The sequence below is a fragment of the Rosa chinensis genome, chromosome 3 (assembly GCF_002994745.2).
Source record: "Rosa chinensis cultivar Old Blush chromosome 3, RchiOBHm-V2, whole genome shotgun sequence".
Classification (NCBI taxonomy): Eukaryota; Viridiplantae; Streptophyta; class Magnoliopsida; order Rosales; family Rosaceae; genus Rosa; species Rosa chinensis.
Window position 1 is genome coordinate 23,398,931 of NC_037090.1, and position 60,451 is coordinate 23,459,381.

General features: G+C 37.0%; 3 protein-coding genes across 4 annotated transcripts; all 3 read right to left on the reverse strand.

Moving 5' to 3' along the window:
- Positions 1–35,221: 35,221 nt before the first annotated feature.
- LOC112195004 (probable carboxylesterase 15) lies at positions 35,222–38,752 on the reverse strand. The gene is made up of 2 exons (XM_024335288.2): positions 37,699–38,752; positions 35,222–35,815 (listed from the first exon to the last, which is right to left on the reverse strand). The coding sequence occupies exons 1-2, from the start codon at positions 38,583–38,585 to the stop codon at positions 35,509–35,511; spliced, it is 1,194 nt and encodes a 397-aa protein (XP_024191056.1). The 5' UTR covers positions 38,586–38,752; the 3' UTR covers positions 35,222–35,508.
- Positions 38,753–42,842: 4,090 nt separating this feature from the next.
- On the reverse strand, positions 42,843–52,178 carry LOC112192717 (D-lactate dehydrogenase [cytochrome], mitochondrial). Of its 2 annotated transcripts, none has more exons than XM_040516473.1 (18): positions 51,823–52,178; positions 51,655–51,730; positions 51,466–51,566; positions 51,273–51,321; positions 50,934–51,026; positions 50,336–50,450; positions 48,545–48,605; positions 47,650–47,686; positions 47,488–47,549; positions 47,296–47,392; positions 47,032–47,106; positions 46,851–46,959; positions 45,683–45,792; positions 44,588–44,650; positions 44,157–44,236; positions 43,897–44,027; positions 43,570–43,616; positions 42,843–43,246 (listed from the first exon to the last, which is right to left on the reverse strand). In XM_040516473.1, exons 1-18 carry the CDS (start codon positions 52,068–52,070, stop codon positions 43,127–43,129), a joined length of 1,674 nt encoding a protein of 557 aa, XP_040372407.1. In that variant the 5' UTR covers positions 52,071–52,178; the 3' UTR covers positions 42,843–43,126. The 2 variants fall into 2 exon arrangements, with proteins under 2 accessions (XP_040372407.1, XP_024188342.1); XM_024332574.2 differs by having other exon boundaries at positions 43,570–43,613; positions 51,823–52,175.
- A 1,428-nt stretch (positions 52,179–53,606) lies between these two features.
- LOC112191295 (probable E3 ubiquitin-protein ligase BAH1-like) lies at positions 53,607–56,889 on the reverse strand. Its single transcript, XM_024330619.2, has 6 exons — positions 56,446–56,889; positions 55,368–55,612; positions 55,016–55,264; positions 54,797–54,934; positions 54,021–54,079; positions 53,607–53,942 (listed from the first exon to the last, which is right to left on the reverse strand). The coding sequence occupies exons 1-6, from the start codon at positions 56,657–56,659 to the stop codon at positions 53,840–53,842; spliced, it is 1,008 nt and encodes a 335-aa protein (XP_024186387.1). The 5' UTR covers positions 56,660–56,889; the 3' UTR covers positions 53,607–53,839.
- Positions 56,890–60,451: the final 3,562 nt, after the last annotated feature.

Here is a 60,451-nt window from a genome sequence, read left to right on the forward strand (position 1 = left end):
TTGTATGAGAGTAGCATGCAAAACATGATACAACGGTTTCTTACTTTTTGTTGTGTGATGAAGTGGGAAATATTTGGATGTGCCTTTATTTGGCCCAAAATGGCACTCGAGCCGCCCAAAAACCTCCAAGTTTTGATTGAAATATAGCACCAGATTGATAATCACACAACCAAATGAGTTGTTTCCGTTGTGTAAATGAGCATTGCCTAGCATGTTACTTTGGTCGATATTATAGCGGGAACTTTTTCCTCTTTGAAACCTTAGCTGAGGTTTAAGTTGTTCACAATCAGACAACAAAACTTCGTCTTTATGTTGTCTGATTCATAAAGCAAAAATTAAAAGCCTGCCTTTGACAACTTAATTAGCTAGCTAGGTTTATTGGATTTGATGTCTCCCCGTCAAGACTTTATCAAAACAGCCGTTTCCTCTCCTCATCGAGCAGCTCTCAACCATTTTGCTAAGTTGCCAAACAAAATCACGCTCGGCGCGCGGTTTGTTCCTTCTCCTATTCAATTCAGAGTTTCAGTCTCAGCTTAGGGTTTTGATTCGGCCTCCGATTTCGTTCTGCCTTTTCCGATAGAGAAACAGAGAGATCTGCTGGGCTCGGAGCTTAGCGCGATCGGCAATGGGAGTTCCAGCTTTCTACAGATGGCTAGCGGAGAAGTATCCACTCGTCGTCGTCGATGTGGTGGAAGAAGAACTGGTTGTAATCGACGACGTTTCGATTCCGGTCCACACCAGTAAGCCAAATCCTAACGGCGAGTATGACAATCTGTACCTCGATATGAATGGGATTATTCCCAACATCATCAAAAACCATCAATCTCTCATCAAAACACCATGGGTCTCTCATCAAAATACCATCTGTTATCAAACACATCTAGATGAGGGTTCGACTGCACTCATCAATTAAGATTTCGATCCCTCTTCTTGTTCATGTCTATCTCTTCGAAGCCAACCCATTTCCTCTCTCATCTCCCCTCACCTGCAAACCAAAAAGGAAGAAGCTCGAAGTTTTGATTCTGAGCAACATCATCACGAAGGTAATTCCCTTTTCTCCTTCTCTAGATTTGGTCTTCGTTATTTTGCTGAGAGAGAGATAGAGAGGTGTTTGTTTGTTTTCAGTTGTTTGCTCGATCTGTGCAGAAAAGAGAGAGGGGGGGGGGGGGGGCGGCTAGGATTGTTTGCTCGATCGTACATGAAGATTTTTTTTGTTGGTCTTCTCATTCTCTGGTGGAAAGAAATTTGGTTTTTTGGCTTTTGGTATTTGACAATTTATGACTTCTTTAATGTTTTGTTGGCATGCTTTTCTGATTTCATTTTTTGGGCTATTTGGGATTTGCAGGATTGTGCTTGGTAATGGCTGCGATTGTTTTGATTCAGCTCTGAGTTATTGGCTTTGGTTGCATGCCCTGAAAGGGAAGGGAAACAGGTTCTGGTTCCGGGCCTACTGCCAAGAATTGGTTCTGGTTATGATGATCTCTGCATATGGTAATTACGCACTGCCTCTCCTCTCTTCTTCGTTTCCTCTTCAGCTCGGAATTCAATTTCTTTCTGACTTTCATCCACTACTATCAGCCATGAAATACCCATTCAATTCAACTTCCAGTGAGCTGCGCTCTTTTTTGTTTCTATAATTAGTTTGCTGTTAAAGGAAAAGCACATTATGTGCCTTCGTCAAAGAAACAGACGAAGAGCAAATCAAGCAATTACAAATCATAGCTCAATCAGCATTTTAAGCATGCCTTGTTTTTATGTTTTATATTATTACCTTTAAGCATGATTTATCCTTATATAAATTATTCCTAAGCATGCCTTTATATTATGCTCTCATTTGTATTTTATGTTATGCATGATATATTCTTGCTATATGTAGTATATAATTTGTTGTATATTTGTAAAATTTTGAACAAGCCATGTCATTTATTTTTATTTATGCTATGTTTTATTATTAAATGTGTTATAGTTATTTTTGTAATACAACATATAAAATTCTGCTTTGCCATGATAATGAAAATTCATGCGCATTTATACACACAATATTACTGTGATAAAGTATTTTCACATAGCATCGAAAAAAAAATGTGTGACCATTACAAATCTTGGTCTTGAAATCTAACTCATATTTTTGGAAAATAATTCACGTGGATGTCTTTATGACTGCGTAATTTATTTCTTCTATCTTGTTTGTGTAGATGGCTGATCCAACTCGACCTGACTTTGACATTTTGGACTCAGAAGGACTTGAGTACCATCGTTGGGTTTCCGATATGGAAACTGCCTTTGTGGCAAAAGACTACACTGCCACCATTACTGACCCCAAAGATGATGAACTATCTAATAAGGTGAAAGCAGATGCCTTAATGTTTCTGAGGCGACATATTGATCCTAGCCTACGCTGGGAATACCTCCAGTTGAAGACACCCAAAGAACTGTGGGATGCCCTTAAGGGACGTTTTGGGAACATTCATGACACTTTATTCCCAGAACTAGCTATTCAGTGGAATGGAATCCGCTTGCTTGACTATAAAAAGGTCAATGACTTCAACAAAGACATGTTGCGCCTAAAGGCACGTCTAAATTTATGTGGAAAGGAACTCACAGAAGATGATATGATCCAAAAGACTCTTTCCACCTTTCCTACTTCAGCAATTATACTAGCGAACCAGTATAGGCTGGAGTATGATAATAAAAGAATCACAACCTTCAATAAACTGATCAACCTACTGCAAGTGGCTGAGAGGCACAATGAAGTTCTTTTGAGCAACAATGCCAGACCCGTTGGGACAAAGAAAATTCCTGAGGCTAATTATGGCAAAGTCAAAGGTGGAAAGAACCCCAATGAAAAGAGGGTTGGACGTGTTGATCCCTATCCACGTGGCAACAATGCACCACGTGGCAAGGGATGTGGGGGCCCTGGTATGGGCCGTGGAGGTCCGGGTATGGGCCGTGGAGGCCCTCCAAATGTATGGCGCAGAGATGGTGGTGCTGGCCCTAGTGGTCATGGAAACAAGGTGCAAAGGGCACCTAAGAACCCTTCAGTCAAACAGGGTAGAGTTGGCAATGAACCATGCTATAGGTGTGGAGTCATGGGGCATTGGTACAAGAACTGTCAAGCAAGCAACAGAGTAGCAGCCAATTACAAGAGGTATAAGGAGTCTCAAGAACAAGAGGCTCACTATATGGAAGAAGGAGGCAATGACCCAGATGTCAACCTCACAATTGCAGACTTCAATGGCAACAAGGAACTTGCTCAGTCAATGGATGCTTCAGATTTTGACTGATCTACTTTATTTATTCTATTTTCCAAACATAGTTGTGAAGGCATAATGCCTCATTCTTTCTTAATTAGACTATTACGTAGTCTTAAAGTTTATTTCAATAATTATTTGAATTAGATTTCTGAATAAGACCTTGATTTGATTATCGTTGGCTTATTAATAAATTTCGAATTTTATTCTGAAGCCCTGAATTTATTCAAATTTATTTACTAAACATATTTACATAGTTCGACATAGCACTATAAAGATGTAAAGCAATACATCTAGAGAAAAATTATTAGAATGAAAAGAATACCATTCTACGCAAATAAGAAATACTCTAAAGAATATGAGTTATATTTTCTAAATACCTCCCATTTATTTGTAGGAATGAATGGAGGAGAAATTGAGTGCTTAATTGATAGTGGGACTACCCACACAATATTAAGGAATAGGCAATTATTTCTTGAATTAATAGCCTATAATTCCTCTGTGACTACGATGATTGGATCATCACAAGTAATAAAAGGGCGAGGAACTGCCAAATTTTTGCTGCCTAATGGCACAACATTTAAAGTCACAGACGCTCTATATGCACCTAGAGCTAATCGAACCTTGTTAAGTTTCAAAGATATTCGTGCCAACGGTTATCATGTAGAAACACACTGTGAGAATGGAATTGAATACCTTTATATTACCTCTAATGAATGTGGAAGGAAACGCATTTTAGAGAAACTTATGAGTCAATCTAGTGGACTGTACCTCACTACGATTCGGATCATTGAATCATATGTTGTCACCAACAATGAAATGTGGGACACTAACTCATACAGGCTTTGGCATGACCGCCTAGGGCACCCTGGTCGTGACATGATGATCCGCATTTTGAAAAATTCACACGGACATCCCTTCTTTCGAGTGAAAAATAAAATGGGAGAAAAATCCGCCACACTGAAAGGTGTCGGTCCTCGTATTGGTCAAATACAGCCATTACATTCTGAAGTACCAGAAACAGTACCTCCATCCCATTATGCCTCATTGACTATTTCAAAGGCACATCACTCGTTTTGCAAAGCCTGCTCTTTAGCAAAAACAGGATCGAGACCTTCCTATGCTAAAGATACAAAACAAAATATTCCATTCTTACAAAGGATACAAGGAGACATCTGTGGACCTATCCATCCAGAATGCGGACCATTCAAGTACTTTATGGTTCTGGTGGATGCCTCGACACGCTGGTCACATGTCGTTTTATTGTCCACAAGAAATGCTGCATTTGCAAAACTCCTAGCACAGATTATACGCTTAAGGGCTCACCACCCTGATCACCCTATCAAGTCTATAAGGCTTGATAATGCTGGAGAGTTTACATCAAAAGCATTTGATGATTATTGCATATCTATTGGGATCGATGTAGAGCATCCTGTACCCCATGTACATACACAAAATGGTCTCGCAGAAGCCACCATCAAAAGACTACAGATGGTGGCTAGGGCATTGGTTATGCGCACCAACTTACCTATATCTGCATGGTGTTATGCAATATTGCACGCAGCTTTACTCATTCGTTTCAGACCCACTGCTGGCCAACCATTTTCTGCGTACCAGTTGGTAACTGGATATGAGCCTGACATTTCACACTTACGCATATTTGGTTGTGCCGTATATGTGCCTATTGCGCCCCCACAGCGCACTAAAATGGGTCCTCAGAGACGATTAAGTATTTATGTTGGATACGAATCTCCAACGATTATCCGCTATTTGGAACCTTTGACAGGCGATCTCTTTACCGCTCGATTTGCGGATTGTCACTTTGATGAGACAGTCTTCCCGTCGTTAGGGGGAGATAGGAAAAAGGATCTTCCAAGGGAACGACAGGAATTGTCGTGGTTTGTTCCCAGTCTGTCTCATTTTGATCCCCGCACTTCACAATGTGAAAGTGAAGTGAAAAGAATAATCGATCTTCAAAACGTAGCAGATTCGATGCCTGATGCGTTTTCTGATATCGCAAAAGTGACGAGATCACATATACCAGCTGCAAATGTGCCTGCAAGGTTAGAAGTCCCCAACAAGGGGCACGGTGCCGCAGATAGAGGCACTACAACCACACTTAGTGGAGGTATGGTTGAGGCCGTGGCTCCTCAAAGGAAGAGGGGGAGGCCACTAGGTTCGATTGACACTCACCCAAGGAAGAAGAGGGTGAGTAAGGCACAAACCAATCATCAATGTATAGAATCCCTCTCATGAGATTGTCTTTGATTATAGTTATGTCCATGAATCAATACTGGAGGACGCTCCGATGTTTGAAATGATTCCAGAGAACAAAGAAATCTCAATGGATTATGAGAGTGCGTATGAGTTGATAGAAAGATCTTCCATACACATTGATGATGTATTTGCATACACTGTTGCTCAGGAAATCATAGAGCACGATGATATCGAACCACGCTCTGTTGCAGAATGTCAACAAAGAGCAGATTGGCCTAAATGGAAAGAAGCAATCCAGGCAGAATTAGATTCTCTGACAAAGAGACAGGTATTTGGTCCGGTAGTGCTAACCCCACCAAGTGTAAAGCCTGTAGGACATAAATGGGTCTTTGTTAGAAAGCGTAATGAGAAGAATGAAGTCCTGAGGTATAAGGCTCGCCTTGTGGCACAAGGTTTCTCCCAACGCCCTGGAATTGACTACGAGGAGACATACTCTCCCGTAATGGACGTTATAACGTTCCGCTACTTAGTTAGCCTAGTAGTTGCCGAAGGACTGGAAATGCAGCTCATGGATGTGGTGACTGCATATCTCTATGGGGATCTAGATTCAGAGATATATATGAAAGTGCCTGATGGCCTCACATTACCCAAGTCAAGTGACTCTAAACCACGGAGTGCGTTTGCAATTAGGTTGAAACGCTCACTTTACGGATTAAAACAATCCAGGCGGATGTGGTATACCCGTCTAAGTGACTACTTGATTGGGAAGGGATATAAGAACGATGAATTATGCCCCTGCGTATTCATAAAGAAAACAAGTTCCGGATTTGCAATTGTAGTAGTATATGTCAATGATATGAACATAACTGGTACTCTTGATGAAATAAGAGAAACCGCGAGCTACTTGAAATCCGAATTTGAGATTAAGGATCTTGGGAAAACTCGATTCTATCTAGGCCTTGAACTAGAACACCGAGTTTGTGGAATACTAATCCACCAGTCTGCATATGTCCAAAAGTCAGGCGATATAACATGGACAAAGCACACCCTGCTAGCACTCCCATGATCGGTCGAAGTTTGGATGCAAGGAAAGATCCATCTCGTCCAAAGGAAGATGACGAACAAGTGTTGGGAGCTGAAATTCCCTATCTAAGTGCAATTGGCGCATTATTGTACTTAGCCCAATTTACTCGACCAGTGAACTTGTTAGCTAGATTTAGCTAAGCGCCAACGCAGTGTCACTGGAATGGTATCAAGAACATCTTCGATACCTAAAAGGAACCATTGACTTGAGGCTGTTCTTTCCCTACAGAGAGACAAGAGGGACCGCAGATGGAACTGCAATCCCTAAAGAAAATATTGATGGTGAAAGTGCCACTCACTACACCGAAACTCCAAATGATGTTTTGGTTGGTTTTGCTGATGCTGGGTATCTCTCTGACCCACATAAAGGTCGTTCCCAAACTGGTTATGTATTTACCAATGGGAACACGGTGATATCTTGGAGATCAACCAAGCAAACCCTTGTGGCTACCTCCTCGAACCACTCAGAGATCATTGTTCCACATGAGGCGGTTCGTGAGTGTGTATGGTTAAGAACTATCATTACACATATTCGAGGGACTAGTGGTTTGAGTTCTACCACTGAAGAGCCTACTTGCATTTACGAACACAATGCAGCTTGCATCGAACAGATGAAGCTAGGTTATATTAAGGGTGATAACACAAAACACATATCGCCAAAGTTGTCCTACAATCAGCAACAACAGACTCTCCTCAAGATTCAAATGAATCAAGAAAGGTCTGAGGAGAATGTGGCAGATTTGTTCACCAAATCGCTGCCTAAGGCCACATTTGAGAAACATGTGAAAAGCATAGGAATGCGAAGACTTTCTAAGCTCACTTGATTAATGTAATGATCAGGGGGAGGTGTAGACGTCAGGGGGAGTCTAACACACACATGTCATTCTCAAATGTAGAAGGTGCGTTGTGCTCTTTTCCTTCGACCAAGTTTTATTTTTGTCCCACAGGGTTTTTATTGTTACTTGGCAAGGTTTTTAGTGAGACAACAACTCATGCACCATTTCTTCTTTGACTTGGCACAAGGGGGAGTGTTAAAGGAAAAGCACATTATGTGCCTTCGTCAAAGAAACAGACGAAGAGGGAATCAAGCAATTACAAATCATAGCTCAATCAGCATTTAGTATCATCAATGTAATTGATATTTCCGTTGTAATCCTATCCCTATATAAAGGGGTTATGAATGAAATGAGTAGACCAATTCCAATTCCATTTTTACTTTTACATTTGCTATAATTTGGTTTTGATTTCCAATTGTTCGCTGTAATTGAAATTTGTTAGGTCTCCACGACAAAAGGCCTTTGCTTTTTCAATTAGAAGCATAAATTCGTCATATAAATGCTGCATGAATTTAGTTTGGATGTGAATTATTTATTACGATGTTCGAATTAAGAATTTCGGATAATATTTAGTTGGATCTAAATTGTCTATAATAGTTTGAAACACATTATGCAAATCAAATGTGAATTTCATTTTGTTTTCATATCATTTATTTGATTATGGCCTGCTCAATGCTAATCCCCATTTGTGTTTCAGCTGCCTCGACATCCGACGACATTGCACCTGCAATTTCACTCACAGAGAATTCATCAAAGCACTTCAATAAGATGAGATCCAAACATAATGAGGATCTATGCCTGGAAATTGGTGTTAAACAGGGTGGATACGGGCATGTCGTATACCATGGACTTCTATAGTAAAGAAAATGCAAGACCAGATGATTCAACCATTGAATATAATGGTTTTAAGATAGGTCAGCCTTCATATTTTCATTCTCTTAGTCAAGTGAGCTTGGACTATTTGTGACAGATAATTGATGTGCTATTTGTTATAGTTAGAGTAATGATCGTACTTTATGTACTAATTCAAATTGGTTGCCTTTAAATTTGTTGAAAGAGTTTCTATTGTTGAGCTGATATAGTATAGGATTTTGGATAGGGATTAAATTACACAAATGTAATCTGTGAAGAATGTAATTAAATGATAATTCATTATGTTCTAAGTTCTAACAGGTTGATCCAAATGATTGGTTTGTATTCTTTATATTAAATGATTCAAGCACAGACTAGGCTCTTCTTTATATTTTTTTCTTTGTTCACGTTTTAATGCTTATCAATGGTTTGTATTCTTTGTGTTTCTGTTCAATCTTCTTAGGCTCTTCTTAGCTTTTAGTATTTCTGTTTCCCCAGTTTGTATGCATTTTCTGTTTCTTTGTATTCAGTGCGTGTAAGATCTGGGTGTTTTGTACTAGAGATTGGTTTTTGAGCTTGAAAGTTCTTTTTGTGTTCTGGGTTTAACAATTTTTTGCCTAGTTGATATCTAGATATAACAAACATTTCTTTGGACTCTGACTCTGCAATATTTCATCCCCTCTCTCAACCCCCCTCCCCAAAGCATCCTAAACAGGGGGAGAGGAAAGCATGGATTTTTGATCTTTTTTATCTTTATTAATCTTATTCTCTTTAACTCCCATAATTCATTCCTTTATCTACATCCACAGCATCATTTTCGATTGACTGTCAAAGAATGGAAGAATTTATGAGGAAGCTAGTACCAAGCATTTGAATGAATATGGAGAAGCTGGGTTGCGTACGTTGACGCTTGCTTATAAAAAGCTTGAGGAGTCTGAGTATTCTGCTTGGAACAATGAATTTCAAAAGCAAAATCATCTATCGGGGCTGATAGGGAGGTGATGCTCGAGCGAGTAGCAGAGAAGATGGAAAAAGACTTGATCATGGTTGAAAAAAGGGTAAGATAAGCTTCTTATTACAGTAGTAAATAAGGAATTGCCGTTTTGATTTACGGAAACTTAGTACCTTTTTTTATTCTCTTAGATGCCCCAATGCATATACAATCTTGCACAACCTGATCTCAAGATCTGGGTGTTGACAGGGGATAAGATGGAAACTGCAATCAACATAGGGTTTGTCTCTAACCATTTAAGTAGAAAGCACTACCGTGAATAATAATAAAGCTACATTTCCCCCTTCTTTTTAAATCTTTTTAAAATTTATACACATGTAACATCATTTCTTATTGTTTTTATTTATTTAAAAAGATTGCAATAATGGAGGACAAGAGCCAAAAAAATTATTTACTCTGATAAATGTGGACCAAAACCTAATAATATTTGAAAAGGTAAACAAGTAGTTGCATAAAGTTGATTGTTTTTTATACTTTTTATGTCTTTCATTGGCTAGGTTCAGTTAATAGTGCATGTAATGGAGCCATATTAGGAGTTACGGGCACATTAGTACTCCTAGTAACAGAGATACTACAATGACATGTGGTGCTTCGCTGGAATTGTTACCTGACTATGAACAGATAGTGTCTGTCTATGTGTGTGTGGGTGGAGGGTCGTCTGGGTATGTATTTATATAACATATAATAGCTTACATGTGATAATGTTTGTATTACATGTCTAAATGGGAAGCAAGGTATCCGTGGTGGAAGCAAGAACCAGTTTCTCATTTTACAGTGAATCTCATGATAGTTCGTAATTGCTTGCAGGCTGTGATGGTCAGTGACTTTGCTATTGCCCAGTTTCAGTTTTTGGAGAGACTTTTGGTTGTCCACGGACATTGGTGCTATAAAAGGATTGCTCAGATGGTAATATCAGTATGCTCATCTAGTACTTTATTGTCACAGATTTGTTAAAATGCCACTTGCTTGTGCTTGTATGTTGTATGCTGTATACTTGCACACGCTTAGGAACACGAGAGCATGTGTCTACTTAGTCTTCTTTTTTGAACTTCATCCACTTGTTGATGGAAATATTTTGCTTTTCAGATTTGCTACTTCTACAAAAATATAGCATTTGGTCTGGTACATGCTACTTTGAGGCATTCACCGGGTATTCAGGGTAATCAATATATGATGACTGGTACATGCTATCGTTCAATGTTATTCTTACCTCATTGCCTGTGTGTTGCATTCTGCTTTTTTCTCCTTATTTCTTAGTTTGATTTTACACAGGCTGATGCTGCTGCTTCCAAGAATACTTCGACCATGACAAAGTCCTGTTCATCATCTCAACCCAATCGTGGATCACAGATCTCTAAAGAGCTGGTCAAGGCACATCAATACTGAGCTATTTATTTGACTTTTCACTTCATTCATTTGCTTGTGTTTAGGGCATGCACTAGAATGCTTTTCTTGTGTAAAATGTTGGTTTCAATGATTGGGAAATGCACCCCTTTTGCTTTTGAAGTTTAAAGTATTGGTTATATGAATCATTTGATGGTTTGGAATGTTTGTATTTGATAGAATACTGTTCATTTGGTAAATGGACCAAATGAATGCACAATCTAATTCAGGAATGGAATGTTCAAATGATCACACAACAGATTAGATATAATGATAACTGCCTATTGTCTGAATGGCCAAAAAGGGGACAAAAACACATTGTAATCAATCATATCACACATCGGTTTTTAACGAATCAGTGTCTTCTGATTTATACTCAGACAACAGAATTAATTGAACTTTGTTGTCTTAAAAGGTAATCACACAACAGAACCAATTAAACTCTGTTGTCCTAAAGTTCATCACGCAACAGATATAGTCCAAGAACTGAAGTTTGAAGATCAATCAGACAACAGACAAAATAAAAAAAATGTTGTCTGAAACGCTAAACATACAACAACTTAAAACTGGCACTGTTGTCTGAAGACAACGCCTCAACTGCTGTGCAGCTGCGCTTCGCATCTGCCGAGCTATCACACAACAGTTATAACACATACCTGTTGTCTGTGTGTTTATCACACAACAGTGTTCCACCGTTGTCTGATTTTTCATCAGACAACGGCTCACTCTACAACGGTGGGACTCCAAATCCCACATAGGTTTTCTGCTGTTGTCTGATGCGATTTTTGGTGTAGTGTATATACGTGGCCAGGGGAGGAGCTGTAATGCTCTATTGGTTGTCTGGGCCCCCAGTGGATTTATCTTTGGGCTTACAAAGCAGTTAGAATACCGCGAACAATCTGAAAAGAGGGTGTCAAAAAATCTATAACTTTCAAGTTTACGCCTTGTAGTTCACCTATTAATTCTTGCGAATAACATATTTTCCAGTTTCCGCACATATTTTCTTAATTTCAATAGCTGAAATTTTGAAACATAATGCTAAGATCATCTCGTAGAAAATCAATACAATTAAAGTTGTTTAATTTTTAAATTATATGACAGAAATTGTATGTCATAGTTGGATGATTAGGATGAATCATCAAGTAAAGATCTCCAATTTAGTTTGTATATACATATATATATATATACATATCCTATCCAGAGCGGAGCTCCGCTTTGAAATTAACGTGTGAAGTTCGAGTTTTGGGTCACTTTTCGGTCCCATATCCACATCTCGACCGTTCAGTTTTTAGGTACTAGTGTATAGATCATCTCTGCAAATTTTCAACCAAATTGATGATCGTTAAGGTATCTAACTCGCTTAAACCAATGGACGGACTGAATCTGTCAACCTGAACCGTACTAGCTTTAAGGCAGTTATCAATGCCTTAACGATCATCATTTTTTCTGAAAATTTGCAGAGACGATCTATACACTAGTACCTAAAAACTGAACGGTCGAGATGTGGATATGCGACCGAAAAGTGACCCAAAACTCGAACTTCACACGTTAATTTCAAAGCGGAGCTCCGCTCTGGATAGGATCTGTATATATATATATATATATATATATATATATATATTTTTTTTTTTATCTACAAAAAATGATCTTATTATTATGTTGAAGGGTTTGAAATATGAAAATCTAAATCCGAAGATGAACCTAAACATCGTCCCTTCATCATTTCATTAATTAAGGAAGTTGAACTAGCTAGGAAGCAATAAAATTTGTACATGAAATAAGACCTAGCTAAGAATTACATGAGGAAAAAGAATGAGAGATCTCTAACACACACTACCATGCATCTACTTAATTGAACAATCATCAGGAATAAAGTAAGTACTAGTAGTTCAGTACAACTACGTACCAGTTCATGCAGTATTGTATGTTTTAATCATGGACAACAGAACCATAATTTAATTATAAGGAAATTAAGGGGAACTGAAGAACTACAATTGGGGGTGCCAAGGCCACTGCAGGCCCTCTACTAACATATTAGGAGATCGATATGGTCTTTGTTCCTGACTTTTTGAAAACAAATCCATTGTTGGTTTTTCTGCATAAGGCACTTCTATATTTTAACTACTCTACTCATTTCACAAAGTGAAACGTAAAACAAATTCATTGCATATAACGTCATGATTTCCCTTTTCATGAACTAATTTCGTAATAGCGCACACACCTCCCATTTTGACATTGGGGCACTCAGCGAGGTGCTTAGAAATTCATCAAAGGCACTTGTTAGAAAAGAAGGGCTGTCTTAATACAACATCAATGGATAATTGGTTTAATTTGGTTATTTCAGGATTTAACTTTTCTCACATCTCCTGTGATTTGTGGAAGTAGCAACAAATAACAGAAGATCGAAAACACAATATCTGACGAGGTTTGGCAAATGTGTCTACGTCTGTGGGGTAGCAGTTTCTTTCTTCCACTATATATGTAAAATAAAGGGATTATAAGAAACAATCTCACTATAGCAACTAAACTTCATTAAAGTGGTAAAACTATCTCTCTCTATCTTGGTAGTCTCTCTCTCACCAAGTGCTGCAGTTGTCTTTGCTACAAATGATGGATTCCCCGACTTTCTCAAACTCTCAAATGCTCGAATGAGTTTGGATGCCTTGATCTCGAACTTAGACAAGTTCAGATGCCTTTGTTCTTGTATCTAATGTCTTTATATAGACATTGTTCTTCTTGTAATTCAGCATATGCACATACCATGCATGCATAGAAGCAAAGTCATCAAGATTCCTCCTTATTTCATGCTCAATATTGGCATGCTTATTAATGCATCCTCCGGCTTAACATTCAACATTTGCTGCACCACCCTAGTTATACATATAGCTAGCCTTCCTTTACATTTAATGGGTCACCAAAGGAATAGTAGAAATGTGTTCCTCATGTAGTATGTAAAACTACCACACTGATTACTCTCCTCCAAATAAATAGGGACTGACCCATAGATATGTGAAGACCCGATATTTCAGTTAAATATTTTGTAATTCAATGTTTATTTAATTATATGAATTATGAATTGTGGGTTTGAGTCGTATGACGTTGTATGAGGAATTTGGTTTCGAATGATTTTCTTTTCGAAACGAACGTTATTTAGGGGATCGTGAAAATTGATTTTTTATACGTACGGAATTTGGAAAAACTTCCTTCACGAAAGTTGTAGAGCCCGTCGATACGAGTTCGTGCATATGCGGAACGCAAGAATCGGAGTTCGTATGAAGAATTTATAGCCTTTGGAAACGTTTCCATTTCGGGTATATATAGGTTACTATTTCGGGAAATATCCCAAAATAGCAGAATATCCCCAAAAAGAAACTGTGCAATTACTATTCACTATTCTCTCTCTCCCTCCGTCGGCCGAAAAACAGGGCAAGGATTCGCCGGCTTCGTTCTCCCTCGTCCGGCCACCAAACGACTCCAAACCAATTCCTACGGCTTAGTCTCGGCCTTGCACAGCTGCCAGTGGCAGCCTTGAGCCGCAACAAGGCTGGAAGCGGAGGCGGTGGACTCGGCTCAGTTTTGAGCCGATTTCGAGTCGATCTCGATATCTCGAGCTACAGGCCACCAATTCTCTTGATTTTTGGCTCGTTGGACTCAAATCAACTTCCTAAACAAGCAATAAGAAGGACCGGACCTGGGTAGATCGACTTCACGTTCGTCGGAGCTCAACCCTTCTAGATCGAAAAACAACCTTTCGATCCGGATATCTCGAGTTACCGACCACTATTCCTTGTTATTATTGGCCTGTTGAACTCACCTTGAGTTTCTGAACAAGTATCCAGAAGGGATCGAGGCGAGTGGTGGAATTTTTCACGTCGAACTGGAGCTCGCCGGTTTCTGGAAAATTTTCCGGCCAAACCGGACTGTTGAGGTATTTTTCGACCACTTCCGCTCATTTTCTGACATCGAGCTAGTTATGTAAGTTTCTCAAAATGATTAAAAGAAGAGGAAAAGCTCGGCCCCGACACCATAGGCGGTGGTCAGCAGCGGATCTGTCCCTAACTCCGGCACCATTTTCCGGCCACCTCCGGGGGTCCCAAGGGCATTTTCTGACCATTTTTATGTTCTACCTGTTTATACGATCATTTCGATATATAGTATGTAATTTTTGGAGATCGTATGATTAAGTTATGAATTTTACAAATTCGATCGATTTCGATAGTTCGATTTGTGATCTGTGAAGATCGGACCGTCCGATAGACTTATAGTTTTGATATAATGATCGTGGGACTGTCCCGATGAATTTGGGTGGTTACGGGTGAAGATCCAACCGTTGGATCTTCATATAAGTGCGTTCTTGAATTGTACGCTAAGTTCCTTATCGTATTTGGTTAGGTGATTGACGGTTTGAGTTGGTGGTTGATTGGAAACCGTATTGTACGCTGAGAAGACGCAGCGGGATTGGAGGTGTGTAAATCTCACATGGTTCATTTACGAACCGAATTTCCTTATTGCACAATTATTTGTTATGTGTGAGAAAATGGTTTTAAGAAAATGAGTTTTAAAGTATATAAGAAAATGAATTTCTTGGTTTTACTGTGTGTGAACTATAGTTGGTATTAGTGGTCATTCTTGAGTGGATGATTACGTATATATATATTTACATGATTTTATACGGAATGGTGTGACCTTGAAATACGTGGGTTTTGATGATTTCGTTTATATTGTGATAATTGGTATTGTTGTGAGTATGATTTGGGTGGAGACTTGATTTTGTGAATCGGGGGGGGGGGGGGGGGATTCTGTTTATATTTTATTCTACGGACTGAAATGTCCAAAGTTCGATGGTTATAATAACTAGAGTGTTTTGTTCTGAGAGCAGCAATGTCCAAAGTTCGACGGTTATCATTGTGATAAATGAAGTATTTTGTTCTGCGGGTAGAAATGCCCAAAGTTCGACGGTTATAGTATTAACCGAAGTATATCTGATGCTTGCTCCTGGGCCAAGGTGACAAGTAATGATTCAGATAGAGCTCTAGTCTGTTGTGGGAGTACGGTCATGGTGGTAACTAGGTTATTGCATTGTGAGTACTTTGTGCCACGTGAGTTGGGTTGGTGATTAAATTGTTGGGGTTGTTGTGTGTGTTCGGATTGTTGGATTGTTTTACTTGAATTAAACGAATTGTGATTTATTAAATCAATCGTTCATTTCTTATTTACTCACGAGCTTTGCAAAAAGCTTACCGGATTTTGTGTTGTTGCAATCCCGCTACACTATTCAAACGGTGTAGCGGATAATCCTGCAGGTCAGGATAATCAGGGTGGATAGCGAGCTGAGTAGGGCAGCAGGGTTGACGTCAGCACTTGGTCTATTTTGGTGTGTTTTATAGACTCTTTTGAGCGTAACTTTTATTTATGGTGGTATTGTAATATTTGACTCGAGAGATAGTTGCTACGAGGTTTGTATTATGATTTGCGAGACGTTGGTTAAAAAAAAATTCAGGACGTTATTTGTTTTGGTTATTATTCATATTTCGGATTTAAATTTGTTATTCAAAATTCGGGACGTGACAAGATATTTATATGGAATTAATGGCTTGGCTTTGATTCTTTGAGGCACTCGCTGAGGAAGAAACACATTTACACATCCATTGGGGTCCAGACACAAGAACCAAATCTTGATCGGTAATTAAGCCTAGTAAATCCACAATTGCGCAATAGATTCATTTTGTGTGAATGTAGATAACTAACTAAATACTGATCGAAAGGATAAGGAGCATATTAATTAGCAGGATTCTTCATCTTGCATCTCTCCTTTTTGCGGATTCAAATTTGAATCCCCTTTTTGTTGAACAAATGGAAGGTGACCCTTTAGCTTATAAATAGGTTAACTATTATAGTAAATGAAAACTATGAGATAAATCAACATGCTTTCACTCTCGAATTGATGTAAAACGGATGACAGCTAGCATTAAAGAGCAGATTTGATGTTCGGTGTCAAAATGCTAATTATTATATCTTTTTGAGAATGGAACAGTGCCATTAGTCAAAATCTTTGTTTTGCAACGATGTATGAGCTTTTTTAGGCTTCTGAGGTCGTTCTGGGCTTCAAAATTGCATTTTAGATTTTCTAGTTAGTTTTCGATTTGTTTTGATTTAATTCATGGGCTTATAGGCTTGATTGTTAGTTGTCCTAGAGTTTGTTTTCTAGTATTTAAGCAACCTTAAACGGTTGCAGACTGCCATCTTATTAAAGATAATACTTAGCTAACCAGCTATGGTTAGCCTTGCCAATAACAAGAGGACACGTGTCCGTTTAACAATGATAATACTCATACTTTATTACAGTGAAATCTTCTTCACATTCTTGTCAAGCACTTTTAATTGGTTATTGGACACGTGTCCTCTTATTATTGGCTATGGACGCCTTGGCGTTATCCTTACTATAATACCAACTAGATGGTTAGGCAAGTATTATCGTTATTATAGATACAACTTGAGAGTTTTCTCATCTATGTGGTGGATTCCAGTTCTATTTATTTTAGACTTTATAGTTTGTAAACTGCGTTATTTCTGACTGCATCACAAATATTCATGTTGTGTATTTCCAGAAGCATTACAATTAATACATTCATGGTATACAGCCCTTTAGTTCATGCATCGCGAAAACACAGGTCCAGCCCCAACACCACAATCATACAGAGGATTGCTCTCTCTTGCGGCAATTCAAACGATGAGGAACGTAGATATACCTCATCCCTCATCATCATTTCCTCATGATTTTTTATTTTTTATTATTATTATTATTTTTTTGGTTGTTGTTGTAAGATTGTACGTTAATCAAACGATGAATTCTAAAATTAAACGGCTCTATATTTTACTCTCACTCTTCATACGTACAAAGCCAAATCGAAAGCAATTCAGATAGATATAGTGAGGACTAAGGAGCTGCTTTTTACCACTTAATTAATTTCAACCCATGCCATTTTGATTAGCTCCCGACATGTTTATTACATCTTTTTCGTCTTTAATTAATTGTTCATAAGATTATCCACTTTGGCATTATGGCATACATTATCTGCATAACTCTATATCCTTATCCGAAATCAGTAGCTAAAAGTCTCCTTGTATTGGCTTGTAGTGCCTTTTAGCAACTGACCTACCAAGAACCACTAAGATTGTCAGTATATAGAATCATATATAGTGACTGGATATTAATGAAGGCTAGCTGAGGCACTGCATTCAATCAGTGTCCAAATCAAGCTGAGCATGCCAAATCAGGAATATACAACACATCTCTAGGAATGAATCTTCAGTTGGGGGGTCGATACCTCGATTCGGACTGAAGATTCATACATAATTAAAGACATTAACTCCGTTAAAGGAGGCTGTCAGGTGGCAATTTTAAAGGGTATTTTCGCCCTTGCACTGTTCCTATTTTTCTCTCCCACGATCTCTTCTTCTTCCTCACAGCTTCTGGGTTTGTCCTCGAATTTTGAGAGAGAAACAAGGACATGGAGAAATAGCTGGATTTCTGGAAATCGAATATCTGTAACCCAAACTTGGGAAAACTGGGAGTTAATTTCTGGTCACTTTGATTTGATTTTGCTGATTGGATGATTATAAAACAGTGTATGGGTATGTGATTGAGTATAGTGGAAAAGTTGGTTTCTTTTGGCAATTGGATTTGCATATTTTAGATCAGAGAATATTGACATCAACTATGCTCGTGAGAGAGTTCCAGCCAGAATATTCACCTGCGCTCACCAAGTTTGTAGACGACGCCGTTTCGTCGATCAAAAAAGCCATTGATATATATAATTAGAGAAGACCACAAGGTTGGTTTCTATTCTAGCTCCCTGTATTGATTGGTTGCTAGTAACTGCAGCTATTTCGAGTTCAATTTTACTCATTGTTATACGAATTTGATTCTTAATCATAGTTTACTGTGAATTTCGGTTCCGGTATTTACCTTGAGCTCATTGGTGATGCTTGGATGAACAAATGGTCATTGGTGATGCTTGGATGAACAAATGGTCAGGTTACAGCTGTTTAGCTCCTGGATTCGTTAAAGATATTGGTGCAGACAAAGTTGAATTCGATTTCAAGAAGCCGAAATCTGTCAAAATTGGCGGCCGTTATGCTATCGATTGCCTTGTATAGCTTGAGTTCAATGTGGATCTTTTGTTCAGTTGCCCATGGTACTCAGCTAGTTCTATATTTGTTTGTTTTCGATCGCAACTGGTGTTTAGAAGAGTTTTTAGATAACAAGAATGCTGTTACATTTTAATATTTTATTTATTATTGAAATTAAATTTGGTTGAATTTATTTTGTGTTTAAAATCTGAATTTATTTGTGTATTTAAATTCAGAATTTATTTTGAATTTTATTTTGTAACTCATGGTATTTTATTTTGATTTATTTTGGGTTTTAATTCTTGTAACCTATGGCTTTTGGTTACTACCCTATTAATTGTAGGAAGTGTCCTAAGAGCCTATAAATAGCATCATTTGTTGCATGCTAAAAAAAAAAATCATTGCTTCTACATAATACTATTACGAAACACTACTATTCACCCATCAACTTTCTTTCCAAAATCCCCCAAAGTGTTTGTGTGTTTTTGGCTAAAGAAAGGTGTTCTTTTGGTGGAACTTTGGGTTCCTCCAATTTGTGCAGATTGGTGTGAGCCGTACAACTTGTTGTTGGGCTGTTCTAACCTGGAGGGGACAAGTCAAGAGATTTCTGGTGCACCAGCATTGTTCCGCAGAGGACTTGAATCTCCTTAAAGAGAGCGAGATACCCGCGCCTCAGCCTTTTGTCAACGAGTTTCTTATATATAAATTATAATTTTATAGTAATTTCACCAACAATTTTAAGGAGATTCAACAATATGGAGCGTACTCAAGAGAAGCCGTTTGACAATATGGGATATCTCAATTTGAGAAAGATGAGTATAAATATTATTTTTTATCTCTTGACTTATTTCTCATATATTATTTATGATTATAATGAACTACTCACTGTTATTCAAAGAAATATTGAGAAGTTTTGTAGATTAACTTGGAGAGAGTTCGAAAAATTCATGTGTCACAAACAAAAGGAGATTTCCTTGGAGATATTGATCACTCGCATCCGCGTTGAGGAGGAAGCAAGAGGTCAAGATGTTCTTATGCAAGATACAAACAATGACACCTCCAAGGTAAATTTAGTATCTTCCAATAATAATATGCCCAATGGTTATTTTCATAAAAATTCTTATATGCAGCCAAAGAAGAAAAATATAAAAAAAATTGGTAAACCTCACCAACAGAATAAAGACAAACCAAGCTATGTGAATAAGAACCAATATCCTCCTTCAGAAAATAAGCAACAATATACTTGTTGTTATGTTTGTGGCGAAAGTGGGCTTATTGCTCGAAATTGCAATTATCGAAAACGTAAGGCTGTTCCTCAAGCTCACGTCACTGAAGAACCATATGTGGCAATGATAACTGATGTAAATATGGTTCAAAGTGTTGAAGGATGGTGGACAGATTGTGGTGCTAATAGGCACATCTACTATGATAAAGATTGGTACAAGAAATACACTCCTTTTAAGGAGCCCAAAACAGTTATGCTTGGAGATTCACATACTACTCATGTGCTTGGAATTGGTGAGGTGGAACTCAAATTTACTTCTGGTAGGGTGCTAACTTTGAAAGATGTGTTGCATACACCCTCCATGAGAAAAAATTTGATGTCTAATTATCTTCTTAATAAGGCTGGTTTTAAACAAACTATGGAATCTGACCAATATGTGATCACCAAAAAAGGTGTATTTGTGGGCAAAGGTTATGCTTGTGATGGCATGTTCAAATTGAATGTTGAGAATAATAATAAAGCATCTACTTCAGTTTATATGCTCTCTTCTTTGAATTTTTGGCATGCACGTTTATGTCATATAAATAGTAGATATGTGGGAATCATGAGTAGCTTGGGTTTAATTCCTTCAGTGCAAAAAGATTTTGAAAAATGTGAGACTTGCATTAAAGAAAAAATTACTAGAAGGTCTCACAAAAATGTTGAAAGGCATACCGAGCTATTGGAATTAATTCATACAGACTTGTGTGAATTTGTGAGAATTTTAACTCGTGGAGTTAACATGTATTTTATCACTTTTATTGATGATTGTTCTAAATATGCTTATGTCTATTTGTTGAAAAATAAATGTGATGCTTTTGCCAAATTAAAAGAGTTCCTCCTTGAGGTTGAAAATCAATTTGGTAGAAAAATTAAAATGCTCCGAAGTGATAGAGGGAGAGAATATGATTTTTCTGAATTCAATTCTTTTGTTCAATGTTTAGGAGTGATTCATGAAGTTACTCCACCTTATTCACCTGCATTTAATGGTGTGGCAGAAAGAAAAAATAGAACTTTGATTGAGTTAACAAATACTATGTTGATTGATTCAGGTGCTCCCTCTAATCTTTGGGGTGAAGCAGTTTTAACTGCTTGTTATGTGTTGAATAAAGTGCCACATAAAAATACAAAAATGACACCTTTTGAGATGTGGAAGGGGCATAAACCAAATTTGGGTTATCTTAGAGTTTAGGGTTGTCTAGCTTTTGTGAGGTTAACTGACCCTAAAAGACCAAAATTGGGTGCTAGAGCTACTACTTGTGTTTTCGTTGGATATGCTTTAAATAGTACAGCCTATAGATTTCTTGATGTTGAAAATCATATTGTGATGGAATCTGGTGATGCAATTTTTCATGAAGAAAAATTTCCTTTTAAATCAAAAAATAGTGGGGGTCAAGAATCTAGAGAAAATATTTTTACACAACCTAGTTCTTCTTCTTCTAATTTGCATATACAAGAAACTAATGAAAATGAACCTAGAAGAAGTAAGAGAGCTAGAGTTAAAAAAGATTTTGGCCCTGACTATTATGTTTAAAATGTTGAGGAAAATCCTATTTCTTTGCATGAAGCTTTATCATCACCAGATGCAATTTTCTGGAAAGAGGTTGTGAATGATGAAATTGAGTCTCTAATTTCTAATAATACTTGAAAATTAGCAGATTTACCAATAGGGTTTAAAACCATTAGGTGTAAATGGGTCCTTAGCAAAAAGCTCAAACCGGATGGAAATATAGACAAATATAAAGCTAGACTTGTTGCTAAAGGTTTTAAGCAAAAAGCTGATCTAGACTTTTTTGATACTTTTTCTCCGGTTACAAGGATTACATCAATTAGATTATTGATTGCTATTGCTGCAATTCATGATTTAATTATTCATCAAATGGATGTGAAAACAACTTTTCTAAATGGTGATTTAGATGAAGAGATCTATATGGACCAACCAGAAGGTTATATAGAACCTGGTCAAGAGCACAAGGTATGTAAGTTATCTAAATCCCTTTATGGTTTAAAGCAGGCTCCTAAACAGCAATGTTCTAAAAATCGGCCTAGGCGGCCGCCTAGGCGGCGCCTAGGCGCTAGGCGGCAAGAAACCGCTCCGATTTTGGCCTAGGCGTTTCCCTTAGGCGCTAGGCTACTAGGCGGGCTAGGCGGTGGTGCTAGGCGGTGCTAGGCGGGGACTAGGCGGTGCTAGGCGGGGACTAGGCGGGCTAGGCGGTTCTAGGCGGAGCCTAGGCGGTCATAAACCCTAATTTATTCTATATTTTGACTATTTTTATATTTATAATTATTTTTTAGACTTTAAATATTGTCATTTATATTATTATATGTCATTAAAATAATTTAAAAATTAAAAAAAAAAAACCGCCTAGTCCCCGCCTAGACTCCCGCCTAGGCCCCTAGGCGCTAGTCCCTGGGTCACCGCCCGACTAGCGCCTAGCGTTTTTTAGAACCTTGCTAAACAGTGGCATGAAAAATTTGATTCTTGCATGATTGAAAATGGTTATAAATCAAATGAATGTGACAAGTGCATATATTATAAATCTTGAAAAAATTCACATGTTATTATTAGCCTCTATGTGGATGATCTGTTAATTTTTGGCTCAAATTTGCATGTAATTGATGAGACAAAAACTATGCTTAAGAGCAATTTTGATATGAAAGATCTTGGTGAGGCTAATGTTATTTTGGGCATGAAAATAACAAAAATATGTGACGTTATTTTTCTTGATCAGTCACATTATATTGAGAAAATTTTGAAGAAATATGATTATGTTGGCCACAAGCATGTGTGTACTTATTTTGATCCTAGTGTTCACTTATTTCCTGTTGAAAGTGAAAATGATGTGATTAATCAAAAGTAATATGCTAGCATAATTGGCAATTTGCGCTATGCAGCTGATTGCAGTAGACCTGACATTGCATATGTAGTTGGAGTACTTAGCAGGTTCACAAGTAAACCAGGTAAAGAACATTGGCATGCAATTGAGCGTGTTATGAAATATTTGCTTGGTACTAAAAATTATGGATTATTTTATAAAAAAATATCCTGCTGTACTTGAAGGCTTTTGTGATGCCGATTAGAATACTCTGTCAGGTGATTCTCTCTCTACCATTGGTTATATTTTTACATTAGGTGGATGTGCTATTTGTTGGAAATCAAAGAAGCAAACAATAATCTCTAATTCAACCATGGAAGCTGAACTTATTGCTCTAGCTTCAACAAGTGAAGAAGCAAATTGGTTGAGAGATTTGTTGCATGAAATTCCCTTGTGGGAAAAACCTATACCACCTATATTGATTCATTGTGATAGCACTGCAGCTATTGGTAGAGTAAATAACTGTTATTATAACGGTAAATCTAGACCTATAAGAAGAAAGCACAGTACTGTGAGATCATATTTGAGTGATGGAATTATTAATGTGAATTATGTTAAATCATGTAATAATCTTGTAGATCCTTTAACTAAGGGCTTGGCAAGAAATAAGGTCTGGAGTACATCGAGGGGGATGGGATTGAATCCCATATCTTCATGAGCCATATATGAGGACACCCAACCCAGTGATTAGAGATCCTAAAAACTGTGTTCAATGGGAAAAACGAATCATAAGGTGGCTGTAAGAAAAATGCATTATATTTTCTTACTCATCCCGATGATGTAAGTGCATTAATCTTGTAACGTATATGAAGGTTGAGTTCACTTAAAACTCTTAATAAAATTTGTAGCTTATATGAGTGGGATGTCATAAGTTACAAGAGCATCTTTGACGGATTTTACCTATATGAGTGTGAGAGTGGGGCCGCTCTCTATGAGAATTGGGCTTATTCTTGAAATGCACTCATGAAAACCGGGATAAGCACAAGGCAGTAACGTGCTGGCTAATAAAGCTCATATTAATACCTGAATTATTATGTGTGAGCAGTAGTCCTTATTTTCCCTTAAGCAGTTATAATTCAAGTCTGAGACCACTATCAACTCTGGAGTAGGGATTGCTATTTCACTAAGTGAAGGTTCAATGCAGAGCACACCTTCATGAAGCATAATGGTTCGTCTTTGGCAGGTAACTTTGGTTTAAATTTGTTTTTAAAATATTAAAATGAGTGGGGGAATGTTGTTACATTTTAATATTTTATTTATTATTGAAATTAAATTTGGGTGAATTAAATTTGTGTTTAAAATCTGAATTTATTTGTGTGTTTAAATTCAGAATTTATTTTGAATTTTATTTTGTAAACTCATGGTGTTTTATTTTTATTTATTTTGGGTTTTAATTCTTGTAACGTATGGCTTTTGGTTACTACCCTATTAATTGTAGGGAGTGTCCTAAGAGCCTATAAATAACACAATTTGTTGCATGCTAAAAAAAAATCATTACTTCTACGTAATACTATTACGAAACACTACTATTCACCCATCAAGTTTGTCACGCCCCTGATTTTACACACATGAAAATCGATATATATAATCCCATAATTATACATGCGTGAACGTTCAGTCATCAATACAAATACCTGAAATCTTTTTCCCCTTAACTTGCACACATATTGATGCCCTGAACCCTCAAAGTTAATATACACTCGCTTCATAGAGTTATATATTACACAAGCTTACGAATTAAATTGTCAACGACAAGATAAAACGTAAATGCTCCTCAGAGCTCACTACAACGGAAGTCCAAATAACGGTAAAGTCACAAAATTTGCTTCCTACCGTTTAGCTGCAAGTATGCAACCCCAACTTCAGCCCCGATTCTCCTGACCTGCAGGATTAACCCCTACACCGTTTGAATGGTGTACCGGGTTGCCACACAACAAACCCGGTAAGCTTTTGCAAGCCCGTATGAGTAACTCAAACCACACACAACTCACACCAATCACGAGAATAACTCACACGAATCACGTTTAAATCAATAAACAAAGCACGAGATAAACTCACTCAAATCACGTTTAAATCAATAAACAAAGCACGAGATAAACTCACTCAAATCACGAGATAAACTCACACGTTTAAATGAATAAACAAATGCGTTTCAATCAAGAAACAAAGCACGAGATAAACTCACTCAAATCACGAGATAAACTCACACGTTTAAATGAATAAACAAACGCGTTTCAATCAAGAAACAAAGCACGAGATAAACTCACTCAAATCACGTTTAAATCAATAAACAAAGCACGAGATAAACTCACTCAAATCACGTTTAAATCAATAAACAAAGCACGAGATAAACTCACTCAAATCACGAGATAAACTCACACGTTTAAATGAATAAACAAACGCGTTTCAATCAAGAAACAAAGCACGAGATAAACTCACTCAAATCACGAGATAAACTCACACTTTTAAATGAATAAACAAACGCGTTTCAATCAAGAAACAAAGCACGAGATAAACTCACTCAAATCACGAGATAAACTCACACGTTTAAATGAATAAACAAGCACGGCGGACAGACTAGAGCTCTAACTGATCGTATTCACTAACCCGGCCAAAGGCGTGAAGTCCCGATTTTCCCACCCACGATCCTCAACTCGTAAGTCTTTGGACCCGCGGTATAAATACTAAAACATTAAAGGAGTCACAATGGACCCAAAATGTTACACGAATCTAAAATGAAAGATTCCCCGTAATTGATCCCTATCAATTACTCCCGGTAAAAACCCATATTTGAATAAACCACCCGCGAACTAAAATGTTCCTCAAATACACAAATCTCAACGCTTTTCAAAACAAATCGAAATCAACATTTCCACAATCATTTGTTTTCCAAAAGCCACAACCCAAAACAATAAAAAGCATCATTTCATGCATATTGTTTCAAAATCCACAAACCACCAAAACATATATATTTCACGTAAATATATATATACGTAGTCATCCGCTCAGGAATGCCTACTAATACCAACTATAGTTTGCAGTTAACTAAATAACTCTCAAAACGATAAAGGTAAGCCCGTTCGTGAATGAACTTCGTGAGATTACTCACCTCAGAATCCCGCTGCATCTTCTATATAGAACCAAACTAACACTATCACCAACAACTCGTCCAATTCACCTTTAAAAGCACCTAATCACCAATGATCTCAAATCAGTAACGATTCACATTTGATTAAAGTTCGAAACCCCTATTTTGAACTAAAATCCCCAAAGTGGCGCCAATCGAGGCAAAACCACATCCGAGACCTCCCAAAGTCTCCGGAATACGTCCACGATCGATGTGACCAAACCACAAGTCGATCGGACGCTCAAATCCTCACGGACAGAATAATCGATCGGTATGAAACTGCAAAAATCATAACAATTCCATACGAACTCCAAAATTTGCATATTATATATCGAAACGCTCGTATCAACGAGTACAACATATATAATACCAAAAACAGTTCCTTAAGTGGCCGGAACACCGCCGGAACGCCACCACAGACGGTGGTGCACCGCCGCCGGCCAAAACACATTATTTCACAAAACTCCCAACATCAAAGTTCTTCATCTAAGCATGCTTGTGAATTCTCATAACTAGCTCGAAGTCAGAAAACAAGCTTAAGGGATGGAAAACTACCTCACAAGCCGTGAACAGTAATCCCAACTGAGTTGAACCGATTTCCACGTCAACCGATCAAAACAAACACCATGGATCGTTCAGCGAGCTTGTTCTGAACTCAACTAAGGAAGACTGAAGCCATGAAGTCGCCGGAGTTGAGTTTTCCGGCCGGGTCCGAAAACGCCAACCTGCACCGCCTTCTACCGCCGCCACCACTGAGAATCGGTGCTAGAGGACACCACAGGGACGACCAGACGGAGGAGACGAACTTATGTGGAAAGTTTCGTCGCCGGGTCGGGTCAGTAGAAGATTTTCAAATCTGAAGGCGCGGACGAGAGAGAAGAGAGAGAGAGTATGGTTTCCGGAAAAGGAAAGTGGAAAATGAATATATTTTTCTGATTTTTCCTATATATACTAAAATGGAAACTTCTTTCCATAGCCATAACTTCCTCATACGAACTCCGATTCTCGCGTTCCACATATCCACGAACTCGTATCGACGCGCTCTACAACTTTCGTGAAGGAAGTTTTCAGAGAATCCCAACGAATAAAAAGTCAACCTTGAGCCCCCCCCCCCCCCCCCCCCCCCTAAAGTCACACTTTTCAAATAGAATTTCTTCCGAAATACTTCCGCTCCATCCACGAGCCACGAAACCATCCAACAACCATAAATTAGATTCCGGAAATTCCTCGGAAAATAAATACGAATTTCCGGGGCATCACAAAGTTTCTTTCCAAAATCCCCCAAAGTGTTTGTGTGTTTTTGGCCAAAGAAATGTGTTCTTTTGGTGGAGCTTTGGGTTCCTCCAATTTGTGCAGATTGGTGTGAGCCGTACAACTTGTTGTTGGGCTGTTGTAATCTGGAGGGGACAAGTCAAGAGATTTCTGGTGCACTGGCATTGTTCCGCAGAGGGCTTGAATCTCCTTAAAGAGAGCGAGATACACGCGCCGCAGCCTTTTGTCAACGAGTTTCTTATATAGAAATTATAATTTTATTGTAATTTCATCAACAATAAAACAAGTGATTGAGATGCCGAAGTCATGAGTTTTTGCTTGATTGAGGGAAAGAGAGAAAGAAGAACAATGCAAGGATATGAAAATATCCTTGAAAAATTGTCACTTGGTAGCCTCCATAACGAAGCTAACGTCTCTAGATACGAATCATCGGTCGGGGTCAAAACTTCATATACCATTCTTATATTTTTTGAACTTGAGGTACCAAAATTTATAATTAGCAAAACATCAGGTATTGTACGGATGATTTTTTTTTCTTCTCTAATACCGATTCAAACTCTTAACACCTTATGTGTGGGTGAATGTGTAGTGGTAGAGCTAATAATTCTCCTAATAAAATATTTTTTCTTTCTTTCAATCTTATGAATACACTTTTATTACACATTAAAACTATGTGATATATATATAGGATCTCCTTTTTCTCTATTCACACACCTTTTCTAATTTTCTATTACTTTAATTCAATTTTTTTTTTATAAATTACCCTAACTACCATCCCTTGTAAATCTGTTTCTTTTTCTTTTTCCTTTTTTTCTATTTGGCAATTCAATCATGAATCAAACATCATTATACAATAAATCAATTTTTTTTTACCTATAAATGAAGGAAAAATAATATGCTTATTAAGTGGAATGACCTATATTATTAGACAAAGAATATGCTTCCCAAATAATCACCTTCACCCAACTGAATCCAAATTGTAAAGCTTGTCCTCATACTTTGAATAGCACCAAACTCAATGCTTGTTTGTTTATGACTCTTAATCTAGGTGCATTATCCTCAAATAAAATAAAATATGGAATCAACGTTTTATCCACTTCAGCCACAGCTTCCACACTGCAATTGATGATGTACACAAAATTTAGAGATGATGTACATAATATTGAATGCAATGAGTTGCAATCTTTGTGTGGGGACAAAATTATGTTCTACTAGCATAATATAGTAGACCAAATCTTGTTTATAATCATAAGGCCATCATTATTAGGTTGTTGTAAAGTTTTATAGTTGCTCAATGGATTCAAATACACCAAATAATTTTAGTTAGAATCTTAACAGGAATAATGGATTCAAAGGGGCTCGAATGATTACTGCATGAACTCTTTTTTTTTTTCATGTCTCCATTGCATATCAAATGTAAAATTTTCTCAAATGATGGGTCTAAAGTTTCTTGTTCTACCATGATTAAACTTCAAAGCTTCATATTAGAGAGATAGAATGACTACGCTACATATATAAGTTGTTGATGAAAAAGAAAAGAGGGAATCGAAAAGAGTTTTGAAGTCCTCTGTGTCTGCGGAAAAATAAGGGTTTAGGATTTGAGGATAACTGACTTGCCAAATAGAAAAAGAAAAAGAAACATAATTATAAGGAAGGGTAGTTAGGGTAATTTTTAAAAGAAAATTGAATTAAAGTAATAGAAAAATAGAGGGGATGTGTGAATAGAGAAAAATGGTGTGTGAATAGCATCACCCATAATATATATATATATATATATTTTTTTTTAAATATTTTTTTACATTATATACATTCCTGATTTCCTGACTCGCTGAGTCTCATAAACATAGGAGAGTGACAGTGATATCAATATGATAATTAATAAACTTATGAACATGATCACCAATTAAGGTTTTAATAGTTGTTTTTTTTTTTGGGTTATTATCACAAATGGTACCTGAACTTTTCCTCTATTTTATCGATGGTACTTGAACTTCAATTTTGATCACAAACAGTACCCAAACTTTTCGATTTCATTTTAAATGGTACCTAAGGCCACCTTCGGTCACTATTCAGGCAAAAAAAAAACCCAAATCTAAAAAAAAAAAAAACAAGTTCAAGGCAAGTCTATTACCAAAAAATCATCACTATATATGATCGCAACCCTTGAAATCATAAAAAATCATCACTATGATCCCCTCCCATGCCCTTTTTAGTAGGAATAGTGACCGGAGGTGGCTCTAGGTAACATTTAAAATGAAATCGAAAAGTTCGGGTACTGGTTGTGATAAAAATTGAAGTTTAGGTATCATCCATAAAATTGAGGTATAGTTCGGGTACCATTTGTGATAATAACCTTCTTTTTTTTTAATCAAGCCAGACAACTTTCATTTAACTCAAGGCAAAATGGCACGGATACATACCTTCTCTTGTCATCTATGGATAAATTTAGGATGTGGCATGCTAGCACCACTAATTAGCCAATCAGTGCTCACAAATAAAAGCAAGCCTATAAATATGAAAAATCTAGAACACAGTACATAGACATAGTTCAACAAAAATCTAAAATCTCTCCTTGCCATCCAAGTTAGGGCTAGGAGGTTTGGCTGGGTCCAGCCTCTTAGATCCCAAATTCGAAACCCCATAGAACCAGATCCCAAAACTTTGAGCTTTAAATCCGGATTAAGTTTTCGCACCCAAATTTGTTTGGGCACCCAAAAGAAATTGGACATCCTAACACAATTGGGCCCCCACAGTGATTTGGGCCACACGATTGATCTGGGCACCTAACCAGATTTGGGCACCCCTCCACCAGCTGCATCACCAATCCCTGCCTTCAACTTCGCTAGCTCCGGGTTCGATCAAGACATTGCACGATCCAAACGAAGTATAAATCCACTTGCTGTCGCAACCACTAAATGGGAGTTTTTCGCCGTCACTTCTGCGTATCGGACACCCTTTGCCTCGCCCGCATGCACAGCTTCGATTGGCACAGCCACCGCACCGGTCACACTTACAGGTTGGAGCAATGAAGCCTGTTACTCTAGTATGGAGACCGGAAACTTGTCTCTGCCGGTCACTCAGGGCTTTTAGATCACTACAGCTGTCAGAATTGGGTCAGAGAAAAGGCTAGCCCTCACTAATCCAATATGCGCTCCTCCAACCCAGATCTGGTCCGATTTGAGCCGCGCCCTACACGGGCGAATCAAAAAAATCTCATTCTCACACCCATCTAGCTTGGGTCTCATCAGATTAGACCCCCGAAAAATCTCTTCCACATCATCTATTTCACTTCGACGCGAAGCAAACACTGTGATGAAACTCTGCATGCTCAATTTGGTGATCGCCGCAAAAATCGGCGTTGGAGGGCCATCAATAAATGACTTAGGAAGGAGGTCGACGCCGGCCGCCATTGATGGAGCGCAGACCTCCAGAGGCTATAGTTTGGGAAGAGTATAGGCATTTTTAACAATTTGTTAGGGTTAAGTGTGATGCCCCGGAAATTCGTTATTATTTTTTGAGGATTTTCTGGAATTTAATTAGTAGTTGTTGGACGATTTCGGGGCACGTGGATGGAGCGGAAGTGTTTTGGATGAATAATTACTCGAAACGTTTTATTTTCGGGGGGTCAAGGAGTTGACTTTTTATTCATTGAGTTTCTTCAAAAACTTTATTCACAAAAGTTGTAGAGAGTGTCGATACGAGTTAGTGGATATGTGGTACGCGTAAATCAGAGTTCGTATGAGAAAGTTATGGTCAGTGGAAATTATTTTCATTTTCAAATTTTTTTGTCTAATTAAGGAAATTTCCAGATTGGTTTGCATGAAAAACAAAAGTTGCCATTTTTGTCAAATTCTAGAAATTTCCAGAAACTGAACTCTCTCAGTTTTCTTGTTGACCTGACCTAGACCCAAATCGAAGACCCGACTTTTCCAGCGATGGCAGACCATGAAACCAACCCAGATAGATCTCTTCCTCTCCTCGTTCCAGTCCTCCCTAGGGAGGTCTCTAGCGGCAATTCTTACCTATGGCTTCGCAGCGAGGCGGCGAAGATCTGTGGCGGCGGACCTGATCAGTTTTCTAGTTCCGACTGCGGCTAGAGGTCTTGTTGTGCTCATGGAAGCCTCCTCTATCAATCCTTGGTGGTGGTTTTGATCGATTTTTGTGTGGAGTGGCAACTCGAGGTGAACATTATTTATTGGGCTTGCAGTTGCGATCGATGGCAATCTGGGCCGAGTTGGCTTGAACTCTAAGTATTAAAGTTGCTCCACTTGGTATTATCTCCATTTTTAAACAGTTAGATTAAGGTGGTTTTGAGTTTGGTTCGGCGGCACAATGCACATGCAACCATCTGTGGTGGCGCGTCTGACCATGTTAGGGGCAGTTTCTTGTTTCATTTTTGTCTACTCGTCGATATGAGCATTTTGATACATGATATGTAATTTTTGGAGATCGTATGAGAATGCTAAGGTTTTTAGCTATTTCGAATTGTTTGATTTTCGATCTGTGAGGATCCGACAGTTGGATCGACTTGTGATTTTGACATATCAATCGTAGGAGTGTTCCGAAGACTTTGGGTGGTCTCGGATAAGGTTTCGCCTCAATTGGCATTACTTTCGGATTTTAGTTCAAATAGGGGATTCGAACTTTAATCACTTTGTGATTAGTGCACTGAATTGAGACCGTATGTGTTTAGGTACTTGACAGAATTGTGTTGAGCGGATTGCGGTGATTTGTGCTTGTCTTGGTTAGCGTGTGAAGACACAACAGGATTCAAAGGTGAGTAAATCTCACAATATTCGTTATAAATAAAGTTACCATATTGTCTTGGAGTTATTAGTTTAATTGTGACTATGGTTGGTATTAGTGGCATTCCTGAGTGGATGACTACGTGTGTGTGTGTGTATTTACGTGGAATATATATGTATTGGTGGTTTTGTTGTGATGCAAAGAATATTTTGAAATAAGTTCATTATTGTTTGAGAGCAAAGAAATTGTGTATGGAGTTGTGATCAGTAGAATTTCATTTGTTGAGATACCATGGGTCTAGTATGACTATCTTAATTTATGAATTAAGATATGGTAGCTTGTGTAGGAGTATCGATCTGCGTAATGATCGGTGAAATCAGTGTGATGAATCCTTGTGATGATTGTTGTGTAAAGCTTGTGTAGGAATATTTGCGTAATGATTGGTAAAATCAGTGTGATGAATCCTTGTGGTGATTGTTGTTTAAAGCTTGTGTAGGAATATCTGCGTAATGATCTGTGAAATCAGTGTGATGAATCCTTGTGATAATTGTTGTGTAAAACTTGTGTAGGAATATCTTTGTAATGATTGGTGAAATTAGTGCGATGATCTTTGTGATGATTTCTATGTGAAGAATGTAGAAAAATCAGTGTCATGACCCGTGAAACATGTGTGATGATTGCTCTATAAAGAAGTTGAATTGTTAATAAGTTAACAATGATCGAGATGGTTGTTGTGATGATTAATTTCTCCTTGAAGGAGGTACATTTGTTATTAAGTTAACAACTAATGAGATGGTAACCGTGATGATCGGAGCTACCTATAGATGTGAGGGCATGGAGTTGTGACAATTATTATGATTTGAATTGTTTGTTTTAATATAACCTCCTGAACTAAAACTATACGTAGGGGCTACTATGAATTGATTTACCTTGTTTTGAATTGTGATTGCTTTGTTTTCTTCTTGGTTTTACTGTTAAGGGGTTTGAATGATTTTGAAGGGTCATAATGGTGACGATTGTTCTCTGTGGTGAAGATAGGAAGGTGATTCATTGATTTTCAACTTTAATGTCACGTTGATGACAAAGGCTTCCAATGGGGAAGAAAGGAGTGTGATTTTGTGATTCGCCGTTGTGTGTTTAAATGATTTTAAACATTAGTTGAGGAGGTTTTATTTGACTAGAATTTGTGTAATTGGAAGCCAGGTTGAGAATCCGAGCATGTGGTTTTAGTCACAAGTTGACTTACGTAAGTATAATATGAAAGAATATGAAACCGATGGTATTAGTTGTGAGTTATGTGCTTATCGTTGTTTAGGTTTAGGTAATTTAAGAATGTGTTTTTATTCTATGGTTTTGAGTTTACTCATACAACCTTTCGTAAGCTTACCGGATTTGTTGTGTGGCAACCCGGTATACTATTAAATGGTGTAGGGGTTAATTCTGCAGGTCAGAAAAATCGTGGTTGAAGCTGAGACCTTGTAGCAGCTAATCGGGTACGAACCTAATTTTGTGACTTTACTGTTATTAAGACTTTTGCTGTGTAGTAAGCTCTAAGGAGCAGTTACTTATTATTTTGTTAACTTAATTTAATTTGTAAACTCCATGTAATGTAATATGTGACTCTAAAGAATGAAACTGTATTCACATTGTGGGTTTGGGACATAGTTGGTTGCGTTTGTTTAAAGAAAAATTTTCTTAGCTGTTTTGTTTGATGTCTGAACCATTACGCCCGCAGTTCTTGTATTGTTTGAAATTGTATTATTATTGTGATTGAAATTCGGGGTGTGACATTAAGGTTTTATCAATTTTGTTCGTATAATATTAGAAGATAAGGCACACTTTTATTGTAGTGGAACTTTAGATGAAAATAAATATCATATATAAACTCTAAGCCAGCATCACGTCCAAAAAAAAAAAAAAAAATCTAAGCCAGCAAAGTCGTCCAGAATGGATGAATTTCTATGGACCCACATAAGCTTCTCAAAATCATCCTCATGATCAAACAATGAATAATTTTAGTTTTATCATCTAGCATAAAAACAATATTGCATGATAGGTTAATTAATTTTCCGGCCAAAAGTTTGACTAATTAAGCGTGAGTTCAAGTCTAAAAAGTTTTGGATTTGGACGTTTATTTTGTCACTCGAGAGATCTTTTCATTGCTTTTTTCTTAATTATATTTGATTGAGGGTATATGCATCGAACCTTGATATGATAATGACCGATTTAGTCTCTCTCTTCCACCATTTCAACTAATCCAGTACCAATTTACTTCTTAATCTAAATATCTTGTTAATTTTTCTTTGTTCAATGGAATTACTTTAGCGAAATCATTGATAATTGCAGCGCTCGCAATTCTTGTTCATTGTGGCAGAATAACACTTGCTATGAATACAATATCTAATTTTGATTTTTTCAAAAGCCACCGAAATATTCATTTTGTATAGCTTCCATGATCGCAAGACTTGCCTCCACTTTCGACCCTGTTGATGGTAATGGCTATTGAGACTGCCGACTTGGGATAAGTGAACATAGGAGTTTTGCTCCAATCCAGTCATACTTCCCTATTTAAGAGGTTGATCACTCCACTACGGTTCCTTTCTTGAACTTAATAGCAGGTTTTCGCCCAATCTAGGAAACAATAGATTGTCAAAGAGTAAACCAGGGTACGTGGATGGTTTTTACTTCTCCGATGCCTAATTAAAAGAGTAAATCTGACAAAATAATGCTAGTTGAGTCTTAATTGTTGACCGTAAATGATGAGATAAAGGGATACTTTTATATAAAGCGGCTAGGCCGGTGCTTCATCTTTTTAATCTTTAACCGGGATAAAGCTTACATTTTTGGTGTCTCCCTTGTTACTTTGAAGCATTTTAAGAGAGAGGAGACCTATCTCCTTGTGAGCACTTCGTTAGGTCTCACCAAGCCGGTCCTTGGTAAAGTGATGTGTCCTTGTGAATTATTAGAACTAGTGCGCTCTCTGGATGGTACTCGATCATTTTTACTCGTGTTATGTTGTGTAAATACCATTTAAGACGTTGGAAGCCCTCGAATTGTTGGATAATGCCATAAAAGCTACTTAATGGTTGGAAAGCTAATTGGAAATTATATAACCAAGTAGACTAATGTTTTCAATCAAATTTATTTTTGCAAGTAATAATATTCGGAATGGTTTACCAAGGGTCTGCCTTATGATATAGATCAAAACCCCAAACATATATATGATCACTACTCTGATTTTCAAAGGCAGACCAAATTACAAGAGGACTATCACCATAGAACTAGTAAGTGCAGAAGGACTAATTAACGCAGAACTAATAGGTGCACAAGGACAAACAATATCTCTAATCAAGTTCTTGTACACTACAAACTTACAAAACCTCAAACACTCAAAAAGGAAGAAACAAAATATTCAATGAAGTGGAAACTGAACCGATAATTAAGATGATGATATTTTTAGTTGGAGTTTTCAATCATAAATCTCTTAATAACTTGTAGTGCTTCATTTGCCACTTCTGAGTATGGATCATTTGTGAGAAAGCCATGTTGTTGTCCATGAAAATCCACATACTCAATCTTCTTTCCCAACTCTTTCAGTCTCCTCGAGTAGATCTCCACTCTATCTTTCAACATTTCATTGCCACCCGCAATAACCAAGATGGGATCAAGATCCACCTCCTCAAGGCTGGGGCTGTTTGGTCCAAATGGGTTGGCCATTGGATGATCCCTGGTTTCTCCTTTTGGCAATGACAGCCTCCAAAATCTGCACATATATATATGTTATATGGAGTAAGACAGCAAATTAAGAGAACTAAATTAGTTTTGGCATGGACAAGGTTTTTCGTCAATGGAATCATAGTTAATTATTATTATCACTATCACATGGATAATCGTTTGTTAAGGGGATATGATAATGGATGTGGCACTATCTTAATCCTTTACATTAGATGTGGAGAGGTCATACTCATACATTGGATTAAGCACTAATTATTAATTTGTAATAAGGTTAGCTATTTTAATGTCAAGGCTCTCTAATAGTATATTTTAATCATTTTGGGATGTAGGTCATAGTTCTTTTGGATCAACCACTGAAAACTCTATCATACAAATTAGTCTTATAAAAATTAGTGGATATATGTAATTTATAAAAACAAAAGGATTTTATCACTAATCATATTTAAGGTTTAGAATTCCGATATTGATAAAAAAAATTATACTTCTAATTTACAGAAATTTCGAAAAATCTTTTATCACTGTTCTACTTTCAAAAAAGAAAATTGTTGATATGCTGTAAATTTTGTTTAAATCATCATCTTCTCCAATCAAGGTCCAAGACCGACACGTACATGTAAAACAAAATATCTGGCCTTTCCCATCATCAACTTTAGAGGGATTTGATATCAAAAAGATGCAACTTTAGAGGTGCATCTTCCGGTTCCCCCGATTTCCCCTGTTCATGTCTCTTTTATTAGTCACATCTCTAATTCCCACAAGGGTATAATAGTCTAGTCGATGATCTTGCATATAGTGGAAAGGACAAAAGATGCAATTCACACATGTACGACACGAATACATTCAAAAGTCGAGATGATCATGCATGTAGTGGAAGTATGTCCCTAGACAAATTCCATTGAATATGCTCAGAAACATTAAAGGATAGATTGATGTATTATGTACATATGATGTTAGTCAAATTTCACTCGATGAGATTCCTATGCCCTTTTTCAAATTTCTTACTTTCTTCGAAATGCAGCAATAAGACAATAAAAAAAAAAGATATTTTTGTTAGACAGAATGTTATATTATTGTAAAAATTGATAAGTACAGTTTTAATGTACGACTAATATGACAATTAGCATAGAAGAAAAAAAATTAACATAGTATTTTTGAACAAAACCAACAACTTCACAACCAATTAAATATACTCACTTTCGAATTCTCCAACTTGTATAGAAGTCAAAAATTTAATCAGAATGTTAGACAAAGTCAATACAATTAACATAAACAAAAAAAATAAATAAATAACAGTCTTAACAACAAATTTTCATCTTTGAAAAAGGATATGTTTGATGAGAAGGTTTTCATCGTCGTCTTTAGTCTTTCATTTTCACTATCACACACACACGAACTATTATTAAGATAACCCACTTTGTCAGCTAAATTGGGTATGAAATACCATAAATATTCTTAGACTATAAGTTAATTAAAAATAATTTTTAATAAATGAAAGATATTATGGTAAATAGTAAAATAAAAATAAAAATAAAAATCAGAAAAATAAGGAAACTGTCAAGAATAACTTCTCATCCCACATTATGTAGATATAAATTTTCAATTCCACTATTGTCAATGAAAACTAGTATATATAAAGATTTTTATGAGTAAACTATTTCATTTTAGATTTGAGTTTATAACCATAAATTTTAATGTATGAAATTTTTGCTGAAAGGACGCTTCTAACTTATTTTACTAAATTAGTAAATTTCATTCATTTGTAGATGAAGTTGACCCAAACTTTTGTTAGTAGATAAATACACATTGGAAAAAGCATTACCCAAATTAATTAGGGTCTTTGTTGTGTTTGTGGGGATAAGTGTTAATTAGTAACTAAAGAGAAGGACTAATGGAAGTAGCAGTATGAATTACCTGTCAAGTATCTCCAAATTCAAAAACGTCTCCGACGGACCCTCCTCCGACTTTGTCCTCTCCACTCCACCAAAAAATGGCGCCAAAAGCACATATCCGCGTACCCGCACCGGCGCCACCTTGACAGACCCGGCTCCGAGCCGTACGGCCACGTGGTGAGCCATATTACCTCCTGATGAGTCGCCCACCACATAAACCCGGTCAAAATCAACCATACCACCACCCAGCCATGCATCACAATCACCACTGCCCTCACTCATCAAAGCCTCCCTCTGCAGCCACTCCACCGCAGTCAACGCGTCATCCACCGCTGCCGGGAGCTTGTGCTCGGGGGCGAGCCGGTAGTCTGGCGCCACGACGAGCGCGTTGAGCTCAGATGCCAGGCGGATGCAGCAGTTGTGGCAGTTGGGCCACACCCGCGAGCCAACGCAGAAACCGCCCCCGTGGAAGTAAAACACCACGGGAAGGTTTGCGGGCGTCGGGGACGCATGGCTTTTAGGTCTGTACACACGTAGGGAAATGTTGAGCTTTCTGTCGAAAACGACGTCTTTGAAGTCCACGGAGTTGTCGTTAACGGCTGGAAACGGGAAGTTTATGTCTTTCAAAGAGCAGCGATGGACGGAACCGTCGCTAAAGAGTTGGAGAACGCCCATGCAGTCTTCCACAATGTGAGTGAGGGAACCCATATTTTTATGGTTTAAGAAATAAGAACTAGGATCGATGAAGAGGGAAGGTTCGGTTAGGGTGTATATATAGAGAAGTAGAGACGGAGGACAAAGAGGGATGGTGGTAGTGGGAATAGAGTGAAATTCTGGGGGTGATTCTGTAAGTTTGATGATGGGGACATTGACATTATTGAAGGTGGTGGCATATGCATGCATGGCCATTGGTTTATCTTATTGTTTTGAATATGGACCATATATGGATGAGATTGGTGGCTCCCTTGGGTGAATGTTGCTATAGCTTGGACGGTTGAAAATTACACCAGCTTTTGGTTTTGAGGTTTTCAAATTTCCAATAGCTATCTTACCCCTGTGTGATGATTAATATTTTTTCAGAAGTTATTAAAATGTAATGAGAACGTATAACTTGTCCATTTGAGAAGTCTACTATACTATACCAAGTTGCTTCATCGTTGGATGGAGATAAGGGTTATATTGCTGGTTCACACTCACCAACGGGGCAACGGTGATTTAAATGTGATTCTCATGTATTAATTACTAGGGAAATATGCCTCCATGTTTTGGGTCAACTAGGATTTATTTATTTATTCATTCTTATTCTATTCAACTGGAAAACGTCTAAATTGCATTGTTACATGTTAATGAAGTTGAAAGAGATAGATAATTTTTATTCTTCTAAACGTGAAAAACGCAAAATGTAATACTTTATGGTGTCGAGTACCATAAAGCCATCCCGCTCAGCTTTTTCTAGATCGCCTTCAGCGATATTGTTTGTCCAGCCTCATGGTGTTGTTGACTTGTTGTATTTAGCAGGAGGCTTCGCTGCTTCTTCTTCTCATTTACTAGAACTGAATAAATTCTTTGTATTGGATAACTGTGTATATAATACAACCATTGCCCGCTGTATACAAATCGTACTGCAATAAGAACTCTAAGATTACAAACATATATCAACAACTAAGAGATAATTATGCTAGCTAGTTTAGACTTATCAACACAGTAGGACGTTATCATATCCACAACAGAAGATAAGGACAAGTTAGTTAACAGTTTCTTTGTTCGTCAGCAAAAAACATCTCATATGAGACATTCATTCGAAGATTCCTAGCGCGAGGATTGGATTGGTTCCGGGTTTTGAATTCGAATCGATTTTGAACTCGAATCTAGGATCTGGGCATGAGTATGGATTCAGATTCGAGTTCGCTTCTGGTTCTGGATTGTCTCCAGATCACTGTAGTCATTAGATATGAGATCGAAGTTCATGGGTATTGAGAGTTCGTCTACTAATGACCGAGTTTCTAACTCCCTTAGCCGCCTTCGATCTCTTAGTGGTAGACTCACTATTTTCCATGCTGGAAGTTCTCATTTCCTGCGCTGAATCTGCTGGGTGTATCTCATTAGTTATAATACATATATACTTACAAGTTTCACTGCTGAACCAACTCGTACAATTTCCATGGTTTGTTTACTTTTTCAATTTAGATGCTATTGTGCATCTAGGTTTGATTTCATGACAAGCACAAATATTATATTCTTGACCACATAAACCGAGAGATCTCTTTAAAAAAAAACTCGTGAGGTATACGCTAGCTTTCTAATACCAGATACGACACCACTATGAAACCCTAACAAAAAACAATAATTGTACACCATACCTTCTTTTCCCTTGAAGATAAAATAATAAATGGTAACTAAAATCCATTATTTCTCAATATAAAATATGGGATAACTAGGCATGCAAATAACTAAAACAGTACCGTATAGTAAACATGAGAATTACATGAGAAAAAATATAAAGATCACACACTCATTCCTACACCTAACATTGACGCGACCATTCAGAAAAAAATATAAGCACAGTTTACTCATCAGTTCAGTCTTCTTCCCCAAATATCTGCGTATATAGCCAGCAAGATCACAATAATTTACAAGGAAATCCAATGGAGTCCATAAAGTTAAACTAAACTACTACACTAGCTGTGGAAAATCCATAGCCCACGGGCAGTGATAGGGTTAGGGCAAACAGTGAAGGAGAAAAGAATATTACAAATCACTTTGACCGGAGGAAGCCATGCATAGCACAGAAAATATGCAAAAGTTGATCGAGAAAGGTTTCTTTCTTGTTTGATTGAAATGTAACTGGCATGGGGGTTGTATGCGTGCATCACGGTGGGGGCTGTAATAGTCGACGTCGACGTGGTGATATCAACTCCCTCCAATTTTTACCAATTTTCTCAATGTCCCTTTTGTGACGTCTATTAATTTGTTAATTTAAATTACAATGGATTAATTTTGTAATTACTGTCCCTTTAGTTATTACTAACTAAACTTGACCGGATACACTCATTTGTATTAAATTGTCATTCTTTGTTTTTCCATCTCCCTCCCAAAGACATATTTACTAGTGTTCTAGTTGTGTCACATCATAAGGCATTGAACCTCTAGGCTCTAACATAAGTACCATTACCTAATACTGATTTACTGATCCCCAGTTTCATTATAATTGGGCTGGCTCGAAGGTGTTTTATTACATCCTCTTCAATGTTTTTTTTAAAATTTTTTTTTTATCGAACACGACAAAAGCAGGCTCAATCTGCTTGGAACCAAAAAAAAATTTCCATCAAGGATGGAGGTAAGTGCTGAGTAGTCAATTGCGAAGAAGGTGCTCTCTAAATCCTGACAGAGCGAGGCTGCTAGGTTTCATTTTCCTTCCTCTTAAATATTGAGTCACATCCTTCTAAATGTTAATTATAATATGTGAAGAAAACCATTGAAGTTGAAGATAACCTTCACAAGAGGTAAACATTAAAAAAATAGTATATTAAAACTTAAGCGAAACATCCGAATGAAATAATTAATTATGAAATAAAATATCTGTGTCAAAGTTTAGGGAACAACAGTAGTTGTATCAATTTACTTGTTAAATAAAATTTAAAGTCACTTTATGATCCTCTTAGACTTCCATGGAATGGAATGACGTTTATAGATGAGATTGAGATTTGAGAGTGATTCCTCAGCAACAGTGAGCTTAATCAGCAGCCGTGTAGAAAATAAGAAATGATCCCCCTTTTTAAGCATTCACACTTGACTCAGATAAATTATCATGGTTGTCATTCATGTAGTAAATTCGGTTCCTAATCGTCGGCACGGTTCTAGCTGGTGCAAAATGGTAGGTATACATGCTTCTAGAAACAAACCGAAATCCAGTTTGTGAGAGGGATATTCCTAGGTGGCTGGAGCTGTCTTGATGGTGATCGGTGTTCAAAATAACCTCAAAATTGCAGCAAGTCCTCCACTTTCTGTTCTGCTAACGTTTTGTATCGTGTCTATCATAATACTTATTGCTCTAATCACACGTCGACCACAAACTTCTCTTATTATTTGTTGCTTTGAAAACTACAGGTCGGTCAGTTTCAACGCAGGCCATGACTCGAACAGAAAATGAAAGGAGAAAGTGACCTGTTTGTTTGATTTTCCTTCAGGGGAAGAGAGTTTGAATCCGAGTGTTTATCCAGCATTGTAGAAACGAATAATACTTGACAATAGTTGGATTAATGGTTTATGAAATGGAAACCTTTGTCTAAATCATCAAAAAGAAAAGGATTGTATCCTAGACTTTCTTCCATAGGAGATGGGTTCTATCTATTATTGGTTCCGATGACTCTGTCGGTTTGTCCTCTGGCTAAAGATAGAGATTTTATCTCTATTAATACTTCCAATTTAAGGATCAATCTAAATCTTGGTCATCAAATAATCATGAGAATCTATACCTTTTAGCGGAGAAAACAGAGCACTTTGCTCAAATCCATGTGAACCAGAGATAAGAACTAGTTTTGTCCCACTCTTGTTTTGTCACCTTTCATCCTTGACTTGGATCCTGGTCCTCAGGCAAATGCAGAGCCTCAGAAATTCATGGCGTAGCTAGCAGCCTAAAATCTAATCCGATAAAAGAATCAAAACCATGAAGCATCCACCTTATTGGCTAAAGAGGCGATTTCGAATCAATCTGTATATTGATTGATTGTCTCCATTATGTTGTTGCTAGCAAATACCACTATTTTTGGTTTTGGATCTTAAATCAAGAAAAACGTGTGAATTTAGTTAATGTTTTCACTCGAGTAGACGTCCACTGTACCCCACTGGAGTCTTCTACTAATCGACTAATACATAGAACTCTTCCATACAATGGATGCATTCAAAGTTTCTTTCAAAATAACCCAAGTCAAATGATCAACAAAAGACAAGGTGAAGGACTGTCGCATACACCGTTGCACACAAGATTTTTTCTTCATACCTGATCTGAATGAAAGATTTAGAAGAGAAGAAATGGAAATGGGGACTAGATTTCAAAACAGGGCTTCAAAAATTCTTGCAAGCTGCTACAACATAAAATTTCACCTTGTAATAGATTCTGGCCACGAGACACTAATTAAGGGTATTAAACTCCAACTGATGACAAAATTTCCAAGGAAAGAAGGAAGACTAACATTAAAATGTAGTATTCAACTGAAGACAGGATATCATACGATTCAGGCTTCAGTTACAAATGAAAACTATCACTTCCAATCCACTTCATTAACTAGTGGATAGGTATTACTTTAATCTTATTTATGTACCCCCTTTAAATACAGAGGGGTATGTAAGATTGCATGAGAGAGTAATACAAAAGCAGTTTTAGCTGTGTTTCTCAGTTACAACAGCCACCAGATGAGTGGATGAGACACATGCATAAAGAGAGTGACTGCTTAGAAACAAACATGAGAAGGAATAAGCTTTCCAGGATTCATGATGTTGTTGGGATCCAATGCTACTTTTATTCTTTTCATGGTCTTCAAAGCCTCTACTCCTAATTCTTTTTCAAGATACTGAGAGCAGAAAAGAGAACAAATTTAGAATGAGTAAAGTTATTCAAGTCATCAAGCTATACTTAGTGGCATAATGAAATACCTAATCATGTACTGATGAAGTCAAAATCCATATAGTTGACTAAAATTATTAATGTTTTGCTATATCCATGTGAATTACCTATCCCTTTTGGCATATGGCACCACATTGACCAGCAAGGGGGGTGGTTACCAAGTTTAATAAACATTGGTAGTAATATAAATATGGTTTGGCTCCAAGACCAAAGCACCATGCCTATTTTACATTAAATGGCTAGCAATTCCAAAGTTAACATATTACATACCTTCATTTTTCCTGTGCCAACACCATGTTCCCCGGTACATGTTCCTGCTCAGTTGTCACCGACCAACTTTTAGCGCCATAACTTGTCAATGGTGATAGAATAAAATTTCGATAATAAAAACTAAAAAATTAACCAACTTGAGACAACATCTACTACAATAAGTTCAATGGCACTATAAACCACAACTCAGAAAGAGTACAAAAAGACTCCAAATAACAATAATAATAATATTAATTTTTTGATACCAGCCACATTCCATATCACCTCAATCATTCATTGCCTCTGAGAACAAGGAAATTTTAAAATATGCCCCAGAATTGTCTTTACCTTCCATTGACAAGGCAGCATGAACCATAAAATGGTTCAATCTCTCTGCTTCTCGTCGATGTTCTTCTTTGTTAGGATCGAAAAGAATCACTGTGTGGAAGTTCCCATCACCAGCATGAGCAATAACTGTGCTGTAGTTAGGAAAACCAAGAAAAGTTACTACAAAAGGTCCCCATTTAATCTTCCAGGCTACTAGCAATACATTTTATATTTTATCATAACTTATCTTCCTGAATACCATGGGATTGATCAGACATTACCAAACCAGTTCTGATGCATCCAATTCTTGCTTGGACCTTGATATCAATTCTGCAAGGCATGATAGAGGTACACAAACATCCTGCACGTAGAAAAAGTAGGGCAAAATGATAAAAAAAAGCAAACTTTAGAATTTGAGGAAACAACCACAGGAAAATGTAACTTTAAGAACCCTAAACCATTCATTGGATTTACAATGATGCATTATATTAATTGAAGAGAATCGGTTAATATAGAAAACAGTTTCAACTCTTTAGTCACTCAAATGATGAATTGAGTTATTTTCTTAAGGGATCCACCAGGTTGTCTGAAGGAAAGCAGATGTTTAGAGATCCTCTCATTCTACTGACCATATTATTTTTCTACAGAGTACAGACTAATAAATGGAAGTATATTCCAGAATAATAATCAAGATCCGGTGATATCAACTAACCGAAATCATCGCCTCAAAATCAGGTTCCATTGCAAAGCATGCCCAGAGTGCTTCCTTCCTTATCTGCATGCAACAAAATAATAGTAATAAATATATATATATTTTTTTAATAAAGAAAAAAATATAGAGAATGACAACAAGGACAGTCGGCTCAAGCCTCTGGCAGTAAAGAACTCAACGAACTATGTTGAAATTGTAAGATAAAATAATGTTGAAATTTTGAAATAGAGTTCCAAAGTCCAAACCCAAACTGTATAGGCACAGTTAGGAGCAAAACTTGATTAATGGAAAAGACAGTGGCCACTCAAGTAGTCAACAGCAAGGAGGACAAGAATCTCAATGCCAAAAGCCCACGACAGTACAAGAAGTTAATTTTAGTTTTGCTTTGCACTTGCCTCAACTTAAAAGAGAATAAAGTGATGGATGGAAGTAATAACTGCAAAAGAGTGATTTTTTAAAGGGTGATTCTATTCAGACCTCCAAATTTAGTATTTGGATCTCTGTCAATTTTTTTAAAAATTTAATCTCCATTGCACCCCTATAGGGCTATAAAATACTGGGAAAAAAAAAATTGCAGTAGTCTCTGTAGAAGAGAAGCCACACACAAATAACCTTTCCCTGGCAGATCTAGCATGGGTTGTCGGCCAATCCAATCAGCAATACTAAAGGTACTGAAACCAGAACTTTGTTACTTCATCTTTTAATCTTTCAGTTAAAGAACAATCATACATGCTTACAAGAATAGAATTCGACTGGAATGATTGGGCCTTCAACTTGATGGAAATAAATTCAAACAAGCTGTATTCAAAGTCATGAATTGAGAGCTTACTTAAAAACCAAGGAGACATGCATCATGTTCATGATTATGAACATGAGCAGATCGATTTAAGAAAATAAAAAAGGGGTGAAAATGGTAGTTTGGTGTAAAAATATTGAAAGGGAGGTCCAAATATCTAAATCAGGTCTATTACTGAAAAAACATAAAAATGTAAATTACCATAAAGGAGCACACACATAATGAGATGAGTTACCAACCACTACCCATAACTAACAGAAGAAAAGAATTCAATATGTAGATCAGTTAAGTATTGGTACCTCCCAGAGTTCCTTTTTAGTATCAGGGTCTTCTGCAAAAACAAAGTCTGAGCCATTGTGTTCAGACACAATCTTCTGAACTATTTGGGTTTGTTCACGTGAATAGGCCTCTGAAAACAGCAAAGAATTAACATGAATCGCAACAGGTAGAAGAAAGAAACAGGGGAATCTTAACAGCTTTGGAAAATGCATGGCCAACTTCTCTTCATGGGAGTGGGGGTAGTTAACAAAACAAAGCCTTTGGTCTGAAAAAAAAAAAAAAAAAAAAAAAAGTATTTTGTTTGGTCTGACCTTCATCGGAAGAAGGGGATCAACAAGTGGTGGTCATATTGAAAATAATATTCCCTTGCATTGGTTAATTTTGTTCTAAACTAAACCAATTTAGCCATTTAGGATTAGGTGTCCATTCAGATCTCCTTTATCCTCTTCTACCTTTAGAATCAGAAACTTTCTGCTCAATCTGTCCAAATCTAAGGATTTTTCCTCGATTTTGATCCAGTATTCAACAATACTGTTGCTATTCCACTGGCATTGGCCCTATTTCAGAGATACCGGGTTAGAAATGACTTCAACCCTCTGTCTTTATTCATTGCTGATGAAAATGATATATAGGCTCGTACTTCAGTGTGTCGGCCAATCTTGCAACCCCTGTATTCTCCTTAAAGTTACATCTACCCCATTTATCACTATTAGGGGACTATAAAATTCCTTGAGATTTCGATCAACCAAAGAAATTTAGCATCATATAACATATGTCATATTATCTCTTGTCTTCCTTTTGTTTCTTTTCCCCATACTTTTCTCTTTATTTTCACAGGAATATGGCGCTGGTAGAGGCTGGGAAAATTAATGAACCAGAAGTTGATCGAAGCATGAGGCAAACAGAAATCTTTATACATATAATTATTCAAAAGAATATATGATCTTATGCCTACATTATCTGATTATTTCAGTCAGACATTATCACATAAAGTACAGATTCCTCCATGGATTTCCGACCCTTTCATAGATATAATGATTTTTTGTCATATATATAGAGCAAAAGACGAATAATATTCAATGCATTTAACTGAATGATTGAAATGTTCTTTTCGGAAAATGATATAGTAATAAAATGAACAGAAGAATAAGTGGCATTCCGGAGGAAAGAGAAGAGGCCCTATCTGACCTGTGCCTATAAACTCAAACATCAAAGTTGGTGTTTCTGGCAAATTCTTCCCATTAGCAATATTGATAGCCCTCACTTGAACTTCATCCAGTAGCTCAACCCTTGACACCTAATGAATAATGATTATGAAGAAGAAATGTAGAGAACTTGAAGTGTTCATATGCAATTAGCAAAGCCTTACTTGTATTCCAGACAGCATAGTGGCAATAGCAACATCTGCCGCATCCTTAATTGATGGGAAATTACACATAGCAACCTGCAATTTCTATTGAGTAAATAACAGAACACATATACGAGAGTAATACCTATAAATATAACTGTAAATAAGGATAAATAAAGTGCAAGAGTTCATCCATTGAGAGACACAAAATTCTTGAGGGAAAGGGACAAAATTTATAATACTAAATGAATATTATCAGTTATAATAGAAGATCGAAAAAGGTACCACTGAATATTGGGGAATTTTCTGCAGTCGTAGAGTTACTTCAGTAATTACACCAAGAGTTCCTTCACTTCCAATCATCAGGCGTGTCAAATCATACCTATGGCATGCAAACTCTAATGTTCATTACATGCCAGAGTTGGCAAAAACACTTAGAAGATATGCCACATCCAAGAAATAAGCAAAGAAACAAACCCTGCTGCACTCTTTCGAGCACGAGATGCAGTCTTCACCACCTCTCCATTTGCAAGAACTGCCTGCAGGATAAAGAACATAATAAATACAGCAAATATATTTGAGTCAACATCAGTAAGATAATTGTTCAAAAAAATAAAAAAGTAAAGATAATTAACAAACCTTGAGACTGATGACATTATCACGCATGGTTCCATACCTACATGCTAAAACCAAAATCATTAAATTGAATAGTAAACTAGACCAAACACACATGCAGGTTATATGGATATTGTTGACAGACTATAATTTCTCTGAGCAATCATTGTGCAAAATACATGTAGATGATGGGATATTGTATAGGACTAGTTTATGGAAAACATCGGAAGAACAGACATGCAGGTTATCTTGAACAGAAGACTCCGCATATAAGTGCCGAAAAAAGAAAAAGAAAGCCAACAAAAATTAGTAGCTTGAACATAATTATAAAGAGAGATAAGAGAGTGTGTGTGTGTGTGTGTGTGTGTGAGAGAGAGAGAGAGAGAGAGAGAGAGAGAGAGAGAGAGAGAGAGAGAGAGAGAGCGAGAGAGAGAGAGAGAGAGAGAGAGAGAGAGAGAGAGAGAGCTATTAGGGCCACTGATGTTGGGACATCTATGAAAAAATCTGCCATTCATCTTCTAGACTTTCCAGATCTCATTGATTCGTACAGTGAGATTTCTTACATATCAAGTCTTTAAGGCAGAGCAATGACATAACTTAAATGCTCCTATTTATCTATTTTGGACAGCCCAGCATATATGATACCACACAACATGTAGCAACAAGAATGGATAGAGCTATGGTAAGACCTATGTGCTTAAATGAATAAGTTAAAGGGTTTATCTTATCTTAACTAAGGGTTTAGAATCTCAGATGCTGAGGTTGAAAACCTTGTTAACAAGTTCAAAATTAGCACTGCATAATTGTCAGATAATTTAAGTCATACCAAAATAATATGCAAGCAAACTCATATGAAATGAGTCTAATGATATTGCATGCATTAAATGCAAATTAGTTGATATATGAGCAGATAAACTACCTAACAGCTAACGAACCAGAGCAACGTGTAGCACACATTCCTCCAATTGTTGCACCAGGTCCTGTTTGTCAACAAAAATGAAATACATGAAGATGTAAATAGCAAAACTTGTTGAAGGTAAGAAAGGACAGTATAGGAGGAATGAAAGACACAGAAACATAAAAATATAGTACTGGTCATGTCCTATTACTCCACTTCAACCAACATGCACACACTTTCTTTGGGAACTGGAGGGTTAAAGGAAGAGGAGAAGGTCTATCCCACAAGATGATTATTGAAGGCACAATATATATAATAATCCCACATCACACCAGCGTGTAAGCATGACAAAGAGGTCCAAATTGACAACCTTCTACTTCCTCCCTGTTCCAGTATCAATGATGCAGGACAAGTAGCAAAAGAACTGTAGAACTAGGGTTTATTTGAGTACTCTTGGATTTGGTTGCTGTGTTCTTGTTTTTTTAAGAAGAAAAGGGATTTAGAATAAGAAAGTTAAGAAGAAAAGGATAGAACTACCAGCATCACACCAGTAAGTTTCTAGGATAAGGCTACTAGCATCACACCAGTAGGGTTTCTAGGCATCACACCCAGATGTCTTAAGCATCACACCTAAGGTTAGGTTGCATCACACAAACTTGCTTAGCTTTCAAATTTTTATTAACTCAAATCTGCCAATAAAAGACTACAAAGGCCTCTATATATAGGGAGGCTAAGATAACTCTAGAATAACTAGGGATATCCTTGAAGAATCCTAAAGAAATAATCCTAATAATTATAAGAATCCTAAAAATAAAAACCTAGATATATTTGAACTACTTTCCAAATCTTGACTTAAAATATTCTGCTTGTATTCTTCATCAAAGAACTGCAATACTAGGGTTTATTTGCAGCAGTCTCGATTGTTAGAAAGAAAAGGGTTTTAGAATAAGAAACTTAAGAAGAAAAGGGATAAAACTACTAGCATCACACCAGTGGGGTTTCTAGGCATCACACCCAGAGAACTTAGGCATCACACTTAAGGTTAGGTTGCATCACACAAACCTGGAGAGAAGCAACAGCTTTCAATTTTTATTAACTCAAATCTGCCAATAAAAGACTACAAAGGCCTCTATATATAGGGAGGCTAAGATAACTCTAGAATAACTAGGGATATCCTTGAAGAATCCTAAAGAAATAATCCTAATAATTATAAGAATCCTAATAATAAAAACCTAGATATATTTGAACTACTTTCCAAATCTTGACTTAAAATATTCTGCTTGTATTCTTCATCAATCAATCTCAAATATGTGTAACTCCTACTGTACCATACATTACTTCTTAGTTTTATATGAACAAGATAAAAGGTAGATAGATAGTAAGGCTTCATCTCCTGTTCAAAAACTATGAATATTAAAGATGATTCTAATCTCCTTTCAAAAAAAAAAGATGTTACTTGTCTTTTAGCATGTCAAATATCATGTCCAACAGACCTCTGGAAGTTTTCAAATATGATTTCAGCCACAATACCAAAAGTAAACAGTTTATCATATTGGTTGTAACCCAAAAGAGCAAATCACTTATGCATCAAGGCAAACCAGAATTACTCGAGAATGATTTAACCCACACATTGCATTCATACAGCGATGCCACTTTTTCATACGAAGTGCACCATTATGGAGAATGCATTTGAAAAGTTCTTCAACTAGTGTATCAAATTAACTTGAAAACAACTCAAGCATCCCAGGGATATATAACAGTATTTCATAAAAGCTATAATCTTAGCACAGGGTAAACAACAAACAAACTAACCTGGATCCAGGGGAAAGAATAAACCATAAGGCTCCAAGTATTCATTAAGCTCCATCCATCCAATGCCAGGTTCAACAATGACATCCATGTCCTCAACGTGTAAAGCTTTGACATTCTACAATTTGAAAGTTTTAAGAAACAAAACAACGGCAACAGAACAAAGAAATGTCTACAAGGAAGATGTATGCATTGGGCTCGTTAAAATTTAAACTAGTCTAGAAAATCTGCTGTTAACTGTTTTGTATGAACGAAATAGGTGATGAAGGTAATCCAGATACTTTCCTTCCATATTTGTACTGTTGACTATTCAAAACTGAACCAAAAAATAAATAAATAACTAACAAACTTCACATCTGAATTGAGAAAATGTGTAGGAGCAACAAAGTGAAAGATTTAGATGCCAGTCATTTTACAACCTTGTTAGATCGCTTATTCAACCTCAGGTGACAGAAAGGTAATCACTTTAATGAGGTTTGCTTAGTCTAAGAACCAGGTCTGACAGTAGACCATGATTAACAAGTGAAGAAAGTCATATTTCGGTATTTAGTAATATACTTTTTTAATCTTGTTATACTAAAAGCACCCAGTGCATATATACCTTCATTGATGACATGTCAATGCAAACACCTCCATGGGGAGACAAGGTGTGACCCTCGATTGATGTCGCTCCACCATATGGCACAATGGGGACCTTTTTACAAACAAACACAAAACCAGCTTAGCACTTAAAGGTCAACTCAACCATCCAACACTAGTGAAGTTAAGCAAGCAAAAGAAATGCAAGCAGATGTAGGCTTCTTCAAACATTCTTTTCATTTCTCAAAGTTCATGTGAGATATGATAATCACTAGATTATTGAATAAGCAAGCCCGAAAAATGATTTTTTTTTAAAAAAAAAAATCATTGCAACTTCATTGAAGGGTCAAGAAGTTCAGACCTTGTGCTTGTCACATAGCTTGACTATCTTACAGACTTCCTCTTCAGACCTGAAAATCATCATTCACGGCACATTTAGTCAGGAAAATGGGGAATGCATACTCGATATAACATAGAAGGATTACTTTCCTACGAAAACAACCAAGAAAATGCACAAGGGGTGAATTGAAGCAGAGTTAAAGAGCGATGCTCACCGCGGGAAAACAACCAGGTCAGGAATGTTGACAGCTTTGTGAAAGCTGTTTTGTGGCTTACCATGGTTATACCTCTCCTCATAATCCACTGTCATGTTATCCTATCCAACCAAACCAAACACAACCCCAATTATCACTTGACCCCATACAACTAAAACAAGTGAATGCCAAACTGGGTAAGTCCAATACCTTACAAACAGCCTTCAATTCATTGATAAGTTCTTGTGGGACATCCCTGTGTGAGCCTTTGACCACAAACTCGGTGCTGGGTTTGATAAAAAAACAGAGAGCCTATAGATAAGCATCAAACAGAAGAAAAGTAAAAAAGTAAATGAAACCCGTGTGACTAAAAGTTACCGAGCATTGGCATTGGGAGCTTGGCAGAGTGAGGGGTTTGATTGGGGATAGAGGGCGAGTGATCCAGCAGCTACAGCGATTGGAAGAGACCAAAACGGAAATGGGTGTGTTGAGCTGCCGGAGTTTGCTGTTGGTGTTGGAGTTGTGATGAGCTTGGTGGAGAAGGAGGATCGGAGGAGAGGCGGAGTAGAGTTGAACAAGGACTTTGAGGAATGGCGTAAGCGAGAGAACCAGGAAGACATGGCCATGGTGAGTTTGAGTTTGAGTTTGAGTTTGAGTTGGGTGTTGGGTGGCTTGAACTCAATTTATAGGGGCCATCTGCTTACGATCGATTGGGAAACTTGTAAAGGGTATTTTGCAAATCGTGCCAACCTTTTTACTAATGCAGCAAAAAGACGAGAGACGATTGAAGTTGGCATCTTTTTTTTTTTTTACTTACAAACGCACGGGCCAAGGTTTGTTTTTGAATTTGGAATCTTTGTTTGTTTTTTTCAATGGACAAATGCATGAATGAAAGAAAGATGTGGGTTGTAAAACAAAATGTCAAGATGTGTCAAGAAAGGTGAAATGAAAATAATTACTTTTGTGGTAAGCAACCAAATTCAAGTTTATTTTCATCAACCTCATAATTAAGTCTAGGCGGCCATAGTGAACTGATTGAATTTCTAGATCATGTGGTAAAGTTGTCGTCGTTTGCCACGTACTGCAGGACGGGTGGTTTCTATAGTCTAGGCGGGTTGGGCGGCCGAGGCGGCTAGGCGGGTTGGGCGGCCTAGGCGGTTTTAGGCGTTGAAATTCATCAGATGATTTAGATCTGAGATCTTAATGATTTTCGAAGCAAATGGAATTCATTTTTACATCTGCATTTGAGATCTCATTGAAATTTTGAATTCTGAAACACTTAATGACCTCATGTTTAATTGATCAAAATATCTCAATGATCAATGCTTAGGACGATGAGGAGGAGGAGTTATCGATTTGGGATTTTTGGAAGGTAGATAGAATGAAAGAGAAGATAGACGAATTGAACTTTGTCTTTTAAAAAAAGAAAAAGAAATAGAAATTCTAGTAAATATAAACTCTTCTAAGTAGTTTTTTTAACTCTTTTTAAGTCTTTATATATATTATATATATAATTATATGATATAAAAATAAAATAAAAATTAAGAAAATAAAAACCGCCTGGGCGCTAGTCCTCTGGCCACCTCCCCGACTAGCGCCTAGCAATTTTTCAAACCTTGGTTTTTAGTGTCTAGCTTGGATCTCTAGGCAATAACTTAATTTTAATAGGCCCAAAATGGATAAGTTATTGTGTATGCTTAACTCTCACTATTTTTAATGAACTGACACCCTAGTTTTATCTCAAAAAAAAAAAAAAAAAAAAAAAAAACCTTGATAGCACTGGTATTCACAATTTGAATTTCTTCCTAAATCAATCAAAATTTGAGCACTACAACCAATTGATGACCTTTTTGGATTGACACCCCTAGGTGTATATATAACTACTCTAATGTGACACGCCGACGACTTTCTTCCGACATCTTTATGTAGGTGATGCACCACGCAAGAAAGGTCGTGATGAGGGTTAAGATCTTGGAGTTAGCCAAGAAGAGATGGACGTGCAGGGGAAACAATTGATATGCCAGCTAACGGAAATATTAGAAATAATTCACTGTTACTGTGTTACATGCATCTACAACACAATTCTGTGAAACATATTGATAACCTTCTTCTTCTTTTTTACCTCATTTTGGCTTGTACGTACAAAGATTTGAAGACCTTTCTCTTCTCAATTATTTCATTAGTCTTGAATTTAGGTTCATGCCACAAGAATTTGAAAGAACATTTTCCTAACATGGAAACTAACAGGTAAACAAACAATCTTCAAACTCAAAACGAATACAGAAACTTTGGTGCAAAAACTTTGAAATAATATTGGACTGCCGTCAAAGAATGATCTTAAAAACATTGCAGCTTTCATTTCTTTGTTGGTTTAAGATAAGAGCACCTCAATCAATCAATACAGTGCATATTTGGCTTGTAAATCCCAAAACTCCTTAGTTTGCTTCATATTGTCTGTACGTTCTGCAGTATACCTCTCTTTCCAATAGTCTCTGCACCTGATAAGATATTCAAGTCACAAAAGTTTAGCTTTCTCATGATAACTTAAGCAGAATGAATGATTTCAATTTACTCACCTTCTTTTCAGGAGCAGGTCTAGTTCTAACATATGCACTGCTTTAGCATACACTCCAGTCTGCATTTGAGGAAGATAGGAACGGATCAAACAGTGTAGGGTAGGAATTTTCAATTTTTTTTATCAATCAAAAACGAACCTTAAGAAATTTGAACTATAGATAGATAGAGAGAGAGAGAGAGAGAGAGAGAGAGCATTAGATCACGCAGTGAATAAGTTATATTCTCATTTATATCCCCTATATATTGCCTTCTAAAACATGAACATCTTACTACTGTTCACTACTTGTGGTATTTGAAGGTCAGACACAAAAACAGGATGACCTAGCATAAACTTGGTGATCTAGAGACATCACGCCTACAATGAACATATATGTTCAGTGAGAGTAAGGAAAGTAAAGATCAAAATTTATAAAAACCAGCAGATCTAATCCATTTATATTCTGCTAATGAAAGATGAGAAATAATATAATAACAAAGTCCTTAGTCAGACGAAAAGTTGGGAGCAAAGTTTAAGGTATTAAACCTTGCACCCTTTCCTAAAGAATAACGACATACTTGTGTGAAGAGAGTTAATTTTGATGTTTGATGACTTGAGATGGAGGCACTAAGTCAAGGATCGATGAGGGCCAATAGATGTTCCTGATATATATGAATAGCAATTCTAACAAATTCTTTATATAACCTTCAAAAGTCAATGGTTTAGGAAATTGAAACAGAAAATGGCTTTTGGACCTCAAAGAATTATGACCATTCTTTCCAAATACTAGGTACAAACCTCTCTGCATATTGGGCACTTTGAATCTGAGTCTGCAGCTTTTGGGCCTTGGAAGATAAACACAGAAGCAGCTGAGCAAGCACAAGACTTGCAGAAAAGGTGACCACAGCTCAAAGCATATGGGTTGAATACAGTCTCCTGTAGATCAAATGCACATAAGATCACCTATGTAAGAATGGTTTTTTCCCTTTACAATGGAACTGAAATTTTTTTCCTTACCAAACATATAGCACAAGTCAGATCATATTCCATCTTTAGAGAGTCAGGAAGAATCAAAGCCATTATTGGTGGTGTTGCATCAAGATCACAAGAAAAGTGACTAGAAAGCTCATTAAGCTCTCCACCATCCGATCCCTCAAGATTCAAATAAAAGGCACCTAGTTCTATAAGCCAAGGTGATTGCAAAAGTTCAACATGTTCAGCCTGCAACTTGGATTTGAAATGCTTGCCATTTTCAGAGCAATGTACCTACAATAGAAGATTTATAACCAAGTGAAAAGTCATTCCTAGATACAGAATGGTATCAACTGAAGTAGTGAGGATGATAAATATTGACCAGTCTGGCACATACCTTATCATATTTCTTAAGGATTTTTCTGATAGCAAGTGCGTTCATTGTAGCATACTCAATCAGCATCCGCCCTTCTTCAACCATGGCTTGTTGATCATACATGAAACATTGTCGAAACCGCAGTAAGTATCTTTGTATTCCAGTAGCAACATGGAGATGGAGTAGATGTCTGGCTCTCAAATTAAAGCATATAGCTATGTCTGAAGCTTCCTTCATCAACTCTGAGAAGAATGTCTGATCACACACTACAAGATGGACATTGAAACTAGATGAGACTGGTCTACTTTAATCATTGGTAATATAAACCGGCGTTCCATGTAATGAAGGAGCATCTATCTTTGACTCCAAATACATATTCAGTCTATCAGGAAATCTTGATGACTTAGATGATCACCAAATGGAGATGCACATAACATAAAGCGGAACTACAAGAATCATCAATAACCATCCTACACATTGCCTGAAGCTAAGATACATGTAAATTCACTTTACAGCAACATTTTTTTTCATTGCGTGGTACTTCTTTAACCAAATTCCAAAGCGTCCACATCCTTTCTATGGAATAAGAAACTGAAGTAGGAATACTAGGAAAGGATTGTGAGGGCAGCATCCCACATTTTTCAGAAAGTTGAAATAAGTATCTTATCTATTGTTGGGTATAATTGAACACACAGTTGTCCAATGAGTTAATGAAATGATTTAGTAAGGCAAAAATAATATCAAAAGGGGCTAAAACAGCATGCATGTTTTTGCCTCTATAATTCTTGAAATCCATTTGAGCAGAATGGGATTGACTGAACTAAAAAAAATCTAGGTGAATCTCAACGTAGCAGGTGACATCAAATCAGTGACCCTTTTTCCTTATTGAAATCTGTAAACTCCACAAGTGAACCACAGCTGTGGTCCAGTAGTCTTCTACACATAAAGAGAAAGCACTCATTCTCCATTGCCATATCATACAGATTCTATCATCATTACTATACACTCCAACTAAAAAAAAAACCATGCGTAATTCAAACGCCACAATGAAAAAAAATATATATATATGCATGGGGAAAGACAGACAATTAATTCTTACCAGGGCAAGATTGACATTGACAGGACAGCTGATTTTGATCAGGATCAACAGACGCCTCTTCTTGTTCAGCCTCATCATCATGGAATGTCTTGCAAGTCTGACAAGTCTTGAGGACCTTCTTGAGGCGCTTGTACTCGACATGCGAGCATTTCTCCAAGAAGTACCGCTCTCGTTCGTTATGCAGGTATTCCGTGAAAGCCTCTCCGAATTTCATAATTTCCCTCCCCTTACCTCAATCGATTAAAAACCCACAGCTGATTAAATCCGGCCTTCCGCAAACCCTAGAATCCTGGAAGAGATGGAAAAATTTAATCGTAAAACCATGAGATTTTGGGGAAGAGAATGGAGAATTTCGGAATTTGAATATTGGTTTGGAGGTGGAGAAAAGCAGAGACGTAGTCGATCGGCTTTAAACCCAAGGGAGACATAAAGAACCCGCGCTATTTTCGGGAACAATCTTACAGGCGTGTGCCAGCGATAACTATTAAATACGCACGACACGTATGACGTAGGGCCTTTGACTGTAACAAAAATACAAAAGTATAGTCTTCAAGTATTTGACTATGACTATTGGTTGATAGTTGGACCTCTCTATTTTTTCGAGTGATGGTTGATTTTGGCAACTCATATCAAATTACTAATAAAGACACAAAAGAGAGAGAGAAAAAAAAAAAAAGTCTCTTCTTACCCCCACGAACAATACGTTGTCTTTAACTTGTAGAAAACCTTCTCCTCCACCATAAATCCTAATAAATACATCAAAATCTATGGAAAGACGTCACTTACTTCGTTCTTGACCTTGTGGATCGAGATGATGTTTCTTGCGTAATCTCACGTGGGTTTCTTAACATATATCTCTACCATTATAGGTCATGCTACTATGGTTAGTTACTTTCTTGCATAGCTTTGCTTTAATTTCCTACTGGGTATGTTGTAATGAAGAATCTCTATCTCAGAAAACCAAATTTTTTTGGGACCTTATTGAACACTAATTATCCAAAAGATGATAATCGCCAATGGAGGTTCAATAATCTGTTGAAAGGAGGTTCAATGATCTGTTGAAACCATGTGAAATATAAAACATGGGTGTCTCTTAATGTAGGAGAGGATGTTGGGTATCGTTAGAGGTTTTGAATAATAGGGTTTAGAAAAATAGGAGAGGACACTGGATGTCTATCAAGTTGGAAATGAATGATAATAAAAGGTTTTGCTAGATGTGTTAAGATGTTTGTTTGGGTTCATTTAGCAACACACATTTATTATTATTTTTTTTTTTAAAAACCCTTTCATTAATTTTATTGGATGAAGGGTATTGTGAGAAAATTAGGGAGGTATAGATAGCATATTGATTATATGTAAAAGTAAGTTTGAGGTCTATTAAGTGGAGAAGTCTAAATACTAATTTTGAAGGTATGAATAGAAACTCCCAAAAAGAAATATATGAATATATTTTCATCCATGTGTGAGCAGGGCCGGCTCTCAACAACTGCAATGAGAGCGACAGCATAGGGCCCCAAATTGAGAAGGTCCCATTTTCTAAAGGCTTTAGGTTTGTATATATAACTAAATATTACAGACTACAAGTAATATGAAATAGGGCCCCAGAGGACAAATTCTTATCCTCTCCTCTTTTTCTGCGTTCACTCTCTGTCTCTCTTCAAATTAAGAGGGCCCAATTTTTTTTAAAGGCCTTATATTTATATAATAACATTTTATTTTTTTGAGAATTATATAATAACATATTAAAACTAAAAGTAATATGAAATAAGGCCCCATACCTCTCTCCTCTATTTTTTCTGCGTTCACACCCCCCCCCCCCCTCAATTCTCATCGACCTCTTTCTCTCTTCCCATCGATTTTTTTGTGAGTTTGTCCTTATCCATTCTCTGCTTGCGCTAAAAAATTAAAAATCTCAAGTTAGAGTGGCCCCAGTTCTCTCCCACAGTGCCACTTCAAGTCTTCATTCTTCAATTAGAAATTTATAAGCTCATCAGTAATCCCACTTCAACACTTTGTTGGAAGAATGTGTTATTTTGAGGGTTTTATGTGAGATCTTTTTGTAATTTTTTCTTTTGTTGTAGACTTTTTATTTGTCTTTATTTGGCCTCTTTTGCAGCTCATCTTAGTGAGGTATCATTGATCACACATTGTTGGTTATTTGATTTTATTTTATTAAATTAGATATTGTCAGTTAGTTCAAGTATAATTTTCAGTTATGAATTTGATGAGATTTCGATGATTTTGTCTTCATAATATTTTTATATAAGACTACAACGTAGAGGGCCGCATTTAAGCTTTCGCACAGGGCCTCCGAAAAGTTTGAGACGGCTCTGTGTGTGAGGAGTGAGGACTTGATAAAATTTATAGGATTTTTTTTTCTTGTATTAATTATGCAAAAGTTATGCGTAAATACCAGTTCCAGGTGTGTCGCTCGATAAGCCACAGAAACATAAGTTCTATTTCTAATTGATTGCCAAAAACAAAGTCTTATTTCTAACCAATAAAATAAATTACTTCTATATCTTTACTATTAGTAATGGAGACGTGGTCTTTGGTGTCAACCAAAATTTACAATGCCTGAAAAATCAAACCATTCCCTTTTTATGCAAATTTAAAAAATATTAGTATTAAGAGTACAATGGTAAAATAAAAAAGTAAATTAGATAACTGTATATGTTCATGGATAACCAAAAGGGATAATGACCATTTACACAATTTTAGGATAAAAATTGCCCACTTACTCCACTAAGAGTTTTTTACTTCCATTTACCCAATCTAACATCCATTGACAGTATTACCCTCATTTTAATTAATAAATTACATTAATCTCTCTCTCTCTCTCTCTCTCTCTCTCTCTCTCTCTCTCTCTCTCTCTCTCTCTCTCTCTCTCTCTCACTACCGGCTCCGACACCGCCTCGTCTCTGGCTCCGCCGACAAACTTGATTGCATTGATCCTTCGTTTTCTTCTCCAACCGCCGATCAGGTCCTCGCAATCTTCTTCTTCTTCTGCACCTGCCACCGCAATGTCAACCAAGCCTTCCACCTCCTCGACCACCTCCGCCTCTGTGGCTACCACACCGACCCTCTAAACCTCAGCAGCGTCATCCACGCTCTCTACTACTCCAACTGCCTCGAAGAAGCCCACCACCGCTTTGCCCACTCCATTGACTCAGATTGCATCCCTGACCAGCGCACCTGCAACGTCATCATCACTAGGCTACTCAATTCCCAAACCCCACACAGCACGTTGGGTGTTCTTCGTGTTTTGAGTGCACTGAAGCCTGATTTTGTTACCTCATTGGTTAATTACAACCGTCTGATGGTTCAGCTTTGCTCGCTCCGCGGTCCAATGAGGCTTATAGAGTGTTGTTTGATGAATGGTTATTGTGAAATTGGCGAGTTGGGTAATGCACAGAAGGTGTTTGATTAAATGTGTGGAAATGATTATTGGAAGATAATAATGAGATTATTGGGGGGCAGTAAAAAGATTATTGAGGGGCAGTAAAATATTTATTGGGCAATAATAAGATTATTGGGCTTATTATTGGGGGTCAGTAATAAGATTGTTTATTTGGATAAACCTGCTAAAACTTTCAAAATTAAAAACATCTTCATTTTTCACTAATTATTTATCCCTAATAAAGTTGTTATTGGTGGCTTTCCTTTTCATCTTTGCCATCTTCGTTCCCATGAGACAATCATGTGAAGCAACTGCATCGTTGACGTACTCTCACTCGTCTTCATCTGCATTTAAATCAACACAAAACGATGGAGTTTCAGATGTCTTTGAGGTACGAGAACTTAATTGAGATCCTTCAGATGACTCATTTCTTCTGCGAGGTTTAGGAACGGTCATGGCAGCATTATCTAGCAAATTTCAATCTCAACATTTTTTTTGAATGGGCCATACATGGTCAAATTGAAACTTTTTCTTCTTATAAGTGTAATACATGCACATGAATACAACATCAAAGGAAAATTAACACAAATTTAAACATCTAATCAA

Excerpts from the sequence above, each read along its gene's own strand:
- LOC112195004 (XM_024335288.2), bottom strand. The coding sequence starts at position 38,585 with ATGGCCATGCATGCATATGCCACCACCTTCAATAATGTCAATGTCCCC. Across the intron at positions 35,816-37,698 it reads AATTTGGAGATACTTGACAG|ATTTTGGAGGCTGTCATTGC; the intron begins GTAATTCATACT and ends ATATATGTGCAG.
- LOC112192717 (XM_040516473.1), bottom strand. The coding sequence starts at position 52,070 with ATGGCCATGTCTTCCTGGTTCTCTCGCTTACGCCATTCCTCAAAGTCC. Across the intron at positions 51,567-51,654 it reads AATTGAAGGCTGTTTGTAAG|GATAACATGACAGTGGATTA; the intron begins GTATTGGACTTA and ends TTGGTTGGATAG. Across the intron at positions 43,247-43,569 it reads TTGGCACAGGAAAAATGAAG|TATCTTGAAAAAGAATTAGG; the intron begins GTATGTAATATG and ends TTCTGCTCTCAG.
- LOC112191295 (XM_024330619.2), bottom strand. The coding sequence starts at position 56,659 with ATGAAATTCGGAGAGGCTTTCACGGAATACCTGCATAACGAACGAGAG. Across the intron at positions 55,265-55,367 it reads TCCTTAAGAAATATGATAAG|GTACATTGCTCTGAAAATGG; the intron begins GTATGTGCCAGA and ends CTTCTATTGTAG. Across the intron at positions 54,935-55,015 it reads TGACTTGTGCTATATGTTTG|GAGACTGTATTCAACCCATA; the intron begins GTAAGGAAAAAA and ends TTTGATCTACAG.